Source organism: Hibiscus syriacus, unplaced genomic scaffold, assembly GCF_006381635.1.
Source record: "Hibiscus syriacus cultivar Baekdansim isolate YM2019G1 unplaced genomic scaffold, ASM638163v2 tig00002237_pilon, whole genome shotgun sequence".
Taxonomy (NCBI): Eukaryota; Viridiplantae; Streptophyta; class Magnoliopsida; order Malvales; family Malvaceae; genus Hibiscus; species Hibiscus syriacus.
The window spans coordinates 16,154,870-16,226,958 of NW_024061918.1; the positions used below are offsets into that span (position 1 = coordinate 16,154,870).

The 72,089-nt window shown below is 33.9% G+C and overlaps 2 protein-coding genes and 2 pseudogenes across 3 annotated transcripts; 2 read left to right on the forward strand and 2 right to left on the reverse strand.

The window, feature by feature from the left end:
* Nucleotides 1-34,283: 34,283 nt before the first annotated feature.
* Nucleotides 34,284-36,905, forward strand: LOC120143143 (E3 ubiquitin-protein ligase At4g11680-like). Of its 2 annotated transcripts, none has more exons than XM_039157540.1 (5): nt 34,284-34,960; nt 35,445-35,567; nt 35,664-35,796; nt 36,317-36,481; nt 36,670-36,905. In XM_039157540.1, the coding sequence occupies exons 1-5, from the start codon at nt 34,404-34,406 to the stop codon at nt 36,835-36,837; spliced, it is 1,146 nt and encodes a 381-aa protein (XP_039013471.1). In that variant the 5' UTR covers nt 34,284-34,403; the 3' UTR covers nt 36,838-36,905. The 2 variants fall into 2 exon arrangements, with proteins under 2 accessions (XP_039013471.1, XP_039013477.1); XM_039157546.1 differs by having other exon boundaries at nt 35,448-35,567.
* Nucleotides 34,386-52,498, reverse strand: LOC120143160 (annotated as a pseudogene).
* Nucleotides 38,512-40,543, forward strand: LOC120141041 (annotated as a pseudogene).
* Nucleotides 52,499-53,360: 862 nt separating the features above from the next.
* Nucleotides 53,361-55,777, reverse strand: LOC120143169 (bifunctional UDP-glucose 4-epimerase and UDP-xylose 4-epimerase 1-like). The gene is made up of 9 exons (XM_039157563.1): nt 55,462-55,777; nt 55,247-55,296; nt 54,898-55,033; nt 54,541-54,642; nt 54,207-54,434; nt 54,023-54,104; nt 53,853-53,935; nt 53,694-53,785; nt 53,361-53,571 (listed from the first exon to the last, which is right to left on the reverse strand). Exons 1-9 carry the CDS (start codon nt 55,654-55,656, stop codon nt 53,487-53,489), a joined length of 1,053 nt encoding a protein of 350 aa, XP_039013494.1. The 5' UTR covers nt 55,657-55,777; the 3' UTR covers nt 53,361-53,486.
* Between the last annotated feature and the right edge of the window lie 16,312 nt (nt 55,778-72,089).

Genomic DNA, 72,089 nt, shown 5'->3' on the forward strand with positions numbered 1-72,089 from the left:
AGGAGTGGTTAAATGATAGTATATTGCTAGGGTTTGCGCTGAGAGGTATTGCTTTAACATTATTCTGTCAGGTTTCTTACTAGAGATAGTTTAGAAACAACTTAGAAAACTCCGTCGAGATTGTGTGGGCTGGCAATTGTTTACATTCATTAAGGTAAAGATATATGATTCCAAGATAAACCTAGCTATCTAGCCCTATTGACAGTTTTCGTAGTGTGAGGTCAGATCGTGGTCTTTTTTCTGCATCATTTCTCAATTTACATTCTTGCTACAACATTTCTTATTCATTGTTTGCCACAACATTTACTTAATTCAGACTTGTTACAATACCCAATCATTTGTTTATACCATCTTTAATTAGTTTATCAATATTTTACATGCATAATATTTACTTGAATTCCCTCTAATCCATGTGGAGACAATACTCACTCATCACTTTATTACTTGCTCGATTGTGAATGCTTGCACATATTTGCGTATCAAATATAGTACACCCACAAACGCAACACTCTCTCAGTTAGAAATCCATGTATGATTAGAAAAGACTTTTGAGGCGCATAATGTAGGGCGTTGCTCATATATTTGGGGAAAAGCAATATCATGCCAAAGTTGACAATACCTGATAAGGTAAACGTATGACATTGAGGTCTCAAAGATAGGCAATGTCAAGATTTGGCCTTTTAGCAATTGTAATCACCACTTTTTCAGATTATTATATTATTATTATTTATTATTATTATAAATTAATTACACAACTCAAGCCCAACATTCAAACCCAAAACTAAAACCAACCCAACAACCTGGGCCAAAAACCAAACAAACCCAAACCCTAACCCTAAAATTATCTTCAACTACCCCTGCCGCCAGAGTGGAGATGTCAGTTGTCGACATCACCGCCCGTCGTCCAAGAGGCCTGCCACCTTCACTATTCCACCATCATCACCTTAGCAACATAGCAAAAGGAAAAGTCAGAACAAATCCAACATAAATCCCGAAAATCCAGAGCATTTAAGGAGCAAAATCATCATAACAGTGATCCAGCAAATAAATTAGGTTTTTGTTTTAATTTTTTATTTTGCATCTCTGTAAGGATTTCGGGTACATAAACCTGAAAATAAACATGTAAAAGGAATTTTCCCCACTATTTTGAAAAAAATAAAAAAAAACTAAAAATATTTCAAGGATTTTTAGTTTTCGAATACAAAAAAAAAACCTATTTACATTAAAGAGAATAGAGAGGAGATATCGAGTGGTTACCGGCGAGGGGAGTTTAACTGGGATAGGTTCGTCTTCCTAGTCACCGGAGCCGAGGGATTTTCCCTAGATCTACGGTGATAGGAGAAGTTCTAGACCGATCCAAGCCCATATATGTACTCAGGGCGTGAAGAGGCTTCGGAAGGTGGTCGAATCTCATCTTTTCGTCGTGGGTGACCATTGGAACTCTCACGGTGGAACTCTCCATCGACTTCTAAAGAGGTAAAGAGAGAAGGGAGGGAATTCACGTGAAGAGAAAGAGAGAGTGAAAAGAAAAAATGAGAAAAAAGAGAGGAGATGGGTATATATAACTCATACCAAACGACGTAGTTTTGGCTCTTGTGCGCGTATTGACCCGAAGGGTCTAATCCATTCCACAATCCTTGACGTTTTCTTCGTTTATAATTTGGTCACTTATTTTAGTATTAATTTCTTATTTATTGAGAATGTTTGTCCTTATTTTGTTATTTTTCCATTTTATGTTCTTATATTAACTTTTGGTTTATTTATTTTTAGGTCCCTCTATATTTCCCGTATTTTTACAAAATAGTCACATGTTCGTCTTTTTTTATTATTTTGTTTAAATGTGTGTACTTAGGTTTTAATTTTACATTAATGTGTTTAATTAATTATGTTAGTTGAAATTTATGGGCTATTCATGTTAAGATCCCCTAATTTAGGCGTAAATTTGCAGTTTGGTTATTAATTTCCTCTTTTTTTATTATTCTGAATTGGGCATGTTAATTTCATTTTTTTTGTTTTAGTCACTTATTTACATTTTATTTATTTTAATATTAGGCATTTTTTTGTTTGATTTCAATTTAGTCACTAGTATGCTTTTATGTTTGTTTTAAATTAGCAGTTATTTTTATTTTATTTTGGTCCTTATTGTTGAAATACAAATGTTAAACATTTAATATGACCTTTTGGTAACCGACCATAGGGTATGGTTCTCGATATTAATGGTTTGAGTAGCAATTAAAAATTAATCTCTAACTTATAATTTTATTCGTTTAATTTATTTTTTGTTATTTATATTTTTGTTCGATAAATTTTTGTTATTTTAATTTTTGCATTTACTCTTCAGTATTTATGTTACAGTCATTTAAATTTCAACTTTTAATTTCTATATTGATTTTATTTAATCCTTATATTTTGATTTATTACATTGTGATCCTTTTACTTTAGGCTTTAATTTCAGCTTTGTATTTTTAATTTATTGCAATTTAGTTAATTTACTTGGTAATTGTTTTTAATTGTTATTTTTTTATTTTAATTTCTCTAATTTAGTCCTAGAATTTTAGATTTTAATTATTAAACCCTTTTGATTTAGATTTGTAATATTTTAATCTTAACGTAGATTATTTTTATTTTAGGTTTAGTCCTTAAATTAAGAGAATTCTTAATTTGGTCCTCGTTTCTTCTCGAGGTTTCAATTTAATTCTTCGAATTGCATAATTGATTAAAATTAAATAGGTTATTAATTAGAGCCTCTACTTTTAGATAGATTTTAATGTAGTCCCCCTAATTTAGGGAATAGTGTGAGTCAGCCCTCGCGTAAATGCTCAAGGGACCTCCTCGGTTATTCCATTCAATAATCGGTTTAAAAATCAAATAGGGTTAATATTAAAACCTAAACTTATAGGTTTGAGCCTTTAGGTCCTTTTAACTTTCATAATTTGACACTTTAAGCTAGGAAAAGTCTTAATTTACTTTAGTTTAATTAGGATAAATAAAATTTGTTTGATTGCATTTTATTTTTAACCTTAATGCAATGTTCACTTATTAGGGAATTAATAGTATATCTCCTGCAATCATGCTCAAGGGGTGACTACTGGTGATTCCCAAAATAAGTCGACATCATTTTCAAAACCGCATCATAATTTTTAAAATTAATGTAATGTCCGGTTATTAGGCACAATAGTTTATCTCCCGCGTTTATGCTAGGGGCGAATGTTATCGTCCTTAATAAACGAATACCCTTTTCAACTTTTTGCATCTGTAATGATTTTTAAATTAAATAAAGATCGAACCCAAATTTTCTGATTTTAAATATAGGGTAATTAACTAGGTACCAATTTTGGGTGCTTGTGGGGGTGCTAATCCTTCCCCATATGTAACTGACTCCCGAATCCAATTTCTGGATTTTCACAAACCTTAAAACTATGTATTTTGATAAAAATAAAATGTTTTATTGAAATTACCCAATTTTTATGGTGTTCCAATCGCACCTTAAATGATTGGTGGTGACTCCTCACATTTTGAAAAATCTTTTCAAAGAGAAAACCCTCGAATCGATATCGTTCTTTCCCGGCCCGGGCAAAAAACGGTGTTGACAGCTTGGTGACTCCGCTGGGGATGTTTTGTTTTTAAAACAACTTGAGAGTCGAGCCACGAGTTGGTTACCCTAAATTTATGATTTTAGGAAATTATGAGTTTGATCTTGTTTTAATTTACAGTTCATTATGTTATTTCAAAAGGAAAAAAGATTTTCTCTCTGATTAATGCTTACACTTCTGTGAATATTTAGGATTGTTGCATATCAAAGCTATAAACCTGAGGTCAAACTCGATTTACCTAATTAGGGAGAAATATCACACCTCACGATGAGCATTGGGCTTCCTTGTGCGGGTCTGACAAAGTATCTCTATAAAGAATCTAAGTTTCTTATTCGGATATCAGATTCGAGGTATGCTTTTAGTGGTGTGATCCCCTGAGCCGAATCTGATTCGCAAGTCTGTAATGGGCCAGAATCGTATCAACCTTAGTAGGTTGTAAAGATGGCTCGGGAACCTTTGCTAGAATCCAACCTCATATAGAGAATTTAGTAAACCTAACCCGCTAGAGCTATGTGGATAACCTAGGAGAACTAGAACACATGTGTTAGGATTTTTAATTTTCTTTGTATGCCTTTTTTCAATCTTAACTTTGATTCGAATTTATTTATTATTGCTAAGATTACATTTCTTTTACTAAACATTTCAACTGAATTGATTCTTTTTGTTTCTACTAACATTGATTTCCTTTTGTTTGGTGTTGTTGTTTTTTTGAATGAACTTGTCATATCATTCAAAGGTGTTGATCCCTTAAATAACTTATCGTTTAAAAGGTTCTTGAAAAACAATGCCACATCAATGCCTTTCGCTGGGATCGAAAGAATTTCGAAGGTGCTCTACGTAGATTCAGTAGCTCAAGAGAGAGTCTACCTACTAAGGAGACAAGCCAGGCAATTACCTACTGAGATAACAAAGTGCACTTAAGATGATTCGACGCTAAAGGTAACAGTTGAAGATCACAAACCAACTCGAAAGACTTCTGAAAGTAGGAGATGAAGTAGAAGCTTTGAAGATAAAGTAATAATTAGATGCTTGCAGGAGCTGGACAACTTACAGATGGACCTGATTTTTCACTTCCCCAATGTACCGAGACATTGTCGGGTTTTCAAGAATTCTTGGGATCAATTCCTTGTTACATTTGCATCTTGCATTTTGCACTCTCATTTTTGCATCTTTGCATTTGCATGTGCATTTTTGCATTTTTACATTAGTATATATGCATTGTACATTACATGGCATACGTTGCGTCTCATCGTGTATTAATCACGGATCTGGGGAATAACTTACGGAGAGTTCTGTGATAAAAGTTTTGAGGTAAGAAGAAGTCACCCCATTCATACCAAAAAGGATTGAGAGATATAGCCATGATGTTAGCACCATCTGAAGTTCAAGGCACGTCGTCGAGATCCGTGGGGCACTGAGAAACAAGGCCTAGATTTTGTTTGACCCAGGGTATTAACATTTAACTCGTAATGAGACATTTTGGGGCCAATTAAAAAGAAGTTCTTCCACCCACTATGAAACCTTATTACACTGAATTTGTTCTGTTTGAAAGTGTTTTTGTTCTTTCTTTATTTTATCAATAAATATTTTGTTGATTTAACTTATGTCATTTTCCAAATTTATGAATAATAAATCAAGTTTTAATCTTGTATTTCTTTGAATATCGAATGAATTAAAGGTTCTTTTACTACTTCATTAATTATATATCTTTGACAAGGGGCAAGATTAGACCTTCCATACCATATCCAAAGCCGAAATAATCATTGTTGGGTTCCTTACCCGAAATAACACACATTTACTCCCAAAAGACCGAACCTTCCCCCTGAAACCATAAAGTCATGCCCCTATCCTCACCGAGGCACCAAAACCTGTACTTTTACATTCCCAGACATAAATAACATTTCCATAACATTACCTTTTTCGGAATAATGACTTTAAAGTCACATATTTCTCTTCCTAGACACAGAACCAACATTCAATTCCCAACCTCAATAAATCTCAGGGCATAACGAGGACCCTTTCCTCCAAGAAATACAATATGGATTGTTGCGTATCAAATTTATGAAAGAGAATTCGAATAATTGGGGCATACTAAGAACGAATGGAAAAAGAATAAATAAAGGGAATCTTTGAAATAATTATATCATGCGTTAATTACATTGTTTTCATGTACTTAAGGTAAATCCTGAATACTCATCCCCCTAGGGATAGCTCTTTTACAAAGACTTGCATGATTGAGATGATGAACGACTTTGATTTATTTATCCTTTCAAATATATGTATATATATATATATATATATATATATATATATATATATATATATATATATATATATATATATATATATATCCATTGTAGCCCATAGTATTTTTCTTCTGATTCAACCCTAACTAAGGATCACCCTCTACGCTGAGGGGCAAAGATGAAGGACATCTACTCGTATGAGTGAAGATCATCAATCCTAATTTCTGTGCAGAAGCAATTCATAATGAAATAAAGTGAGGAATAATGAAATACCGCAAGGTGGACCAAATACAAGCACTTAGTGATCGAACCAAGTTGATAACACATATAGAAAAAGGAATGACATAGCAAAAAAGATAAAAAAAAAGAATGGAGAAAAAGAAGGAAAAAAAGGAAAAAAAAGAAAAAAGAAGAAGAAGAAGAAGAAGAAGAAGAAGAAGAAGAAGAAAAAACCGAACAAATACTTCAAGACGAATGACTCAAATCAATTCACCCGAAGATCATGAAGCACCAAAAGACACACGAGCGGATTCAAGTCAAGCAAGACAATATTGAAGACAACAGAACAAATCGATCCTTGGTTCAATAACCCTTAAAGACTTGTTTGGGCCTATTTATCTTTTTCTTTCATAACCGTGAGCGAGGAAAAGAGATCCCTGAACGAACAAGAAATATCCGTTGTTTTAAATGTCTTGGGAGGGGGCATATATCCATACAATGTCCCAATAGAAACACCATGTTATTACTTGGAAATGGTGAGATTGAATCTGACCATGAAGAAGAAGAAGCACCACCAACAGAAGTGGAGGAAGAAGCCGAAATTGGTGCTCCTATGGAAGGTGAAGCCCTAATGGTCAAGAGAAGTCTAAGTGCCCAAGTAGTAGAAGATGATGCACAACGGGAAAACATCTTTCATACCCGCTGCCATGTGAATGAAAAAGTGTGTTTCATGATTATAGATGGAGGGAGTTGTACTAATGTTGCCAGTACCATCATGGTGGAGAAATTGGGATTGAAAACGTTGAAACATCCAAATCCCTACAAACTACAATGGCTCAATGAACGAGGTGAACTTAATGTCAACAAACAGGTGATGGTTCCTTTTTTCAATTGGTAAGTACAAGGACGAGGTTATGTGCGATGTTGTTCCTATACATGCTAGCCATTTACTCTATGGAAGACCATGGCAATATGATAGGAGGACCATTCATGATTGTTTTACCAATCAGTATTCATTCAACCATGAAGGAAAGAAGATCATCCTAACACCCTTGACGCCTAAACAAGTCCAAGTTGAGCAAATCAAGATGAAACAAAGTGTTGAGACCATGAGGAAAGGAAAATCAAAGTTAATCCAATAAGAAAACATTCCAAAAACAAGTGCTTATACATCTAAGTGCTTGTTACAAAGATGTTTACTGAAGAGGTGTAAGGTCAATGAAGATTTTTCTAACTTTGACAATGCAGGAATTTCCTTTGATTTGCAGGATGATCCAAGTGACACAATCCATCGATTTGGGAAATTAAAGGATGTGACCTTTCAAGAGCCAAAAGGTGTGATTTTTGAAAAGCAAAGAGTGGTAATTCTTCATCCAAAGGACGTGATCCTTCAAGAATCAATAGTTATGCCTAATGAAAATCAAAGGGAAGCGATTTTTCAACCAAGGGGCGTGACTTATAAGAACATCACCATTCCAAGAGTCATCATCTTTCACGAATCAATGCAAACATCTATTGAAGAAAAAAAGGGACATGATTCTTGGAATGCAAAAGGGCGCAAACGTTCAAAGCAAAATGACTTCAATAGACATGAACTTTGAACATACAATTTACAGGAAATATTTCTTAACTTTAGTTATGTTTGATCACATTTTTACTAATGAAAGTTTTCTTTCTTTTCAGGTTAAGAACTTCCAAAGCAGTCTTTCAACGGATATGAACCTTTTTATAAAGATTGAATGGAAGGACACTAGGAAAAGACGATCATTTGATTTGAGGACAAATCGATTAAAAGAAGGGGAGGATGATGTGATCCAATTCAGCATCATATTTACCATGGCTATTCCAACCTTTCCAGGGAAGAAACTTTCTATCTTTATACCTATAGATGCTTATTTCATATATTATAAGATAGTTATTTTCATATATATATATTATACCTATAGTTATTATGATAATAAGTTATCCATTTATATATGAGATACAAGTTATTATCATATACTATAGTCACATTTTTATAATATACACATTATATAAGTTTATATACTTAGTTTATTTTCTTATGTTATGCATGTAGGCACATTCGGCCAACACTTGGGAGCTGCATTAGAGCTAAATGGAGCATGTAACAGCAAGGAAACTTACATGGGATCGATTAGGAGAGCACAAGGAACAATTGGTGAAAAGTTGTTTGGAGGCCGTGAGCTCATAGCTGGATTGAGCTGAAGATTTGAGCTACAAGATGACCTCATTTCAGCTGGGGAATTGCACCATCATCATCACCACTTAGGATACTTCAAATATGTCCTAAGTCAAAATTTGTGAAATCGTACCTTTTCGCGAATAGTTGCCACCTCAAGAGGTACCTTTTCACAAGGAGCTGCCCAAACGTTCACCATATTACAAGTCATCTAAGGCCAGCTCACCACCAGATCATTCACACCCAAAGTAGCTTAAACATGAAGGGTTACCTTTCCAAACATTGTGACCTTTCATGAATGATGCTGCCCATGAAGATGCCTTTTCAACAAGGAACACGTGGATGAAGAGATCACACCTATTGGAAGCTTAAATCACCAAGAGATATGAGCTAAAGGATCCATGCCTATTCGGCCACATCACATGCCATGCACATGGGAGCCTTTGGCGCCAAACATGAAGAGACACGCCACCATTCGGCCAAGGGAAGAAAATGGCGCCAAGATGAACAAGCATGCCCATTCGGCCAAGGGAGATGTCTTCCCATCCTTAGCTGAATCATTAAGGCCTTTCATGAAAAGTTAGTCGAACCATCACAAGCCCAAAGGACTTATTCATTCATCTCAAGCATTATGTATTTTCCTAAAGACATGTATCTAGCCGAAATATCATGTAACTATTCGGCCAAGCCCTCTCATTTCCTATAAATAGAGTGGCTTGCCTTCATTTGTAGGGATCTCATCTCTTATATAAAATATACTCTTGTGAGTTAATTCTCTTCAAAGTTCTTTGTGAACTTTATCGATTAAACAAGTATAGTTCATATACTTGTGGCGTCATTCCTTCCATCTTGATTCTTAAATTCCTAGATTGATATCTAGTGGGTTGAAGACACAATCACCACCCCTCAAGCAAGTCTGTGAAGACCGGGATTGTGCTTCATAGCATAGTTTCCTCTTTGGCGAGTTTGAGATACAACATCACCACCATCTTCATTTCATCATCAACATCATCAACATCCTTCATCAAGACCATCATCAATCCCATAATTCTGCAACCATCTCTATTCTTATTCTTTCATTCCATTACTTATATTATTATTCATTTCTTAAACCCATCATTAATCATATTTCTTTCTTATTATTTTGCAGCCCAAGCTTATTAATTCAAGGACATCAGTACTTTTCAATCCTAGATCGGGACACAATAAGGCTATCTACTCTTTTCATCAAAGTGTGTAGATTCGCCTTACATCAATATATCTTGGATTATTATGTAACGGTCATAACATTGCTCATGGTGATGACTATATGTATGATCCTCAGACTTGAGATCAATGTTATCCCAACATATATTGTTGTATGTTTTGATACAATTAAACATGCTCCGTAACTGGTTGCACTATAAAGACTGTTATTGAATATATGTCAATATATATAGTGGGTGCGTATGATTAAGATAGGATTTGTCCTTCGTACATAATAGGAAATATATCACAGACCACTTGATTGAGTGAGACTAGAAATGCATGGCCATGCTTGAATAAGTTGTTATGAGATACCACAAATTATTCGTTAATTATCGTGTACTCTAAATATCAAGAAACAATAGATGGGCTATACAAGTGTGACTATTCCAAGACTTGTTCCTATTCTAGATATAAATGACAAAAGGATGTAATACACAAAAGACTTAATCACGAAGATGATATATCGAATCATAATTTCTTGTAACTTAAGTGACAATGATATATTGCTAGATGTCACTCATTGTATGTAATAGTAGAATTGTTCTAATAATTACTATTAACGTTACAAGAACATACGGGTCACATCCTAGGATTGAAATGAGCAAATATGTACAATTTGTTGTATGTTACTAAAATATATATGGAGTTAATAAATGTATATTTTATATACATATGATTTTAATTATCATGAATATAATAAGTAATCATTAAAAGAATGTAATTTTTTTATTACAACTCTTTTAATAAATATTTAATTCAGAATAAATAAATAAGAGTTTAAATAAATGTTAAAGATTATAATTCAAATTATAAGTCTTTAATGGATATTTAATTTAAATTAATTAAATAATATTTTTTATTAATTCGAAATAACTTAAAATCCCTAAAAGGTTAGGGTAACTGATATGTTGAAAACGTGAGGTAAGGTCTAGCAACCACTTCTTCTTCAGCCGTTTTTTCTCAAAACTGTTTTTGGGAAAAGAAAATTTTGCTCTCAATCGGGTGAATTAAGTAGAGGCCGAGTTGTGTTTTCGTGGAGGCTTACGATTTGAATCGTTCGTGATCACCATTAGTCGCTGCTGCCTTTGTTGTTTTTCAAGGAACCCATTGTAAGTATTCGCATCATTTTTTCCCGATTTCGGTTTTTCGTACTTGGATCGCTGGTGAGACTGTCGAGTTTTGTTTTCGTTGTGCCATGGGGTACGCCGACGGTCCCAACACCTAGTCGCCGGAGCCGAGGGGTTTTCTCTATATCTATAGTGATAGGAGGGGTTCTAGACCGATCCAAGCTCGGATCTATACTCAGGGCATGAAGAGGCTTCGGAAGGTGGTCACATATCATCTTTTCGTCGTCGACGAGTGGAAGTCACTGGCGATCAATGGCGACTCTCACGGTGGAACTCTCCACCGACTTCTAGAGAGGTGAAGAGAGAAAGAAGGGAATTCACATGAAGAGAGAGAGAGAGAGAGAAGATAAAAAAATGGGGAAAAAAAGAGGAAATGAGTATATATAACCCATACCAAACGACATAGTTTGAGCTGGTGTGCGTGTATTAACCCGAAGGGTTTAATCCCTTCCACAATCCTCGATGTTTTCTTAGTTTATAATTTGGTCACTTATTTTAGGAATAATTTCTTAGTTAATTAGAATGGTTTTCCTTATTTTGTTATTTTTTTCCATTTTATGTTCTTATATTAACTTTTGGTTTATTTCTTTTCAGGTTCCTCTAAATTTCCCCTGTTTTTACAAAATAGTCAAATAATTGTCTTTTTTTTATTATGTTTAAATGCATGTATTTAGGTTGTAATTTTACATTTATGTGTTTAATTAATTATGTTGGTTGAAATTTATGGGTTATTCATGTTAAGACCCCCTAATTTAGGCGTGAATTCGCAGTTTGGTTACTAATTTCCTCTTTTTTTATTATTATGAATTGGGCATATTATTTTCATTTTCTTTTGTTTTAGTCACTTATTTACATTTTATTTATTTTAATATTATGCATTTTTTGTTTGATTTCAATTTAGTCACCAGTATGCTTTTATTTTTGTTCTAAAGTAGCAGTTATTTTTATTTTATGTTCTTTAAATATTTGTTCTTTAAATTTTTGCATTTATTTTTCAGTATTTATGTCACAGTCCTTTTAAATTTTAGCTTTTATTTTCTGTATTGATTTTTAATCCTTATGTTCTGATTTCTTACATTGTGATCCTTTTGCTTTAGGCTTTAATTTCAACTTTGTATTTTTAATTTATTGCAATTTAGTCCATTTACTTGGTAATTGTTATCTTTAATTTTAATTTCTCTAATTTAGTCCTAGAATTTTAGATTTTAATTATTAAACCCTTTTCGTTTAGATTTTTAATATTTTAATCTCAACCTAGATTATTTTCGTTTTACGTTTAGTCCTTAAATTAAGAGAATTCTTAATTTGGTCCTCGCTTTTGCTCGAGGTTCCAATTTAGTTCCTCGAATTGCATAATTGATTAAAATTAAATAGGTTATTAACTAGAGCCTCTACATTTAGACAAATTTTAATGCAGTCCCCCTAATTTAGGGAATAATCTGAGTCGGCCCTCGCGTAAATGCTCAAGGGACCACCTCGGTTATTTGATTCAATAATCGGTTTAAAATTCAAATAGGGTTAATATTAGAACATACACTTCTAGGTTGAGCCTTTAGGTCCATTAACTTTCATAATTTGACACTTTAAGCTAGAAAAAAACCTTAATTTACTTTTAGTTTAATTAGGACAAATAAAATTTGTTTGATCTCATTTTATTTTTAACTTTAAGGAAATGTTCATGTAACACCTAAAACCTGTATAATTATACCTATACAGATTATATATGTCACTTGAATTTTTCAAAATATTTTCCAATTCAAAACTGATTTAAAATTTATTTTCTTAAAATGGTAACTGATAATATAAACATATCATATCACATCAAACTATCACATACTATTTAAAACATATATTTGTATGTCTTTAAGCTATCCATACTGAAAATAGAGTAAAACATTTTAGTTTAGTTATTACAAACCAGTTCCAAAATAGTTAAATAGAGAAACTAGGACATTGGTAAGTACATGCCACTAACTAAGTCAAAATCACATCATAGGATGTCTTACTGATATGGAAATATACTCCTTGATGCTTGATGTCGCTCCGAACTCTTTATTCTACTACTGGCTTTTTTACCTACGCGTGAAAATCATCACACGCTAAGTATATACTTTGTGAGGCAATTTAAAACAATAAATAGTGCATAACAACTCATGCATGGAATTTAATGTCATAAACAAATGCCATAAGATCATGTTACTTGCATATCCAATATTTTACCATAATCAACATGATATAACCGAATATAAAATTTCTTACAAATATACTTACCATTTATCCCGTAAACTCGTAAGCTTATTTGCATGCTTACAATTTATTAACCAATAAACCATAACCCAATTTAAACCCTGAGGACCCTGGGTATATAGTCAATATATATATGCACCTTAGTGCTAACCTGAGTATGACACATAAGGCCGTGTCCGCCATCTGTACTAGGTATCCTTAAAATACAATCCCGAATATGACACATAAGGTCGTGCCCACCATATACACTAGGTATGCTTTAGTGTAATCCCGAATATGCAGTCTGCTGCTGGACTCTATGGCATGCCAACTATACCCTGTATCTCAATGACTTACTTGGGCATATAGTCTATTTTTATTCATCCATGGTATCATATTACCATATATTTAACATTAGGTAGTTCATACCCGAAATAACATTCATGGTAAAATATCACATTATTCATGATCAATGCATTATAATTTCATAATGTGACATATCAAACTTATATCGAAGTTATAAAAATGACATAATATCATGTTGATATAAACAAGGTCGACTTATCGCAAGTCTTCCAGATGATGTATAAAACATCGATGTACCATGTCATGCATGTATTGCACTCACCTTGACACTTTATATATCCCAAAAGATGTGCCTCACTATAATCACAATAAACCCTTTTTATACTTGACTTGCCTCAATCACAAATCTATCACGATCTGTACAAATCACAAATTCATAACGATACATATGTTAGTATTGCACTAACATAAACACATCCCCAAAACAAAATCCATAATATACTTGAAACTCATTTTCTACCAAAATACTTAACACTTAATAATTCCTTTTAACATTGGCACTAACTTTTCCAAATTACACAAAATGGTCCTTCACTATTTTATCACTTAGATTCTTAATGCCAAAATTCCAGCATTAAAATTATTATCATTCAAATGCTTTTATAAAGGCATAGTTATGTTTAAGTACCCCAACTACGCGAATGTTGCACTTAAATCACTAATATTTCCAAACTTCCAAAATGGTCATATTTCACATCTAAACACTCATTTTAATTCCAAAACAGTAATTTCTAACATAGTACATCAACTATTAAACAATTATACAACCATTCATAACTTTTCCAAAATTATCGAATTGGTCCCCCAACTTTTCAAAAATTATAGAATGGTCCTCAAATTTTTCTAAGGCTTGTAGAATACCTCCTACATCATTTCCAGCCCTTATATAATTTTTCCATAATTTTTCTCACTCAAAAACATCATGGTCGTATGCTTTATCCTTTAAAACTATGTTTTCATGATTTTGCTCGATTTTAATTTAATTCAAGCATGAAATCAACTTCTAATCAATCTTATAACATCTCTACAATCAAATCCCTAATCAACTCTCATCAAAACACCAAGTTCTATAATTTCTTTATTTGACCAAAAATTATAGAATCATTTCTAGGAAGTTTGAACACGTTTTAATCATAATTCATGCTTGAAAATGAATCTACAACCTCAAAAACATCAATATTCATCATCAATTTAATGAACCCTATCATGAATATAAACCCTAAGATTTGGTATTTTTAAAATAAGCAAGTTGAGAAAGCATAATTGGTACCAAAAGATAGCATTTTTTACTAGATCACTATCCTATTTGACGGCATAACTTGAATTCCATAGGAAATTCCTTAAAAATGGAAAACAAATATTTTTCCCTTACCTTGGTATAGCTCACGAAACTTTGGAGAAAAAGATGAATAAGTTGGCATGAAACTTAGATATTTTTCATTTTAAGTTTACCTTTATCGAATATTAAATTCATTAAATTAGGAAATTACCAATATACCCTTAATGAAACTTCATAATCACCATTAAACCAAGACACCTAACCTTATCATCTTCCAAAATAAGATGCCTCAACCTTATCATCTCCCATAAGTCAAAGATGAACAAATAAGATCTTAGTTTACTGATTTGCCCTTGGCTTTTTCCAAAAATCACAATCTTGCCACTTTAATCTAACGATCCAAATTAAACATGGAAATTAAACCCTTAAATCTCAAGATTTATATTATTTTCCAACATTTAAAAATGTGAAAATAATATTTTCAGGTCTAATGTATCATCCTTCAGATTTTCTTGAATTTTTTATTCGATCCGATTTACCAAATTTTTCCTCAACTTCCTTGCTCTATAACTTTTATTACAAAACTCGTATTAACATTCTGATTCCACAGAAACATTATTCTTGAGATAAACTATTTATTTATAGGGCCACTTTGTAATTTTTTAAATTAACATTTTAGTCCTTGAACTTTTCCAATGTTTATACTTTGGTCACCAAACTTTAAAAATTTATAATTTGGCCACTAATTCAATCCATTTATAGAATAAAATTCTTTTTGAGAAAATTACCAATTAGGTCCGTAAAATTTTCCTAATTTTTTACTTTAACCATCAAACTTTTAAAATTTTCATTTTGGTCACTATCTAAATTTTTTGGGGTATTACAACTCTCCCCCTTAAATAAAATCCATCCTCGAATTTTAAGACTATGCTTTTGCCAAAGCACTTTAACTAGAGGAATCGTCTTGCTATGCAGTTCTTTGATTTCTCAAGCCAAAATCCGTACTAATTCTTCTACATAAGTCAAAACTAGTCGGATCTCAATTTAATTCGATGAAATGACATGTGAAGGATCTGATCAATACTTTCTAAGCATCAACACATGAAAAACAATGTGTACTTTGTCCAACTCCAGAGGTAATGCTAACTGATAAGCCATTGGTCCAACTCTTTTTAAGATCTTATAATGTCCATTGAATCTTGGACTTAGTTTTCCTTTGCGCCCAAAACGCAAAATCTTTTTCCTGGGCGATACTTTAAGAAAACTTTATCTCCTTCATGAAATTCAATCTCTTTTTGCTTCAAGTCTACATAAGACTTCTAACGATCATATGTTATCTTAAGATTATCTTGAATTATCTTTACTTTATCTTCAACCTTTTTCAATAAATCTGGGTCAACAAGATTTTGATCTTTTAAACCAATTTAATGGTATTCGACATTTTTCCCATATAGAACTTCATACGGAGTCATCTTGTTGCTCGATTGATAGTTGTTGTTATAGGCAAATTTTACTAAAGACAAATACTTTTCCCATGATCCCTTGAACTCAATCACACATGCCCTCAGCATATCTTCTAATATCTAAATAGTATGCTCTAATTGACCAACCGTCTATGAATGAAAGGTCGGGCTAAAATTCAATCGAGTACCTAAAACTTTTTGCAAATAATTCCAAAATCTTGAAGTGAACCTTGGATCCCTGTCAGATATGATTGATATTGGTACTCCATGTAACCTAACTATCTCCTTGATAAACAACTCTGTATATTTATCCAAGGCGTAGTCCATTCTCATCGAAATGAAATGTGCCGATTTAGTTAACCGGTCAACTATCACCCAAATGGAATCCTTCTTATTTGATGTCAAAGGTAGCCCTGTAACAAAATCCATAGTGACTCTATCCCACTTCCACTCTAGATTTTAAATGCGTTGTAACAATAACAAAGGCACTTGATGCTCAGCTTTCACTTGTCGATACGTCAGACATGTAGCAACAAACTCAGAAATGGCTCTTTTCATACCTGACCACCAAAATCGACTCTTTACATCCTGATATATCTTGCTCCCGTCTAGATACATAGTCCATGGACTAAAATGTGCCTCAGAACGAATATCTTTCTTCATCTCATCATCATGTGAAATGTAGATTCTTCCTAAGTAAAACAGACAACCATCAAACTTGACTTCAAAGTCTTTAGTCTCACCTTTTTCCACCAGTGAAATCTTTTCTAATTATCTGTCATCTTTCCTTTGTAGCTCTATTATCCGATCTAGAAGCATCATATTTATCTTTAATTCAGCCAAATTGTTCCATTTTCTTTCAACAACAGTCACACATCCATAGCTCGTAAAGTTGCAAAAGTTTTCCGACTAAGTGCATGTGCTACAACATTAGCCTTTAGTGTCTAATAATCACTGATCAAATCACAGTCCTTTAGGAGTTCTATCCATCTCCTATCTCAAGTTTTAGCTTTTTTGAGTTAACATGTACTTAAAACTCTTCTTTAAAGTTTCAAAACTCTCTTGACATTTCTCAATCCAAGCAAAGAACATTCTTTCTCAAGAGCTTGGTCAAAGGAAAAGCAATCGTCGAAAAGTTTTTCACAAACCTTCGATAATAACCAGCAATTCCCAAAAACTTCGAACCTTTATAACATTCTTTGGAGGTTTCCACTACACTATAGCTTGAACTTTCTTAGGATCCACTCTTCTAACTTTGGTTGAGACCACATGACCAAGAAAAGCAACTTCTGATAGCCAAAAATTACACTTTGATAATTTGGCACATAACTTTTTATCCTTAAGTATCTCGAAAACAATACGAAGATAAACATCATGTTCTATCTTTGTCTTCGTGTATACTATAATATCATCAATAAATACAACCACAAACTAATCCAAGTAAAGTTGAAATACTCAGTTCATCAAATCCTCGATCTAGCAACTCTTGCTATTGAACCTGTATTCACTTAACTCAATTTCATCCATTTGATATTAAATCATATAAATAGAATCAAAGCCTGAGAACCATAATATCTTAAATTTCACCTCTCGATCTGGAGTTAACACAATAATTAATCTAAGAAGACATCTTTAAATTTTTGAGTTGTGGAAACATCATACAATCTTACTTCAGATATTTGATTATCTATCACCTTATTATGCATCCTTTTTACATCATTTTAATCATAACCATTGATGATATCAAATTAGTGATGATTTTGTTTTTTCATCAATCACTGAAATTTCCAATTTTTCCGTATCTTTCTAAATTAATCGCTTCTTGTGACCATCAACACAACCTTAGTGAAAAGATAACCAATCATTGCTCAATATGATCTAAAACTCGTTAAATGATCATTCCATAAGATTCATCAGGAACATAAGCTCCTGAACCTTTATCGAACATTTACTATTTGTCCGACTAACACATGCATCATGACCCATAGGTCTTCTGCCATAATAACACTTGTTATCCGGTCGAATTGAATATCTCCACTTTAGAATTCCTTAATTAATTAATTAATAAGATAATATGTATAACTTTTCCATATCCATAGAATTTATTCTCGAGCAGTTGAAACATTTTCCTTTTCAAATGAAAATATAATTGGCCACATCGTTTAATAAGAAAACTTGAAAATTTATAGCAATAAATTCATAGCAATTAATGCTAAAATCACACTATCAAGTAATTTACTCTTTTTCCTCTCACTGCAAACTTGAAACTTTTCAAGTTCGTAAGATCAATCTTAATCTAAATAATAATTCATTATAGCATGGAACACTACTAGAAAAAACACCTTTAATGACGCGCATTGCTCGTCATCTATGGGTGCAAATGACACACAAATGCACGTTATTGAAGCCACCGACATAAATGAAGATGACACATATTTGTGTCATAAATTTATGACATTCACTGTGCGTCATTGAAGCCCCCGCCATAAATGAAGAAGACACATATTTGTGTGTCATAAATTTATGACACGCATTTATGACTTACATTTACGACTTACATTGTGTGTCATTGAAGCACACGTAATTAAAAAAGATGACACACATTCGTGTGTCGTGATTGTATGTCGTAAATTATATATATATTGTAGATTGACAAATAATCAAACTAAATCACATTTAATGTCTCATAATACTAAATATATATATATATATCATATGTCGATACAAAATATCATTAATAAAGTTGAAAGTCTCATAATACTAAATATATATATATATATATCAAACTAAATCCATTTGCATACAATATATTAACATTAAGTTATTAAAAATATTATAATCGTATGTCGATACAAAATATCATGGCATAATAAAGTTTGCCACATAAGATACTCATTCATTGCGAATATCATCAATGTCATCATCCGTGTATTCTTCCTCCCCATCGCCAACCTAAGTAAAAAATATGAAATAAGTATATGACCATCGAAAATAAGTTGAAAGTATAGAAAAACAAAAGATGTGATCTCAAACTAACAACTATATGATAAGTAACAGGTATGTAATGTTATATATTGAATAATATCATCAAATCTTGCAAAAATGATTTAGATAAAGTTCAGAGCACCTTTGCGAATTTCCCATTAAAAACAGAAAGTGTCACTTTCCAGAAAGCTGGTATGTGTTGTACAAGAACAGCGGTTAATCTTTTGATATATTTTCCTCTAAGAACGTTAACTTCTTCACCAGTCAAGGCCAGCGGTTGCAATTCTATAAGCAGTTCAACGTTCCCAAAAGTGTAGTTGGCATCCGACTGAGTAGTAAAAAAAAGTATATATATAAAAAAAAATCTCATAGTTAGGCAGAGAACCAAGACTTTTTCCTCATACAATTATCAAATCACCGTTCTATCTAGTAGCACTTACAGGGTTTATTTGAATTTGGAGCCACTTTGCGTCTGAGATGGCTTTTTCACGTAAAACATTATTCAATGTTTCCATGCATACTTCATGGTCTGAAGTACACTTCTCAAGCAACCCTTGAATTCTAGGATTCTATCAAATAAAAAACTGAACATTTCAGAGACTTGACCTCGGGAATAGATGATTTTAAGCAAGTCAAGTTGATAGCATACTTCTTGAAATAGAACATATTATCAAATTCACGTTACTTGAATAGCAATTCAACTAAAAAATATTTGTTTAAAAGCACTCTAGAGCTAGCATTTTGATTCAAAACTGATTCGATTAGAAGCACTCAAGAGCTTCCTGGACTCTACTCTCATCAAATTCAAGTTGATCAGCAATTTGAAGTAAACCATATCTGCTAAAACTCAAATAATCTATTCATAAACTTACTGATGTAGAACCAGATAATTTTATGACAAACACTCGAGAAATAATCCAAAACCTAAATTGTCCATATTCTCAAAAATACAAATCTCAAATTATCAAATTTCACCTCACAGTATGAGATCATATTTATATGAGGGTTGGGAGAATAAGGATATTGTAATAGAAGCTCATACAACCCAAATAACAAAGAAATTTTCATTCTAATTCTTCACTTAAATAAGTATTCTTCAAAAGTTTGGGTAAAGGCCTCTATCAATAACATCTTTGGTTTAAGCACACTTGTTTTTAGGTTTGGGGATGGAGATGAGAATTATAGCCATTTTATTCTTTAATGGACAACGAAACAATCAACTTGTGAGAAAAATGCCCTACACTTACTAAAAAAATCATGTAGCAAATATACATGTTGACTAGGACATTTTCATTAGTCGGAAATGGGAAAATATTATATAGAGCATTTTGACACTATTGAAAAGTTCACGCTTCACTAACCTGTACATTTAAATAATGCCACACTAGATCTGACTCAGGTTCAAGCTCCAGCAGCAACCTTACTGTATTCTCAAGCTACATGAGAAAAAATACTTATCAGGTTAGTAGAACTTGTTCAAAGTTGACTTCAGCAAGTTCAGTAGCAAGTAGTCGAGCTACTTTAATTGCCTTAGAGTGGCTTCAGTTAACGTGTGTTAAGAAGTTAGCTTTATAGGAAGACTAATAATAATAATAATAATTGTGTGATAACCATAAAATCCTTATGAGGCAAGATTCCATAAGACTTATACCTTTGTTTGTCACTCGGGAAATGGTGAGGACACCCAAGTTACTTTAGTAGTATGAAGATTGTCTTATGTGTATAGAATATCTGAATATATCCAAGTTATTGGCATATTACTTTAGTCGCTAGTTGAACATTATACTGTTGCTATGTGACCGAGACACGTCTTGAGTACTCTAGAGGAGTATATTAGCTTGGCATGATGCCGACACTATGAGACCCGGACCTAGCCTAAGATACTAGTGAGGTGTTGATACTTTCTGATCCAAAACTTACCTAAGGTATTCATGAGATGTTGATTCTATGTGACCCAGATCTGACATAAGGTACCTTTAGTAAGCAAATAGACGTATGAGTCTAGTGATGCTATGTGACCCCCGAGCTACACCATAATGCTTACTTCTTGTTGTATGATGGTACCATGTGTCTTTGTGATACCGGGTACTATCATTGTGTATTGCATGAGGATGCATTATAGGATGATACTGAGGTTAGAGACCTGGTATAGGTTTACTCATAGTGAGGCCCTTAGCGGAGACTAAGGGAAGCATGAGACGTACATTCGAGAGGTAGAACTGGATAACCTTTAGTAGGTAACATTGATTTGGATCAGGCATGTACCTACTACTTAGTAACATGTCTCTAGCATGCTTTAGTTTATGGAATTCTTATGATACTCTAGATTAGTGATTATACTGTTGGGCTTTGTAAGCTCAACCTTCAGATGTTTTCCGTGGGCAGGTTGGTAGATTGAGCAGTTCATGGAGCACCATCGCAGCAGGACTTCCAGCATCTTTGACAGAGTATTGTACTATATCTTAGTGAATATATGTATTCATAGAACCTTACTCATGTATTCAGTTTATTAAAATCAATGTCTGTATTATTTTGGTTTTAAAGTATGTGTCACGGATTTTCAATTTTGTAAAATGTTTTATGTCCGTTAAATGTTATTTAATTATGATGTCATTTGGTATGTTTGAAAAGGGGATGAACATGTTTTGAAAATTAGGGGTTGCCTCGGTAGCATAGTGTGACACTTTAGGCCTAATTGGGTTTTGGGTGTTACAGGTTTGGTCCCATTAATAACTAAACATGAACCCAACATATTATCCTTAACTCTTCTCTCAATGTCAATACTTTTGGTGCCCCCTATCTTGTCATTCTTTACAGCTCTTTTAACCATCTCTCTACACATGATGATGTCAAAGAATATTTTAGTAGAAACCCCTAGTATGTGGTTGATATATAAAGGCTTTAGTGTGTTAATGAACATGGTGATGAGATACCTTTTAGTCTTTGGTGGCTAAACTTGCGATGCAACATCCCTCCATCGCCGTGTATAATGTCGGAAGCTCTCGTTACACCTTATCTCAATGTTTTACAATGTTGTTCGACCATGGGTCATATCATTCATGTGTTTGTATTGACCTAGAAAAGAATGAGCAAAATCATTCTAGGAGCAAATTTGAGTACAATTCAGTTGATTATACCACTTAGAAGTGGGTCTAATTAAATTGTCTTAAAAATAATAAATTAACATTTGATCATTGTTGGTATATCTAGTCATCCTTCGAATAAACATCTTGAGATGGGTGGTAGAGCAACTTGTTCCACTGTATTTTTTTTTAAATCAGCATTTTGAATTTGGGCTTGAGCTCCAAGTCGAGAACTAAGAGTAACTCTCTTGCATTCATTTCTTCTTGGGAGCTCTATCTTTTCATTCCTGTTGAAGTAGTCTTTGCACTAGTCTTTTAGGTTCTCAGTGATTTCATTAGAATTAGACATGTTATAATTAGTGGGGTTACCCTGACAATTCGTTAAAATCGCTTGAGTCCTAGCATGGAGAAACTTGCTAGGTATCCATGAAGCTTTTCAAGTGAAATGATTAGTTGTAGAGCAGCATGTGCAATTACACATTCAAGGGTTTTCATAACCGAGGAATCCTTTCCCTTGCCTTTTACCTAGTTGAGTTCTACCAATTTTATTACAATCTCATCGACCATGCTAGCTTGGTTTTACAAGATGCGATCCACAGTGGCCTTTTATGGTTGTTCCAATTTGGTTTTATAGTCTGTTTGTACTCTCTGCAAATTATCTTGAAATTTTTTCTTTAGTTGTTCAAATCTTGCTTCCATTGTTAATATTATGTCACGTGATTAAGACAAGTGAAATGGAATCTTCTACGAATTAATTCTATGTCTTCATGATTGATATATGTGAATTGCTTAAATACATGTGATCCAAATATGAAATGCATAAATGCAAATACGAATTAAGTGCAAAAGGTATTGATCCCAAATATGAATATCATATATTTCATTAGAGAAAAAAGTTTTCATCTTTACAAGGTAGTCCATTTTTACAAACATACTTTTTCTTGATTGTCACTAGTGGGTTGATATTTCGTGTTAGAGCTTCATCCTTGAAAATTATGTCCATCAAGTGCTTTATGACCTATCTCGGTTAATGCCCATATAATATTAGAGTCATGTGTCATACCTTGATGATTTAAGGTGGAATAGTTGTATGAAAAACTTTGTGATTGCATCATTGATATGATCAAGGTATCACCTCTCAAGTCTTGGGTGTGTCATTCAGTTAACTCTGATGCACGACTTTCAAGCGAGCTTGCCCTTGTTCTCTATGAGCTTTCATCAGGCAACATTGCATGTATGTGTATGTGGCTACTTGATTGAGAAACTTTTTCTCTATTTATGAAAATTTTCCAATTAGATTGTCATATATGGATCAACACATTTATGTTATGCCATTATTATGCAATACAAAAAATTGCAAAAATAAGTAGAAATTAGTTAGTATAGGTAAAATAATTTATGAAGATAAAATTGTTATTTAAAGATATGTATAACACCTACCAAATCATGATATCCATCCGAACATGTTTTTATTAAATAGCAATCCTACCCGTACATGTTTTCTTTCTGACAATATTTATTTTAAGAAGTAAATCGTAACTGCATGATATCTAGTTCACATACTTTCATTCAAAAAAAACATTTATCTTATGAATTTAATGCAAAGAGTGAATCCTAACTACATGATATCTAGTTCACATACTTTCTGTTGAAAACATTTTTGATGTTTAGATATAACAAATTAAGTATAAATGAATTTTAAGATTTTACAAATTATTTTCTAAGTATATTCGAATCAATTTACTCAAATTTCAAAATATTAATCCAAGTCTTTAAAAGATCAATTTCAATCATTACTAAAGTGTAAAATTGTGTTTTATTCTTAAAATATTTTTTGAAACAATTTTCACAAAGTATTCGAACCAAAAACATGCCAAATATCAATCTTTCAAAGTAGTGTATCGATGCACTATCTAATGCATCGATGCATCCTTGAATAAATTGATATTTCGAATGCATTTTATGTACTGATGCACAAGGCATGCATCGATGCACTCCTGAATATTTTGAACATCGAATGCATTTTATGCATCGATGCACAAACCATGCATTGATGCACTCCAGGCTCATTTGAAACATCGAATGTATTTTATGCATCGATGCACCCCTAGTGTACCGATGCACTAAGTCTTCCAACGGTCGAAATATTTGAATTTTACACATAGTGTACCGATGCACATTGTCTATGCATCGATGCACCATACGCGCCCAACTATTTTATTAATTGTTTTCACACAATAACGGCTCTATTGACTCCACTAATGATCCACAATGTTCAGAAGTGATCCAAAGTGTATTTAAACAAGCTTAGGAAGCCATTGATCAAAAAACAATTAAGAAGAATTGAGATAGAATAAAAGAGAAAGCATCAAACCCCAAGATTGAGCATTTTCAATCCTATTTCATTCAATATTCATCTTTGCTTTCAAGAACACTTATTGTACTCAATTGTATTATTCTTGAGTGTTCTTTCTTTGTTCTAAAATTGTGCAAACATCTTTTCTTGTGAGGTTTTTCTGTAAGCTTGCAAAATTTGTATTGTTCTCTTTGGGAGAGAGTGTTCTCAAGAATTTGAGGTATAATTCTTGAGGGATTTGTAAGGTTACTCTTTGTCCTAAAAAAAGATAAATTAGTGATTTTTTGGAAAATCCTTAGTGTGGATAGCTAAGGTAGTGGACGTAGACTTTGGTTGATAAAGTTGAACCACTCTAAATCGTTGTGAAAATATTTTCATTTTTTGCAAAAGCTTCCACCAAAATTTTTATTGCCAATTCACCCCCTCTTGGCCAATTCCATCGATAGATTAACTCAAAAATCAGTATCAGAGTCTCACTCATTTGAAGGTTTAATCACCTCTTGAGTTGATTCGGGAAGAGTTGCATCGATAATCAAGTCATCAATGGCCTATACTTTAAACTTCGACTCTGGTGTCGATTCAATGCCCGTCAACAAGCTTTCTTTCTTCAATGGAGCTAATTACGCTTATTGAAAGGATATAATGATGTACTTCATTCAAGAAAGTGACATAATGTCATAGAAGATGGATACATCAAACCTTTCACTCATCCAAGATTGTGGAGTGAAGGAGAGACAAGAATGTTCCAGCTCAACTCAAAAGCTATCCATATCATATTTTTTCTCTTGGACTGGATGAATATGGAAGAGTTTCATCATGTACAACCACCAAAGAAATATGAGATAAATTACAAGTCACTCATGAAGGCACAAACGAGGTAAAAGAATCTAAAATTAGTCCTCTAACTCATAGCTATGAAAATTTTAGGATGAAACCGGATGAAGATATCAAAGCTATGACGGATAGATTTTCAACGATTGTCAATGGTCTCAAATCATATGGAGAGATCATACCAAACGAGAAGCTTGTGAGGAAGTTAGTCTACTCTCTTCAGAAAGCTTGGCAATCAAAGAATACGGCAATCATCGAGGCTAAGAACTTAAAGTCCTTAACCATTGATAAATTGATTAGTTCCCTCCTCACATATGAAATGATGCTTCAAGATGAGGTAGACCTCGAGAAGATTGATGAGACACCGAAAGAGAAGGAGAAAAAGAAGAACGTAAGAGTTGCTCTCAAATCCACAAAAGATGAGAGTGATTCGGATAAAGATGACGATGACGAGGGAATGGCACTATTTGCCAAACAGTTCAGAAAACTAATGAGGCCCAACCGATGAAGAAAATTCAAACTCAATGAAGTCTTTAAAAATGAACCGAATGATAAAGACCCTATCATTTGTTACCAATACAAAAAGTCGGGGCATGTCAAATATGATTGTCCACAATTGAAGAAAAAGGGTCAATAAAAGAAGAAGCACAAGGCTCATGTGGCTACATGGAGTGATGATGAAGGTTCCGATGAAGAGGAACAAGAAGTAGCAAACATGTGCTTGATGGCTATCGAGGAAAACTCTCAGGTAACCTCTAACTCATCTAATTTTGAATATTATTCTTTTGATGAGTTAGTAGAGGAATATACTGGGTTGGCTTCGAATTATGAGAAATTATTTTTAAAATACAAAAATGATATTTCAAAATTGAAAAATAAAAATAATCTCATATCCAAGAGCAACAATTATCTTGAAAGTAAGATCAAAGAATTGCAAATCAAATTAGATGAATTTGAAAAGAAAAATATTGATTTGCATAACTTACTTTCAAGAGTACATGACGATCATAAAAAGAAAATTTATGATCTTAAAACTTCTTTTAATAAAGATAGAACAAAATGTTTTGAAAATGGAGAAAATTCAAAATCCAACTTTGTTAGAAAAAGTTTTAAAAACTACAATCATAGAGGTCCCCGAAGAACCTCTAATGGAAAATTTGTTAGACGTATATGGGTTCCTAAAGAACTCATCACTACTAAAGATAAGGATATCCTACACAAATGGATACCCAAGGGGACTAGGATTTTGGAAATTAATGAATATGGACCCAAAAGAATTTGGGTACCAAAAATCAAAATTTAATCAATGTTTGTAGGAAAGTGAGCATTGCTACAAGGCACGAAAAACAAATTCAAACTCATGGTACCTTGATAGTGGATGCTCAAGACACATGACCGGAGACAAGAGCCAGTTCATAGAGCTTAACACCAAAAATGGAGGAGAGGTGACTTTGGTGATAATTCAAAGGTCACATTGAAGGTATAGGTACTATAGGTAATACCTCTTCCATACAAATTAAAAATATATTATATGTGAATGGATTAAAGCATAATCTATTGAGTATTAGTCAATTATGCGATAAGGGATTCAATGGCATGTTTGAGACTAGTGGTTGTAAAGTTGTTCACATTGCATCTAATCTGATTATGCTTGTTGGTCATAGAATAAGAAACATATACATGGTGCATTTAGATTCTATAGATATGACTAATTTATGCCTAGTTGCTAAGGACGAGCATGATAGTTGGTTATGGCATATGAGACTAGGATATGCTAGTATGAGTGTTTTACAACGACTAATTCAAGGAGATTTAGTTCGAGGGTTGCCTAAACTAAAATTTGATAATGATAAAATTTGTGATGCTTGTGCTAAAGGAAAACAAAAGTGAGTTTCTTTTAAATCCATTAATGATGTATCAACTAGTAGAGTTTAACAATTGATCCATTTAGATCTTTTTGGGCCATCTAGGACCACTAGCTTGGGTGGAAAACAATATGCATTTGTCTTGCCAGATGACTATTCTAGATATACTTGGGTTCTATTCTTAAGTACTAAAGATAAAGCATTAGAAAAATTCATCACATTTTCAAAAGTAATCCAAAACGAAAAAGGTTACTCCATAACTAGTGTTAGGAGTGATCATGGCACTGAATTTAAAAATCTTGGATTTACTAAGTTTTGTAATTCTAATGGTATTAGCCATAATTTTTCAGCACCTAGAATTGTTGATAGGAAAAATTGAACTTTAGAAGAAATGGCTAGAACCATGCTTTGTGAAAACAATTTGCCAAAAAAATTTTAGGCGTAAGCCATAAATGCCGATGTTATTAATTGAGTAATGATTAGGCCTATTTTGAAGAAAACTCCATATTAACTTTTCAAAAATAAAAAGCCTAACATTAGCTATCTTCATCCTTTCAGATGTAAATGTTTTGTTTTAAACAACAGTAAAGATAATCTTGGCAAATTTGATGCTAAAAGTGATGAAGGAATTTTTCTGGCTTATTCCTTAAATTCTAAGGCTTATCGGGTATTTAATAAAAGAACTTTAGTTGTAGAAGAGTCTATACATGTTGTTTTTGATGATAATCTCCTTCCGAGGAAGGATTCTTGTGTAAATGATGATGAAGGTATTGTAAACACAAATGACGTTAGACATAACGTTGGAGAACCATCATCAAAGGCAGAAACGAAAGATGAGGAAACTCATGATGTTCTCAAGAATCCAACCATTGAATAAAGGGAAGTCTCTTACCCAAGAGAGTACAACTATGTCAAGGATGGTGAGATAATAGGTGATCTATCCAAAGGGGTAATAACTTGATATTCTCTTAGAAATATTTGTAATTATGTAGCATTTATCTCATGCATAGAACCTAAGAATATTAAAGAAGCATTAAATGATGAACATTGGATTATGGCTATGCAATAAGAGTTAAATCAATTTGAGAGAAGTAAAGTATGGACATTAGTTGAAAGGCCTAGTAATAAATCTATTGTAGGTACTAGATCGGTATTTAGGAATAAGCTTGATGACAGTGGTAATATAGTGAGAAACAAGGCTAGACTTGTTGCTCAAGTTTATACTCAATAAAAAGGCATAGACTATAATGAAACATATGCTCCCGTAGCTAGGATTGAAGAAATTAGAATGTTATTAGCATTTTCATGTTTACATAAATTTAAATTATATCAAATGGATATTAAAAGTGCATTTTTAAATGGTTTTATAAAAGAAGAAGTGTATGTGGAACAACCTCCTGGTTTTGAAGATTCAAAATTTCCAGATTATGTTTTTAAATTGACAAAAGCACTTTATGGTTTAAAATAAGCTCCTAGAGCTTGGTATGAAAGAATGTCAAACTTTTTAATTGAAAAAGGTTTTTCAAAAGGGAAGGTTAACACTACATTGTTTTTAAAGCATAAAGGTAAAGATTTATTAGTAGTTCAAATTTATGTTGATGATATAATTTTTGGTTCTACTAATGATGTTCTTTGCCAAGAATTTTCTAAGCTAATGCAGAGTGAATTCGAGATGAGCATGATGGGGGAGAGCTCTCATTTTTCTTGGGACTCCAAATCAAGCAAATAAAATATGGCATCTTCATCAATCAAGCTAAGTACGTCAAGGATATGCTCAAGAAGTTTGGACTGGAAAATTGAAAACCTCATGCCACTCCAATGAGCTCATCAACAAAGCTTGACAAATATGAAGGAGGTAAATATGTGGATGTTAAATTATATAGGTCAATGATTGGCTCTTTGCTTTATCTAACCGCAAGTAGACCAGACATTATATTTAGTGTTTGCTTATGTGCTAGATTTCAGTCATGCCCTAAGGAATCACATTTACTAGCTGTTAAAAGAATCTTTAGATACCTTACGGACACTCCTAGTTTAGGACTTTGGTATCCTAGAGACTCTAGCTTTAGCCTACATTCCTTCTTTGATACGGATAATGGAGGATGCAAAATAGATAGGAAAAGCACCTTCGGTACTTGTCAATTCCTAGGAAATATGTTGATTTCTTGGTTTTCAAATAAACAAAAATTATGTTGCATTATCTACCACTGAAGCGGAATACATTTCAGCCGGTAGTTGTTGTGAACAAGTTTTATGGATGAAACAACAACTTTTTTATTATGGAATTGAAGTAGGTACCATACTTATCAAGTGTGACAATACTAATGCTATTTGTCTCACTAAAAATTCCATCTAACACTCTAGAACTAAGCACATTGAAATTAGACATCATTTCATTAGAGATCATGTCGCTAAAGACGATATAGTTCTAGAATATGTTGATACTTTGTATCAATTAGCGGATATTTTTACAAAACCTTCAGATAAAGAAAGATTTTGGACACTTAGGAGAGAATTAGGTTTAACTAACCTATCTTGACTTAGTGTTTAGCACTTTTAATTTTGATTGAAAAATGCTTATAAAAATAACTCTTTTGATTGCATTCTTTGATATTAGATAGGGGGAGTTTATGATTCCTAGTGAAAATTAATTATATGTTCAAATGAAGTTTAAGGATTTGATTTGATTGATTGAACATAGTTAATTTCAATATATGAGTTGCCAATACCACTAGAGTTAAATAATTTAGCATTTTGAATGCTTAAAATGGATTTTTGACATTTTTATACATAATGCATCGATCCACTAGTTAGTGCATCGATTCACCATGAAGGTGCATCGATGCACTCCTTGAATGTGCATCGATTCACTCTACTGTGTATCAATACACCAGTCGGGTTTTGGGTTTATAATGTTTAGAGAACCTTGACTATTGCGGACTCAATTGAGTTTTGGGATTGATTGAAATTGCATACATGTGTTTTAAATTTGCAGGTTACATATCCCATTCCGATTCAATAAACCATGTCTAATCCTAAACGTCCTAGGTCATCTTCGAGTCACTCTGGTCAAAACCGACCTCCCATTCCTCCTCTACCACAAAATCCAAACCCAAACGAACGTAAATTAACCATCCTTAATTCTTGCTTCAACCAACCCGATCGTCGTCAAGATGAACTATATGATAGGTTCGTTAGTCATTTCTAATCGTACAAAATTCGAGAAGAACGTATCCCTTACATTCAAGCAATAGAGGATATTAACTTCGAGTATCTTCCTATCCTTCGATCTTGGAAATTTTATAAATTGTGTCAAATTAAGCCCATTGTCTATCAACAATTAGTCCGTATTTTCTACTCTAATGCGGTCTGTGTCCAAAATGCACGTAAATCCGAAACTGTAGCCATTAGATCCTACCTTTTAGGACAAACCATTTATATTGGCTCGAACACAATCTATAATGTCTTTGGTTTAGACAATAACAGAATAGATAATGAGAGAGATATTGTGGCAACTCCCTATCAATCTAAGGGTAGTGTTAGTACTTTACGAACTCACCACGAGCGATTCTTTCATTTAATGATCTCTTGGTGGTTTAGACCATCCGAAGGTAGGTACTCCTCCCTTAGGTCATAGATATATGGTGGATACATTGTATCCAACATAATAAGAAAATTAATTTGCAACAAATCAATCTAAGGGTAGTGTTAGTACTTTACGAACTCACCACGAGCGATTCTTTCATTTAATGATCTCTTGGTGGTTTAGACCATCCGAAGGTAGGTACTCCTCCCTTAGGGTCATAGATATATGGTGGATACATTGTATCCAACATAATAAGAAAATTAATTTGCCACAAATTATTTTTAGTGAGCTTGTCGATACCGTAAACGTCATTCCTTCTAAAAATGTAGAAACTTTAGTTTACAGTTGTCTTCTTTCTAATATATTTATCAAACTAGGGATTAAGGTCTTAGATGATATTCCCATCCCTCTTCAGAACCAAATTAATCTCACTTCGTTAAAGAAATCGGGATGGAAGAAGGATAAGGTAATGGGTTTATCGACCCACTGAGCAAAATTTGGGAGCTAGCTCTTCATGAGCTCCACCTCCACCGGCACCGGCAGTAGACGATGATCCGGAGCTTCAACAACTAATGCAAGATATCGAAGATATCAACGATGAAGCACCCGAGGACGCACCGGCACAGCAAAAGGATCAAACGCCTCCATATTTTCGATCATTCTAGAGTCGTTTGATCTGAGGTTTGCATATGTGGAGTCTCATCTCACTGCTATAGAGGCAAGACAACGGGAGATGAACGATCATTTAGATTCGCTCACACTCGATATGTGAGCACTATACCCTCCTCCTCCCGATCCTCCTATGAATTAGACCTTGCCTTGCTCTGCTTTAGTTTGCTTGAATTGAACTTCGGATTAATATTTTGGATTGTTAAAACTTTTGATGTTTTTGGATTGGATGTTTAAATGTTTGAATATTATGGATATTGGATGTTTGAACTTAATATATATATATTAGGTTTGTTTAAATTTTTAATCTTAATGTTTATTTCGTTTTTGCATCTTTTACATATTAGTTGCAATATGACCAATTTACCATTTCACATTGATTATGGATATTGAATATGAAAATAATGGCTAACTTTTCTCTTGATTCTTGATCTTAGTAGCTTAAGGTTTTAAATTTCTAATTATCAATTGGTTGAGTTTTCAAAACACTTGTTTAAAAACGTTTTAGGAGTCTTTTTGATTTAACAAAAAGGGGGAGAAGATATGCTATAGTAAGGGGGAGTAATTTTTCAAAATTGATCTCAAAAATGATTTTCTTAAAAAATCTTAAAATTACACAAATGTTTTGTTATATCAAAAAGGGGGAGATTGTTGAAAACATTTTTGATGTTTCGATATAACAAATTAAGTATAAATGAATTTTAAGATTTTACAAATCATTTTCTAAGTATATTCGAATCAATTTACTCGAATTTTAAAATATTACTCCAAGTCTTTAAAAGATCAATTTCAATCCTTAGTAAAGTGTAAAATTGTGTTTTAATCTTAAAATATTTTTGAAACAATTTTCACAAAGTATTTCGAACCAAAAACGAGCCAAATATCAAATTTTCAAAGTAGTGTACCGATGCACTATCTAATACATCGATGCATCCTTGAATAAATTGATATTTCTAATGCATTTTGTGTACCGATGCACAAGGCATGCATTGATGTACTCCTGAATATTTTGAACATCGAATGCATTTTATGCATCAATGCACAAACCATGCATCGATGCACTCCAGGCTCATTTGAAACATTGAATGTATTTTATGCATCGATGCACCCCTATTGTACCGATGCACTAAGTCTTCCAACGGTCGAAATATTTGAATTTTACACATAGTGTACCGATGCACATTGCCTATACATCGATGCACCATACGGTCCCAACTATTTTATTAATTGTTTTCACACAATAACGGCTCTATTGACTCCACTAATGATCCCCAACATTCAGAAGTGATCCAAGGTGTATTTAAACAAGCTTTGGAAGCCATTGATCAAAAAACAATTAAGAAGAATTGAGAGAGAATAAAAGAGAAAGCATCAAACCCAAAGTTAGAGCATTTTCAAGCCTATTTCATTCAATATTCATCTTTTCTTTCAAGAACACTTATTTTGCTCAATTGTATTATTCTTAAGTGTTCTTTCTTTGTTCTAGATTTGTGCAGACATCTTTCCTTGTGAGGCTTTTCTGTAAGTTTGCAAAATTTGTATTGTTCTCTTTTGGAGAGAGTGTTCTCAAGAATTTGGGGTATAATTCTTGAGGGATTTGTATGGTTACTCTTTGTCCTCAAAAGAAAGACAAATTAGTGAATTTGTGGAAAATCCTTAGTGTGGATAGCTAAGGTAGTGGACGTAGACTTTGGTTGAGAAAGTTGAACCACTCTAAATCGTTGTGCAAATATTTTCATTTTCTGCAAAAGCTTCCACCGAAATTTTTATTGCCAATTCACCCCCTCTTGGCCAATTTCGTCGATCGATTAACTAAACACTTTCATTCAAAAAGATCATTTAAAAAGATATTTATCCATAGTCATTCCTCCTCTGTGTACACCTATTAGGGTGATTACTATCAGACAAAATTGTGGCATGACTTTTTTATGGGTGAGAGCTCACTATATACATGGTTTCAATTCTAGGGAAATGATATTTGAATTGTCCTTGTTGGTTCCCCTGGGCTTTTAGACCTTCGATCCTCACCCATTATACGCTTAAGTGAATTGAGTTTAATTCGAGGAAATACATTTCTTATGTCTAACACGGAGGAATACTCATGAAGAAATAAAAATTAAAAATAATAAAAAAATGTATATTAAGTTATTTATGTATAAATTTTATTAAAAATATATAAATTAGAAATAATAGAAAATTATAATTTTATGAATTTTTATATAAATATTTGAACTTTACTCTTAAATATATATATATATATATATATATATATATATATATATATATATATATATATATCAAAAGATAATATAATAAAATATATATTTATATTATTTTATATTGCTTCAGCTAAACAAGATAATACATTATTTCTAGTAATATGTTAAGTAATATAACATTATAGTAATCTCAATTTTTATAATCTTACACTTTGAATTAAACAACCTTTAAAGAGAATAATATTTTTTTTTGGAATGGTACGATTTTATTAACGAAAAATCATACACAAGGAGACATTAGTACATGCCTCGTTAAAAACTTTCTTAACCTAATGAAGGAAAAGAGTACCCATACTAATTTCGGAAAACAGAGAGTTAAACAACAATTACAAAAGAGAATGAGAAATATTCTCATGCAAAGCCGCAAGAATCCCGCTTGGTGGTTCTCCAAAATAAACAGTTTTTGTGTTGTTCAAAGAGAACACTATTTTTTTTATTACTAAGATAATTCATAAATTTAAACAATAAAAAATTATAATATTATTATTATTAATTTTTTAATGATTCATCACTAAAATAAGAAATGTAGCTGTACTAACTCTTAAAAGAATTTTTTTCACCAAAATAATAAAATAATAGGTCGGTAACTAATATTATAGTTCATTTTTTTTATCGAATAGCTATGAATAAAATCAAACAACATTCCACGAGCCCTAACTCATCCAGTCATCCTAATTCCCTAAACAATTGATGAAACCAATACCTATTTTATATTTGGTGGCGTAAAAACTGAATTAGCCATTTGAAAATTCTACGAATTTGTTTTTCGAGAAATCTCAGGGATGCCTTCGACAATCCCAACGAACCGATCCCCCTCGGAAGACATTTTGGACCCGACGCCGTTTCTGTCATCGACAAGCAGCGCCTCACAGGACGAGTCCTCCTCTCGCCGAACCGTTCGTCGCCAGGGCCTCCGTGACGCGGCTCGGTTCCTGCGCCGTGCCAGCAGCCGGAGGATGATGCGTGAGCCGTCCATGCTGGTTCGAGAAACGGCCGCCGAGCAACTTGAGGAGCGCCAGAGCGATTGGGCGTATTCCAAGCCCATCGTCATCCTCGATATGATCTGGAATTTAGCGTTTGTGGCGGCGGCGATTGGTGTTTTGGTTTTGAGCAGGGACGAGAGGCCGGAGATGCCGCTGAGGTTGTGGATAATTGGGTACGCTTTCCAGTGTTTCTTGCATATGGTTTGCGTTTGTGTGGAGTACAAGCGGCGAAGGAGGCGACAGAACGCGGAGTACAGAACGTTTAATGCGGGGGAGGAAGGGGTTTTGAGTCCAGGATCGAGGGTGCGTTCAGAGCAGTACGTGTCGTTAGCCCAATTGGAAGAGGATGGTGGCAGGTATACAATTATTCGATTCTAAGAACTATATTGGTATTTGATGGTTTAGAGAAGTTAATGATCGTTTTAGATTACCCTTTAGCTCTTTCTTTTTTTGGTTAATTTGTGGAATTAGGATGTATATATTGAGAGGTACATTGACATTTTTTTTTCATTAGCCATTTTGGAAGTTTGATAAATTTTGCTCTAGGCATCATTTAACTTCAACCCATAACATGTTGCCATTAGGTATTTGATGGAGATTGGTATTTTCATTTATTTGTCACTCGGTTAAGTTATACGAACGGATAATTCACCTTGAAGTTTATGCATTTGACTTGTGAAGTGTTTGATAAATTTATTATGCTCTTTGTCATGTCTGTCTGTTTAATAGATTATCTTGGTTATTGGATATATCTAACCTCAACAGTTGTAGGCAGCTTAAATTATATGTGATACAACAGGCCTACAATTAGGGCTAATCAGTTTAAATTGATGTTTGCAGCAGCGTTGCAAAGCATCTGGAATCTGCAAATACAATGTTTTCATTCATCTGGTGGATTGTTGGATTCTATTGGGTATCTATAGGTGGCCATGCAATGGCACGTAGCTCACCTCAGCTTTATTGGTTAGCTATTATCTCGTTCTTTTCTGCTACTTTTTTTTTTAAGGTTTTTTTCCTTGTAACTGTATCACAATTCTTTTAATGCAATTTTCTTTGCAGGCTTTGTATAATTTTTCTCGGTTTTGATGTGTTCTTTGTTGTTTTCTGCGTTGCTCTGGCATGCGTCATTGGCATTGCTGTTTGCTGCTGTCTTCCATGTATTATTGCAATCTTATATGCTGTGGCAGATCAGGTAACTTTCATCCCGCTGCATGTAAGATTATCGTGATTGTAAATGCCTCTGTAATATGCATGTTTGTATTTCATGCTTGAGTATCTAGTTTTCAATAGGATGCTTAATGGAGGTAAACAAGATCGGTACATTTTGAAGTGGACTTATAATCAACTAGATACACGGGGAAGTCCTTGGTTTGAATGTGAGCATTGTACATGAATATTGTTCAACTTAGGTAATTGTATCTCACTTAAAATGAAGTTGATAGAAGTTTGTTTTCAGAAAGTTGATATGATATAATAGTGAGCTTTCAATGTGATGCAAAATTTGAATGTTAAAATTTACTAGATGACCATGCTTTTAATACTTCTAAAGAAAAGTCTGCATTTTGCATTTGTCTGAAAAGATTCATTTAAGCATTTTTATGCAGGTTATAAAGCTCATGGCAGTTAATAGATTTAATAGGAATTTTTTAGGCTTTTTATTCTGTTTTAGCATACCATTCATTTTACTTGTTTCATATGACCACTTGCATCAGGAGGGAGCTTCCAAGGAAGACATTGATCAGTTATCAAAATTCAAATTTCGAAAAATTGTCAATGACGAGAAATCTGCTGCTGATGTCCAAGGATCTGTCGGGGGAATAATGACTGAATGTGGTACAGATTCTCCGTTGGAACGTGTTCTTCCCAAAGATGATGCAGTAAGTTGATCTCATTGTTTTTTTTATGCTGTTTATTTCCCTTTTCCTTCATCCTGTGATTTGCCTTTTTGGAAGTTGGAACCAATATGATGTGAAGCTTAGCTTGTGTTTGTGATAATTCCATTTGCACGAGTCTTTCTAATTTAAGTTTAGTACCCAACTGATATCGATTCCTTGTTAATACTTAGGAATGTTGCATTTGCCTTTCTGCCTATGATGACGGAGTCGAGCTAAGGGAACTTCCTTGCTGTCACCATTTTCACTGTGCCTGTGTAGACAAGTGGTTGTACATCAATGCTACTTGCCCTCTCTGCAAGTATAACATCTTGAAGAGTACAAGCCACGACGAAGTGTAGAAAAACGAGAATAATTATTCATGGTTATATTCGTGACCTCTTCATATGTTTTTAGCTCGAGAGCATCATAATGAACTGCATGTCATATGCAGTTGATGCAGGTTATTCTATTGGTGTTTCTTGTTGTGGTAGTTGTAGATGATGTTGTTTGATCATAAGGCTGTTGGCAGTCATGATGTGCTTGTTTTGGCTCTGACCATCGTGGAGTTGTTGTTTATATTAATGTTTCCGGGGGCATCTAGGCGCCGAGAGGAAGAACTCGGTAGCTATTTTCCGCTTTCATTTTATGCCGGACTCCTTTTTCTTTTTCCTTGTATTTTGTATTTTACATGTGTAAAGTGTTTTATGTCCAACTTTTTTTTTCATGTGAACCATGTGTCTCATGCCAATAGATTTTTCTTCTTTTTGTGGGTTAAAACTCTGTAATCTAAAACCAATTATTAATTGCTAATGTTGCTCTAGAATCAATCATAGATCGTGTAGTATATGTATGCTGGCTCATTTATTGTTTAGAAAATCGCCCATGTATTATGCAGATGATCGATTATGCTGGCTCATTTATTGTTTATAAAAAGTTGGAGCTGAAGAACAAGTTGAATGCGCAGAAGCTACAGATTTTTGTGGTTTAGGGTTGGTTGGACTCCATTCACGGCTAATGGCATTGGATTATTTTAATGATAGAATGGCAAATGAGGGTGAGAACGAAGCCAATGATGATGAACTTGAATTTAGTGATGCTTCATATTTGTGCGTAGGCAAGCACAAAGTGGTGAAACACCTTAAAATGATTGGAGTGAAATGTTGTATATTTCAATTTAAGACAAGTCAAATTCATAGTTGGTGACGATGGCTGGGGTGAAAAAAGTGGAAGATCGTATTCATTATCCAAATGCTCAAATTGGTTGTTTAACAATTTTTGTTTTGTAAAGGCTGCATGAGTTGGCGCTGACATTGCTCTAATAATGTTCGATCAAATGCTTCAGTCGGCATTGAAAAGACCAGCAATGCATTACACCCAACAGTTATCACACGACTTTCTTTCCAGTGCTTTTGAACAAGAATTCGCATTCCATTCTTTTTTAAAATACCATGTTTCGGTTGCGTTTTAAGTATTGTATTATTAATTTTTTTTGGAAAGAAATATCTCATTAAAAACTCCTAGATCCAATAAGGTGAAAAGAGTGTCCAACAAATATTTTAACCAGGTACAATATCATCTAATACAACCGAAGCAATAAGCTCGAGACAAATCGAGTCAAAGAACAACGCTCGCCCAGTACCAAGAGTCCAAGAGGCTTGTTTATGGGCAACCTTCTTACAATTACCAGGTGTAAACGAAACAGTAAAAATTACATTTTGCTGCATAATAAGCTTCCGACAAGTGGAAACCAAGGTGGACAAATCAAGCACGTCACTATTCAACTTGTTAACAACCATGGCCGAATCAAACTCAAAGAGTACTCTTTGCCAATGATTTTCTTGAGCAAACTTCAGACAGACAATGATAGCATGGATCTCCGCAAGTCCCACTTCGAGACAGTTTGGAGTAGATAATGTCATTCCTCCTAGAGGCAAACCAGCATAATCGCGTGCAATAATACCAATGGCAGCGAGCCGACGCTAAGGATCAAAAGCACCATCCACGTTCACCTTGACATGGTTAATATCTAGAGGATGCCATCTGTCGTCCATCACACCATCTGGAATCACCTGTCGCTGTGGAGAAAGATGCAATCATGCGATTACATTATTACGGGTCGAAAGATACTCTTTGTGAAGCATGCGGGTATTGAGAGTAATGAGCCAAGGGGGTTGGGTCTTATCGTCATGTATTTTTACATAGCGACCGTTCCAAATATTTTAAACCAATAATTAGTTGGAATTCTGACCTACAACATCTAATCTTCGATCAATAGATCGGATATAAGTATTGTATTACAAACCTAAGAAGATGGACAAAATGCTAGCGAGCAAGATTGTAATGGGCCCTTTTACAAATAAATAAATATATAATGGGCTTTAGGGGTTTGGACTTCCAATGTTATAAATAATAACATGTTTGGGGTTAGAATAGGGAATATAAGAAAAATATGATATGAATGAAAATGGCTTTTCTTCTTTGCCGCTTCTCTTTTTCTTCTCTGCTGTTCTTACTCTGTTTGATTCTTCTTATTTTCGTTATCTTTTCTGTTTTAGTCTCTTACAAAAATCTTCTGGGTACTTCTTTATTGTAGTTTATACCTTATAGATTTATGTTTTCTTTTGTTCATTTCTATTGATATCGTGAATTCAAGTGTTTGCTTGGTTGCTTTAGCATGATTAGAAGCCGGATTTCCAGATTATACTTCTATTAATGCAGCTCTGAACCTTACTGCGATTTCATTATATCTGCAGCTAGGGGTTCTGTTTTTAAAAAGCTTTTTTTACAATCCTAGGTTGAAAGTAGTACTGGATTGGGTCAGTAACAATCCGATCAAAATGGTAGTATTACCCTCGACAAGGTTGCTTCTGTTGTTTGGGGAATCATTACCCTCTTCTAGGTTTCCTAATGTGTCTAGGAAAGTTTGAGGCCAGATCAGTGTACGATTAGTGAGTCTGGTTAATCCTGATAATGAACCTCTCAGAGATCAGTGCTTTACAGAAGCTTTAAAGAAGAATAAGCCAACAATTGTTGTTGGCACCCCTGGTTGAATTGCAGAGATCAGTGCTGCTGGGAAGCTTCACACTCATAGATGTTTCTTAGTTTTAGATGAAGTTGATGAGCTCCTGTCTTTTAACTTCCTGGAGGATATGCACAGGATATTGGAACACGTGTGCAGGAGATCAGGTGCGGACCCACGTAGCTCAATTGCTTAGTGGGCTGAGCGTCGGACCATGAAGGTGTCGGCTACAGTTCCATATTCTGTTATAAGGGCAGCTAGGAGCTGTGGTCTGACCCACTTCCTGTCCAAGCTAAGAAGGTCATGCCACTTGAATCTGTTGCGCCCTCTGGACCTGTTAATATCTTAAAACCTACATATGGTTCAGACTCAAGTGTGCTGACTCAAGCGGCATTGCAAAGCCTGCCACCTGGTTTGAAACACTACCATTGTGTCACAAAATTACAACACAAGGTTGAAACATTGAAAAGATGTATACAAGCACTTGATGCCAAGTCAGTGATAGCTTTAATGAACCATACGAAGCAGCTAAAGGACGCTGTTTTCAAGCTAGAGGCCCGTGGGATAGTAGCTGCAGAGCTGCATTGGTGATTTTGGCAAGCTTGCAAGATCAACAACTTTGAAAAAGTTCAGGAATGGAGAGGTCAGAATTTTGGTGACAAGTGAACTTTCAGCAAGGGGTTTGGATGTGGCTGAATGTGATCTTGTGGTTAATCTGGACTTGCCTACTGACTCTATCCACTATGCGCACCGAGCTGATCGAACGGGTAGGAATGGTACTGTGGTTACCGTCTGTGAGGAGCTGGAAGTGTTTGTTGTAAAAAAGTTACAGAAGCAGCTCGGAATCCCCATTCCTGCGTGCGAGTTTGCAGATGGCAAACTTAATGTCATCGAAGAAGACTAGACTACGGGGCTCCCAGGTGATACGTGCCCTTCCTTTTCACTACCATATTCGGAACTTTACCCAGGCCTTTTTCCTGCTTCTATTTGCCTTGCTTATAGTATATCAAAGGACTATTTTGCGGCCTAGTGAATATCCTTGCATATATAATATGGAGTGCATGTTAAACCATTTTACATTCGTTCCTTTTTATATATGACAAAATCTTTAGTCCTTGTGGAGCTCTGGAGCTTCTAATCATGGTAGAATTAAGGTTTGAAGAAGTTAAGCAAAACCAACTTCATCAAACTCCCTGTATCTAGTTGTATTGTACACTTGTTGTCATAACCATTTTTTTGGGAAAAGAATTAAATATTATGAATTCAGGGACCAAAATATGACTAACATAAATTTGAGAGGTTGAACAGTAAATACAAACAAACCAAACCCAAGATCGCAAATATTAAACAGTACAGGTACTAAAAGTGAAAATAACCCAAATAATACAAAGGATTGAAATGAACAAACCAAAAACATAAAGGGGCAAATAATAATTAAACCAAATGTCAAAGTGACTAAAATAAAAGATTTACTTTTGCCATGGCCCAAATTCGAGCATCAAAGAAAATATCATAACACATGAAATCAATCACTAATATGAAATAATTACAAACATTGTGGCCAAAGTCAAATATTTACAATAATAACATAACATATAGTAATAGGACTAAAACATAAGTACTAAAAAATAAGTGCTCAAAACTGAATAAAATAGAATTTCATTAAATGCTTCAATATGAGATTACAAAACTTGGGGGACCAAAAAGGCTATTATCCCCTAAATAGAAAACACGGATGGGGTGGGGGCAAAACGACAACGTTTCGATCAGTGTATATAAACCCCAAAACGGGCTTATTTTCCCATTTCCCCTCATTTTCTTTTTGCTTCAGAAACACAAAGAGAGAGGAAAAAAACTCTCTCAACTCTCTCATCGGAGAAGAGGGAGACGCCGCCGGTGACAGAGCTCACGGTGGAGCTCATGACGGTCGGAAAGAGGAAATCATCCCTAGAACATTCCACTCACCTCCCTAAGCTCAAAACCCAAACCTGTTTGGTCTAATTCTTCCTTTTTTTTCTTTTTTTTTAATGTTCTCTGTTTTCCCCTTTTCTTTTTCTTTTTCTTTTCTTTTTTGAACCCCTCCCCGAATCACCTCCTATTTCTCTATTTTCCGAATATATGGTTGCATGTCAATCTCTCTGATTTGTTTGCTGCCAACGAAGAGATAATGTAGTGACAGAGGCTAGATTTCCTCGGGATAACACTTGATTTATTTTTATTTTTTTCTTATTTTTTCTCTGTTTTTCCTTATCGATTTGGTGTTTGATGGATGTATGTTACTGTGGATGATGGGAACGGCTCGGAAAATGTTCGACAGGGGCTCAGGATGTCAATGGAGGTGGCTCACGCGGCTCAGGAGTATGCGATGAGGTACACACATTGGCTGGGAGTTGGAAAGCCAAGCGGCGATGGTTGATGATATTTTGGGGTTAGGGAACCCTAATATCTGGCTACTTATGAACTATTGGATCTTGATTAGATCCAACGGTGGAAGATGGCTTGTTAGAAGAGATAAGGTGAAAACCCTAATATATTAATCTATTGGATCTTCCATACCAACTTAGCTGCCCGGCGTTACTATTGGCATAACAACCGGTACACCATAGGGTGGCCCAACCCAATCCTCTCGTACTAAGGTTGGCTCCTCGCAGTTCTCCCTTTAACACCAACGATAGATAGGAACCAAACTTTCTCACGACGTTCTAAACCTAACTCACGTACCACTGATTCCAAAAATGATAAAAAAAACATGGTAAAAAGTGACTAGGAGTCATTATGATACCGGTGCCAACTTGGTTAACTTCTTAGTAGAAAGATCAATTATATATTCGTCAAGCGATGTGAGCTTTACTGAATTACCTGTGAAGAAAGGGAAGGGCTCGGAAGATAGGCACATTATAGTTGCGTGCATTAAGGTTGTTTTTCTTGTAGTTAGATGGAGCCCAGTTCTCCTTTTTAAAATGAGATGGCTTCAACGCTTGACTCCGTGTAATCACGTCAACTGAACGGGGCTAGGTCTGGATCTGGGGTTGCTGGGCCTATTCAGGTTTGGCATGGTGCTAGGTTATCAGGGTTTGGGCTCCACCTAGGTTAGGTTTGATTTGTAATTGGGCTTGGGTTTAGGCCTGTAAAAAAATGTAATTAATTAATTAATTATTTAAATAATAATAATAATAATAACATTTTTTTAAGACCCGGACAAAAACGAGTGTCTATAGCTGCCCCTCTTTGCACATTCTTATGTTAACAAGAATAGGGCAAAGATGAAAAAGACAGCAAGTTTTTGTCCAGTTGTCTTTTTTTTTGGTTTTGAAAATTTGATATGTTTGTTGTTGGGGGACGACACCGCTAATACGTGATGAAGAGTTCTGGTCGTCTAAGGGTGACATGGCTCCTACTTGATGGGGAGATCTAGTCGGTGGATGACACGGTTCCTACGCGATGAAGACGACATGCCATCTTTAGGAAGGGTGATAACACGGTTCCTACGCGATGAGGACAAATGGTTATCTAGGGGTGACACAACTCTTACGTGATGAGGAGGTCTGATCGGTGGATGACATGGTTTCTACGTGATGAGGATGGCATGCCATCTTTAGGGATGATAACACGGTTCCTACGTGATGAGGACAGTTGTTTATCTAAGGGTGACACGGCTCCTACGCGATGAAGAGGTATGGTCGATGGATGACACGGTTCCTACGCGATGAGGATGGAAGACCATCTTTAGGGATTTGTTTCAAGAGAAACTATCTCAAGAGAGACAAAATCCGTTTCAAGGGAAACGATCTTACATATTGGTGTTTCAAGAGAAATTGTCTCAAGGGAGACAAAACTTGTTTCAAGGGAAACAATCTCAAAGGTTTGTGTTTCAAGCGAAATAATATCAAAGGTTTGTGTTTCAAGGGAAACCGTCTTAAGGGAGACAAAACTTTGTTTTGAGGGAAACAAACTCAAAGATTATAAATTTTGTTTCCAGTGAAACAACTTCAGAATTTGTGTTTTAAAGAAAAATTGTCTCAAACGAGACGAAATTATTTTGAAAATTCAAGTGAGATTAATTTTGTTTCAAGTAAAACAACTTTTATATTTGTGTTATGACTCAAGTAAGACGAAATTTGTTTTAAGAGAAAACTGTCTCAAGTGAGACAACATTTGTTTTTAAGAAAAATTGTCTCTAGCAAGAATACACTTTGTTTCAGAGAAAAACAACATCAACAGAGACAAACAGTCTGTTTGTTCCTGCATGCTGAGGAAATGCATTCAGAAGATCTGATCGTTCACTTCAGGATGTTGAATCTATTTCTTCATGTTAGGGACATTTGATCATTTCTGAACATTGATTTCCTGAAGGATCAAAATGATGCATTTATGACTGACTATCTTGGATGTTATGATGGATGTCAAGATGAAGTTTATTTGATGTGTTTGATTTGATGAATTATTGAGTTTATCCTCAAGAGAGGGGAAAATGTGTTTAATGCACATGATGATGAAGGTTTGATGCAAAGATGCAAATTTCATGTATCATGTATGTATGTGTTGATGTATGCTTGTATTGATGTATGTTTTCTCGATCTAGAAGGAGAATGGTTGCGAGAGTAGTCTTCACTCTATCCTTGATTCAGTTTGTCTTCATTTCCACCAGGGTGTACTTTTGCAAACCTAAACCTGAGATAATTTATTTTCCTTGCCCCATCAAATTTTGCCCCAAAAATTTGGCTTCCTTTTCTCCAGCTTCGATCTTGAGCTTCAGAGAGATATTCGTTGAATTCCAAGATACTTCCAGAGAATTTATCTTGTTTAAAAATGCTTTTCTTCCTTTGAATTTTCAAAATTTTGAAAAGTATCAAAAGGAATTTTGAAAAATATTTCCTCATTCTAGGTTTCACAATTGAAGCAAATCATAAAACAGGAGTTCATTGAATATCATAAGAATCAAATGCTCTTTTAATCTTTCATAGTTGTGAATCTTTGACAAATATCAAGATCGAAAGGTTGGTTTTGAGGTTAGATACCTAAATTTTAAAGTTTGCTTCATCGATTGGTCTTTTTTCTCAATCATTGTAAAGATTATGGCATGCCCCTCTTTCCTGTCTGGCATTTTGATCAGAGGCGATCAAAATGACGCAACTAGCATAGTCAGTTGCTAGACTTTTTATAACACTTCTGTTTCAGTTCTCTGAAATCTTCCATTTGTTCAAGCTTCGTGGACTCCTCTAGTCAATGTAGTGAAGAAATATCGGTCTAAAAATGAGATTTCTGAGTGCTCGTGTGAAATTGACTATAACAGCTGATCCACAACTCCCTTAGTCCATATTCACCGAAATCCTTATTTAATAAATTTGACTTAACTTGCCACTGTTTGGCTACCTGAATTCAGCTTTATTGTACATATATATTTTATAATTGCCTTTATCGGGCTAGCTGAAGGATTCATATCGTCACAAAGTCTTCGAGTTGACAATCACAGTAGAGCAAACACCGAATTGCCAAGTACCCGATCAATGCCATGGTTTGAATGTAATCTATTCATAAAGACAAGGCTTTCGAGTTTTCTCTATAACCAATTGCTTTAGCGAAATAGCTCAGCTTTATTGTGTATATATATATATATATATATATATTCTAGGTATACGGATTTCATTTCCTAAGCTTGTCAAGGAGAACATGTTATAGTCCCGGTGTTTATTGAAGGTCAGGAAATCTCATCGTTAGATTTCAATTCCCAAGCAACTGACCTAAACTAGATTCATCTACTTGACCATTCCATCTATGAAGATTATGATCATCATTGAACGTTATCAACAGAAATAAGAACCAATTAGTTTTACAATCTCATGTGCTAATTGCCCCATTTTGTCCACTCCTAACACATACCTGAATGCCAAACCCTTTGATTCCCTCTTCATGAAAGGAGAAAACTAGATTGATCCCTTCAAGAGAAGGGTATGTATTGTGGTGTATTTCTGGAGTAGGATTAGAGGTTTTTGTTTTGCATGATTCAATCTTGTCAATTTTCAAAGATTTACAACCTCAATTATTAAAAATCTTTTAATTAATATGATATTCAAGGAATTTCAATATTGAAATTTACTCATTGTTCATTTCCTAAGAAGGAAGCATTATAGTGAAAATGTTCGAACGTCAACTGACTTACAAACATTTAATCATAAGAAGTACAAAATAAAAAACAAGTTCAAACAAGATGACATGCATGCAAATGTAACAAAACTCCTGATGGATGCCCCAGCCGATTCCTGATCAGAATGCCCCATCACACATTGAATATCAAAGCCCCTAAATCAATCAAATTTTGGACCTTGCGCTTCAATGCCCCACAATTCTCAATGGTGTGCCCTGAGCTCCCAATATGATAGCTGCATATGGCGTTAATATCATGGCCTTCAGGATATGGTGCCTCTCTGAGTTTGGATTGAACTGGAGTCATAAGGTTCTTCTCAACTAGCTTTGGGAGTAATTCCTCATACGTCGTTGGGATTGGATTTATATGAGTCTTTTCACGGAACATGTTATGAGGTTTGGTCTCTAGATTAGCTAGATAAGATCCCATTATGTTAATCTCAACTCTTTCCTCAATGTCACTACTGCTAGTGCTTCTTATCTGGCCATTCTTGACAGCTCTTTCGATCATTTCTCCATATATGATGATGTTAGAGAAACTCTTAGTGGTAGCCCCTATAATGTGGTTGATATATGGAAACTTCAATGTATCGATGAATAAAGTGATGAACTCTCTTTCAGTCATTGGTGGATGTACTTAAGATGCAACTTCTCTCCATCGTTGAGCATATTGTCGAAAGGTCTCATCATTCCTAATCTCCATATTTTGCAGCGTTGTTTGATCAAGGGCCATATTAGCATGTGCTTGTATTGGCCCAGAAAGGCACTAGCCAAATCCTTCCAGGAGCAGACTTGAGTACGACTAAGTTGATTATACCACTTAGAAGCGGGTCCAATCAAACTGTCTTGGAAGTAGTGGATCAACATCTAATCATTGTTGGTGTATCCAGTCATCCTTCAAACAAACATCGTGAGATGGGCATTAGGGAAACTGGTTCCATTGTACTTCTCAAAGTTAGGCATCTTGAATTTGGGCGGAAGCACCAAGTTAGGAACTAAGACTAGTTATGTTATATCCATTTCATTGTGAGACCTCTGTCCTCTCATTCCCTTGAATGTATCTCTGCACCACTTTTTTCAAATTCTTCAGGATCTCATTGTTGACTTTTTTCATCTCATTAGCATTTGGCATGTTGTGATCAGTAGAATTATCCCAAGGATTTATCACAGTTGTACGATTTTTAGTGGCGGAGAAGCATACTTGGTATCTTGGGTGCTTGTGGGGCGAAATGAGTATCGGTTGATTAGCACAGGCCATCACACATTCGGAGGTTCCTCTGGTCACAGATATCTTCTCTTTGCCTCTTTCTTGGTTGAGCCCAACCAATTTTGCTACCATTTGGTCAACTAGGTCCTTATGGTTTTGTAAGATACAATCCACAGTGGCCTTTTACTCTTGCTCTATTTTGGTTTCCCACTCTGTTTGCATCATTCGCAAATTCTTTTCCAGTTATTTCTTTAGTTTCTCAAATTTTGCATCCATTCTCAGTACTGTGTGAATGCAGTTGCATAGTTAGAAATGCTTCCTCAGAGTTCCCCACAAGATGTGATTAATTCATGTAAAAATGCTTAAATGAATGTTATGCATAATGCAAAGATGTATATGCAGATGAAAAAAATATCGATCCCAACAATGAATATCATAGAATAATTTTCACCAGAAATAAAAACTTCCAAATTACAAGGAAGTTCATTTTATAGACACGCTTTCATTTAAATGTTGAGTCTGAAGTGAATCACTGCTTCATCTCAGATCTTCGTCCTTGAAAATGATGCCCCTCAAGCATTCTCTAACCTAACTCTGTTAATGCCCTTACGGTGCTAAAGTCCCTGCGTCACTCCGGGATGACTAGCGAAGAAATGATCATAGGTAAGACTCTACTGCTGGATTACTCCTCGAATCAATGGATCATATTTCTAGTCTCAAATATTGCACGACCTTCGAGCAAGTCTCATTTTGGTACTCTGGACTCCTTTTAGCCATCGGTGCATGTCTGTATACACGACTGCTTGATTGAAAATTACTATCTCTTCTTGCAAAAATTTTCTCTCGAGTATCCCCTTACGGATCAACACTTTTGCATTATGTTATAACGATGCACTGCAATGCAAAGAATGATGAAAAATTACACAAACAAAAGAAAAGAAATGAGCTAGTACGAACAAATGAGTCAGTACAGCAAAATAATCAATAGAGTTAAAAAATGCTATCTACAGATAAATATAACACCTACCCAATCATGATATCTACCCGAACATGCTTTATTAAATAGCATTCCTACTCAATCATGCTTTCTACCCGCAATGATTTTTCAAGAAATTGTTCCTAACCGCATGGTATCTAGTTCGCATGTTTTTATTCAACAGAATTTAAAGCAAAAAAGAAAGGTTCAGAAATGCTCATCCTTTGTGTACACTTATTTTGGGTACCTACTGACGGACAGAGGTTTGGTGTGACTATACTAGGGTGACCGTCTTATAGTTAACTATATGCATGGTTTCGGCTCTATTGAAAAAATGTACTCGAATTGTCCTTGATGTCGATGCCCCCTTGGCTACCAAACCCTTGATCTTCACCCATTACAGGGTTCGAACGGAACAAGTTCCATTCGAAGGGATTCACTTCCTTATACTCATACGAGGAATAAATCCCTACGAAGGTATAAGGCATGTATCCCAGGGGTTATTTGCTAAAACTCATACGAAGAATAAATTCTTACGAGTGTAAAGCATTTACCCCGACTAATTTGGATCGAAGCTCGGGTCTAGAGCTAATGTCATGCAAATGCACTTGATGCGTATAAGGAGGAACATACAAACCTTTAACTCAAAATACGAACAAATAAAAACTCTCAACACTAACTCGGACAGAGCTGAAAGAAAAAATTAAAATGTTAGTATGACAATTAAAAATGAAGAAATTAAAAACTTCAATAAATGGATCATAAGTTAACTAAAGACTCGAACTCATAATTTCCACCTCAACGACAATGTGTAAGCGATTTATAGCCTGACTCTCTAAAAAAATGTCACTAGCGGAGTCGCCATGCTGTCATAACCATTTCTTTTTGGAAAACAATTAAATATTATTTTTTTTAAAAACAATTATGACTTTAATCTGAAAAAATTGAGGTTTTTGAATTGAGTTGGATTAAATTGGATAGGGAGTCAATATCAACCTTTGGGTTAGGTAGGTCGAATACCTAAAAACGTCTTTTAAAAAACAATTTTAAGAAAAATCATTTTTAGACAAAAACTGGTATGCGATTACAAAGATTTGACGTAACGGGTCCTGGAGTCGGTTACGTGTGGGGAAGGATAAGTACCCCCACAGCGCCCAAAAACTGGTACTGAATTGCTTAAACATTGTCTTAATGGTGGAAAGTATGAATCAAATATAAAATTAAGATATGATACATTCATTGAAATTTAAGTGTTCTTCAAATTATTTGTTAGGGAAAATTCTTGAATTTTAAAAGAAATCTTGAGATTAGCAATCCTCTGTCGGGAAGGCTATTTCATCTATTTCTTGTCTACAAAGAATATTCCCTCCTTGATAACATCGCGAATCGAATATAAATTGACAGTCGATATTTGCGTAAAATAATATAAAATGTCATTTAAAGAAAAATACATTGCAATATGTGAATGAATAATTTAATGAGTAAAATGAACTAGGTTTATTGCAAGTTCCCATGTCGTTAAATGTCGTATCGGATCGCATCACTTTGACCAAGTGATGCTTTCCACGCTGCTACGCATACATGTTCTTGAAATTTCGAATATCTCATTAATAGATAAAAATACAACGAAAATAAATGTAATTGGAAACTTGCGCAGTAAAATATTTAAATAAATAAAGCTAATAGTTTTTATCTAATAAAATACAAACAATTACCTAATACATAAAATATATACATGCATAATGGACTAAAATAAAAACAAATAAATATTACAAACCAAAAATACAAATATTAAAAATAAGCATACTTGATGATTTCAGGGACCAAAATATGATTAGCACAAATTTGAGAGGCTGAACAATAAATACAAACAAACCAAAGCCAAGATCGCAAATATTAAACAGTACTAGTGTTAAAAGTGAAAATAACCCATAAATAATATAAATGACTGAAATGAACAAACCAGAAAAATAAAGGGGCAAATAATAAGTAAACCAAATGTCAAACATTAACTAAAATAAAAGATTTACAAATGCTATGGCCCAAATTCAAACATCAAAGAAAATATCATAACACATGAAATCAGTGACTAACATGAAATAATTACAAACATTATGGCCAAAGTCAAATAGTTACAATAATAACATAACATATAATAATAGGACTGAAACATAAGTACTGAAAAATAAGTGCTCAACCCAAATAAAATAGAATTTCATTAAATGCTTCAATATGAGATTACAAAACCTGGGGGAACAAAAAGGCTATTATCCCCTAGACAGAAAACACGGATCGGTGGGGGTAAAACGACAATGTTTCGATCAGTGTATGTAAGCCCAAAACGGGCTTATTTCCTATTTCCCCTCATTTTCTTTTTTCTTCAAAAATAGAGAGAGAGAGAGAGAGAGAGAACTCTCTCATCGGAGAAGAGGGAGATGCTGCTGCCGGCGGAGCTCACGGCGGTCAGAGAGAGGAAACCATCCCCAGAACGTTCCACTCACCTCCCTAAGCTCGAAACCCAACCCCGTTTAGTCTAAAAGTAACCCTAACTCCTCAAATCTATAGTTTACCTTTCGAAAGAAACCGAAATCCGACGACCTTAGAGCTTCCACGACTTCAACTCAAGGTAAGAACCCTTTATCTCTATCTTTTCTTTTTGTTCTTCCTTTTTTTCGTTTTGTTTCGAATGTTCTCTCTGTTTTCCTTTTTCCTTTTTTTTCTTTTTTGAACCCCTCCCCGAATTTCCCCTCTTTCTCTGTTTTCCCGAATATATAGTTGCATGTCAATCTCTCTGATTTGTTTGCTGCCAATGAAGAGATAATGTAGTGACAGAGGCTAGATTGCCTCGGGATAATTCTTGATTTGCTTTTGATTTTTTTCTTATTTTTTCTCAGTTTTTCCTGACCGATTTGGTGTTTGATGGATGTATGTTACTGTGGATGATGGGAACGACTCGAGAAATGTTGGATAGTGGCTCGGGATGTCAACGGAGGTGGCTTACACAGCATGGGAGTATGGCGGTGAGGTGCACTCGCCGGCTGGGAGCTGGAAAGCCAAGCGACGATGGTTGATGATATTTTTAGGGATAGGGAACCCTAATCCCTGGCTGCTTATGGACCATTAGATCTTGAGTAGATCCAATGGTGGAAGATGGGCTACTAGAAGAGATAGGGTGAAACCTTAATATGCTGGGCTTCGGGTCGGGTCTGGATCTGGATCCGGGGTTGCTCAGTCGGTTTGGGTTTGGCTTGGTGCTGGCTCATCAGGGTCTGGGCTCCACTTGGGTTGGGTTTGATTTGTAATTGAGATTTGGTTTAGACCTGTAAAAAATATGTAATTAAATAATAATAATAATAATAATAATAGTAATAATATTTTTTAAGAGCCGGACAAAAACAAATGTTTACACTTGTTATTTCGAGTTTTTGACTCCTTCTGCTCAGAATGCTTTTCATAACTGATCTGGACTATTAAATCAAATGTGTCTGAATAATGTCCCCTGGACGGGCTTTAAGACCAAGAAACATCATGTCTTTACAAGAGTATACAGTTTTAAGCTATTAATACTAGAGCAGTTATTTGTGGAGGGAAGCACGGATACATTAATATACACCGGGCAGGCGGTAAGCAACATCACCAGACAAGTCTCTTGCAAAGCTTGTAGCCAGACAAGAGAGCAGAAATTGCTATAACCAGAAAAGTTGCAAAGGACATTGTAGTCGAGACGAAAGTTCCCTTCCAAAGTGGCTTGCTTTGTCCTACCCGCCATCGAATGATTGATATTGCTACCGAAGCAGAAGAGATGAGAAGGTAGCCCGCCAACTGTACAGGGTACCTGGGAAGGAATTAGGTAATCACACAAACCTACAACTTGTAGAGTTTTCAAAGGGTAAGTGCACTTGCCTGGTCTAAGACAAAACCAAGGTAATCTGAGGTCATAGTCTGATTAGAATGCCTCTGTGAAGAATCTCGCTAATACCTTTAAACATTTGGAAAGCCGTATAAACGAAAGCTAAAATGGCTACACTGAAGCAGTATCTGCACAAAGACGGATAATCCTCGATTAATACAGACCACAGAGCGAACTTTGATGTTTAGGGAGTTGGACCCCTAAACGTCATGAGGCTTTGATGAGCACAAGCAAAGTAAAATCCTTTCTTTAAGACTGACTGCTGTTAGATTAAAGGTGAAATCTTGGTGTACATAGATTGGTTTCTTGCTCTTAATCTTTCGTTTCTCCTTCTAGGCTTTACTTTCTAATCTAGTCAAATAATTAAATCAAAACATAGTTAAGCTTACATCAGTTCAGGGTACTAGGTGAAGCTAGGAGATCGTTGGCCAAAATAAAGGAGAAGAGAAGCACCAAGAATCGAAGGTAGAGGTTCGATTGATGCAGGGAAGGTCGATAACTCGGCCTTGTCGAAGCCCCTGAGAAAGAAAATGGTGAAGGGGTTGTGAATGGCTGATGAGCCTGAGAATTGGTCCCTGACACGGGGGAGATACCAGCCATGATTCTACAAGCAATAGCCAAAGCCTGCTCTCTTTCTTCTTTCACTGCTTCCTTTACATGCTCCATCCTTTAGTTGAAGTTGCTTTTGAGTTTGATTTTATGGAAGTCCTTGAGAATGAAGTTAGTACTTGATGGAGTTTCAAGGGAAGTTTCTGTTAGTCATGTTGATAGTTTGACCACAAATTGCAGGAAAACTTAAGAGCTGACTTTTATTTCTTGAATTCAGATTTAAAATTTCAATTTGAGTTAATTATACCTTCTTATTAGCTTTAGGTGTTTCATTGTGGGTAATATACACGTTTAGTGCCTAAACAACTATTTTCGTTCTGTTTTAATACTTAAACTTTATTTTGTTTAAAAATCATATCTAACGATACGGTAATGTTGCTTACCTTTTTTTTCCCTCATGTCTAAATAGGTGCTTTTGTCATGGCCAAATAATTACTTAAATCCTAGTAATTAACATGATGATTTCAGAATGGCCAGTGGCGCAATTAAGCTTCTTTTTTATAGGTCCGAAGAGGTTACTTTGCATAGGTCATCTTTGTGCACAATATCGTCAAATGTAGCACATAATAGTTATGGTTGAACAAAATTCAACCTGATTTAGAAAATCAATTTTTTTTAAACTTATTTTATAAATTTAATTTAACTCGAAAAATGTTAAATTTAAGATACATTACAAAATAAAGCTCAAATAACTTAAAACTTTAATGATTAATAAATTTATTTTCGAATTTGAATCGAATCTCTCAATTTTTATATAATAAAATAATATTATAATATTATAAATATTTATAATTAAATTTAAACAAAACTCAATTCAACTTTTATAAACTCAAATTAATTTGAAAATCTTCACATAAATTTTAAATTATAAAATAAAACTTCTCAACCCAATAACGCATAATTTTTTTACTCTGACTCGATCATATGCTCAAATGTACGCATAACACAACACATAATTAATTTAAATCAACAAAAACACATTACAAAAGGATAGCGTGAACATATGGGATATATATATGACAAGAATTATCAACGTTAAGCTTTATATAAATATATAAATGACCTTGAATAGAGACAACATTAGTACACATATCTAATACTTGAAAATCTTAACCGTAAGGTGATAATGATATAGCTTTTGCTTCAAGGCTTAGACTTGTATCCCCATGGATTGCTGCTTGCCCACTTCCATTGGTCCCTACACATCTCCTCTACACCGTATTTCGCCCTGCAAAATTTACCCATCTCGAGTGAATCATGGTTCCATAATATTGTTTACGTTGATAATCAATGGTCATTGATTTCAACAAAACAATGCTACTGGAAAAGAGATTGGAATCATATACATACTTCCAACCGAGTTCATTCCGTGCTTTCTCAGTTGAAGCGTAAACCGCGGTCGCATCTCCGGGCCTTCTCGGGCATAGTTTAATGGGGATTTTCTGCAGTATTTTCACCGGCAGCAGTTTAAATACGAGAGAAGAGAAGGAGAGAAGAGAGAATGTTTACCTTTCCGGAAGCTTTTTCAAAAGCAGCAACCATTTCAAGCACAGATGTACCGCAGCCTGTTCCCAAGTTGTACGCAACACAACCTAGAAGAAAAAATAAGTCGAAAACAAACCCGTGAGCAATCGGCAACCTTCGAAACAAGTCGGTTTGAATGATGATAAATTGATCACCTATTTTATCTGCGGTAAAAAGCTTCCTAAGTGCAGCAATATGGCCATCAGCTAAGTCCATAACATGGATGTAGTCTCGGATCTGTTGACAATGAATCAATCCCAGAAAAAGGTGTTCATGTGGTGATTATTAACGTCACTTTGTATGAAAGACATCATCGATATCAATCAGTGCAACACATACCGCGCTGCCATCCTTGGTTGGATAATCGTGACCATATACATTAAGTTCAGGCAATCTACCGACGGCCACTTGCTGTATGTAAGGCATGAGATTATTTGGGATGCCCTTTGGATCTTCACCAATTTTACCACTCTCATGAGCACCAACAGGATTGAAGTAGCGCAGTAAAATGATACACCAATCTGGTTCAGCCTTCTGAATATCTCGAGCAATTTCTTCAAGGAAAAGCTGGTAAATTTACAGAAAAGATTTAGTCTAGCAATTAAGTTCAGTAGTCTAGCAATTAAGTTCAGGCATCAAGCTTAAAAAGCACAAGGAATATACTATTATTTACCTTGGTCCGTCCATAAGGATTCATGGCCTTCAACTCAAAATTCTCAACACATGGTATTTTCTCAGGTTGTCCATAGACAGTTGCAGAGGATGAGAATACCATCTGTTTTTCGGCATAGAAACATCGACATGTCACCAATAATGAATTTCAGCTAACAAACATCTTAGTCTATACAGAAAGGCCTTCCTCAAATATGGGAACTAACTCGAAACATCAATATACAGCTGAACAAGGAATACTGGCAATTATAGCAATTTAAACTCTTCCTTAGATAAGTTGAAAGTAGCAACTACCAGATAATACAGCCAAAAGGATACCATACAGAGGAAAACAAAAGGTTTGAAGTCATTGGCATACCTTTTTGCAATTATGTTTGGCCATGATCTCATAAAGATTGATAGTCCCAATCAAATTGTTATCGAAATAGCGACGTGGGTTAACGACACTCTCTCCAACAGCCTTAAGGCCAGCAAAGTGAATGACGGCATCAAACCTGCGGCAGTTTTTAAATACAGGAGAAATCAAATCAACATTAGTCAAATTACATCCATTTTAAGTTATCTGCAAAAGTAACTAAGTTACGGTTTATGCAGGGATTTAAATAGCGGCATGCTAGCACCTAGCGTTGCTTATACAATGGTAAAGTTGTAAAAAATACGATCACAACTGCGATTTAAATCCCCAGTATACGTCCAGTTAGCCATACTTTGTCTTAGAGAAAAGCTTGTCCAAGTCATCCCTGTTCCTCAGATCACCCTGCAACCAAACAAAGCCATAATCTTGATCATACTCAAATCAACATGAAAAGCCTTGATCTCACCCTAGATCTTAAAACAAAGAAAAACCCACAATTATATGACCATAATAATAGCGAAGATTTCATCATTTGGGTCAAACTATATGATAACAAAAATTGCTTACCAAGTTGAAGTCAAGTTTCTGGGAGAGCTGAGGACCCACCAATTCCTTAACCCTGTCAACAGCTTCAAGAACAGAGTTATCAAGATTGTCAATGATTGAAACCCTAAACCCTTCATGGAGAAGCTGCACCACTGTGTGGGTTCCAATGAACCCAGCACCTCCAGTAACAAGAATGGTTTTCTCCGAAACACCCATTTGTAATTATAAACTACTAGTTTTTTTTTATATATTAATTTATAATTCAGGGAATGCGAGTAGATGAAGATCTTGGGGGTTTTTTAAAGAATTTCTTGGTTCTTTCTTGGCAATAAAATAATAATTAAGGGATTTGGATGTATTTCAATTTGGGTATTGGCAGAAGACGTGTTCGAGAAAAGAAACTATCTTTTCGGAAAACGAAAATTTAAAGGATAAGGATGCGTTAAAGGTAAGCCTGTAAATTAACCGAATGTATATTAATGGAGGTATGTTTATGTTCGTTTATTTAATAAATAAATGAATATAAACATAAACGAATAATTTTTTTTGTTCATGTTCGTTCATTAAGGAATATAATTTGTTCATGTTCGTTCATTTAAATAATAAACGAATATAAACGAACACGAACGAACGAACATAAACGAACAACACAAACACACAAAAAAACTTATTCGAACACAACAAACGAATGTAAAAAAAAGTAAACAACAAGAATAACAACTTAAAATTCATTAATATAACCTGCAACTTTAGAGTTAATTTGTTCGAATATGACAAAAACATATCTAAATCATAAATAAGCTATATGAACATAATAAAGTCTTAAAGTTAATTTGTTCAACAAAACAATCTTCTTGAAATCCAAACAACTTCAATAATCTTCGTAACATATTCATTTTGCCCTCTCTTGGAACATAAATGAACGAACATAAATGAACGAATATAAACGAACATATAATCGAACGTTCACGAACGTAAATGAACGAACGAGCCCTTTGTTCATGTTCGTTCATTTAATTAAACGAACGCAAAATCTTATTCATGTTCGTTCATTTAATAAATAAACGAATATAAACGAATTTCCGACCGTACGGTTCATAAACAGTTCGCTGAACGTTCAGTTTAGCTCATTTACAGGCTTAGTTAGAGGCAAAGTTTGGGGAAAACAAAGGAACAAAAGTGGAATTGTTTGAGAAAAACAGCTATTACTACTACCATGTTGGAAAAGATAGATTTTTCCAGACAATCACAGCTCAAGGCCCTTTATATTAGGTAGTTGCTGTCTGTCTATGGCTCTTGCTGGTAGCTTTAATTTTACTTAGTAAGAAGCTACTATCCCTAAATTGGATACCATCCTTATGAATTTACATAGATTTAATTTAAATTTTGATTAACTCATTAAGTAGTCTCTTTAAAATTATGAATTCGAGCAATCTTGTTTATAGTTTACAAGGTATATATATTGTCAATAAGTTAAGAAAATTTTGAAGAATCTTAACTTGTAATTAGATTTGAAATTTTTTAAATGAATTTTTATTCGAATATTTAGTTTTAATTTAATAAATAACTTATTAATAAAGTTTAGGGTAAATTACACATTTAATATCTCAAAATATCACTTTTATTATGTTCTCATCACTCAAATATTTTATGTTTCAAAATCATACATAATGTTACGTTTTGGTTTCATTTTGGTCATCCATTGTTAAAAATTAAGGCTTAAGGGCTACGTTGTCCTTGTAGTAGACCAATTTATCATTTTTGCTCCTATGATATTTTCACATTAATTTAGCCATCAAAATTGTTTAATTGCATTAATGTTTAAAATATTTACTATTGTCAAGGGTTTTAAGTTAGGCTTTAGGGTTTTAAGTTAGGCTTTAGGGTTTTAAGGTTTATGATTATGATTTAGGGTTTTAAGTTAAGTTTAGGCTTTAGGCTTTAGGGCTTAGGATGATGTCATTAAATAATTTCGACCGCTAAATTGATGCGAAAATATCATAGACGAGAAAATTATAAATTGGATCTACTATAGGGGTAGAAGTAACCCTTAAGCCAAATATTAATGATACTAGTTTTTTTTTTTTAAATGTGATGTGAATAGTTCTGTTACTTTTTTAGCGGTAGGTGACCAAAATGAAACTGAAATGTATTGTTAGATATAATTTTTAAAAAGTAATAATTAGATTATCAAAATAAAATAAAAATGAGAGCTAAGATATTAAACATGTAATTTACCCTAGATTTTAACATACGAGAAATTAAAATTTATATTAATATGTCAATTGTTGTCCTTAATAATGAAAAGAGATAATGGGGATTGAATTGCTAAATTCTAGCCAATAATAATAATAATAATAATAATAATAATAATAATAATAATAATAATAATATCCATGAAAGACAGTCACTATCTTTCTGATTTAAAAGGCAGGCTTGAAGATAATCTTTTGTGGATGTTAATAAAGGAATGAATTTTGTAATCCATGTGAAATGTTGGGAAATGATATTTTCTTACGTAATTTAAGATAATGTTAATCGACTGTTTGTTATTTGTAGGACCAAAACAGGCAGAAGCCGTTCAGCTTGTCCAAATGCATGACATTGCCCGCTACTTGTTGTGCAACAACGGTTTTCAAACACAAATTTGCAACTTGGGTGGTTTGGTCTTAATGATTCGATAGAAGGTCGTTAGGATTTGCTTGTTAGGGTTATAAACTAGACAAGATAGATAGTGAGTTATTTATGATTAGTTTGGTTAAATTTAAGTCAATTCTTAAACTTTATTTAAGTTCGAGTTCGATCTCGACTCGAATCCTTAACGAATCGAAGCGAGCTAATTGATATTCGACTCTAAAAGTTTGCTAGCAACTTAAAAATATAATATATTAAATTTTTATATTTTAAATTAAATTATTAATAATATTGACATTTTTATGTTGTTATTTTTTTAAAAATACAATATAAGGTTTTTATGTACTTATTGTTCAGGTTCGAGCTCGATTTTGAGTTTTAATCGAGCTATGTCTAAAAATATTTTAAGTTCAATTCAATCTTGAAAATTTTAAGCTCGCGAAATTTTGAGTCGTGTAATACCCCAAAAATTTTGGTTAGTGGCCAAAATGAATAAATTGAAAGTTTAGTGGCTAAAGTATAAATTTAGGAAAAGCTTAGGGACCAAAATGATAATTTTCTCAAAAAGATATTTTATCTCGTAAATGAATAACTTACCCCCAAAATGATATTTTTCGTATCACTCGGATTTTTCGTACAGAGTTTGTATTAAAAGTTATAAAGCGATAAAATCCAAAACAATTCGAATAATCGGATCAAATCAAAATTTTGAGACATTTTGAAGGATGATAAGGCAAAGTTAAGAATGTCATTTCCATGCTTTAAATTGGTAGGATTTAATATGGATCATTGGATTTAAGTTGACTTTCCATGTTAAATTGAGGTTGTTGGATTAAAAATGGCAATATTATAAAATTAAAAAAGTAGAAGGGAAAAATTGAAAGTTATTAATTTGTTGGTTCATCTTTGACCTTTGGATGAACCAAATTTTCATGTGGCTTGGTAATAAATATGAGATTTCAAGGGTAAAATGGTAATTTGATATTAAAATGAATTTTTAATTCATTTTAATTAAATAAAAGACAAGTGTCCTTGATATTTTATCAGAATTTTCATGAAACTTGTTCATGTTTTCTCCTCCAAGCCGTGAACCCCTAGGTAAGAAGATTTTTCAAGCCAATTTATTTGGATTTTGGATAAAATCATGAAATACAAAATTATTCTACATGAAATTCTCTATCATTTGGTACAATTTGTTCATGTTTTCCATGCTTGAAATCCTAAGTTCTTGAATTTGATGGATAAAGGGAATGTTAGCTTTTCATGTTTTAAGGTTAGATTATGATGTAGTTGATGTTGTTGAATCATTCCCATGCTTGAAAGTTGATTGAAAACCATTAAAAATGGGGAAAGTTCAATTCGACCATGTTAGGGTTTTTGGTATGAAATTGAAATTGATATGGATTGATTGTAATTGTTTGGAAATGATGTTGGAGGTTGAATTCATGCTTGAATCAAGTTGAAAATCATGCCCGAGTCATCATGTTATATTCGGCCTAGGTAGAAAAATTTGGGAAAAATATTGAAAATTTTCCCTAAGGCTAGAAATGATGAATGGATTATTTGACAAGCTTTAGAATGTTATTTGGACCAATTTGGAAGCTCATAAAGATTTGGGAACCAAATCACATAATGTAGGAAACATGGGTTTGAAATAGAAATCGATAAAAAGTTGATGTGTAAAGAGTAAATGTATGGTTGACATGTTTGAATATGTTATTAGATGCTTGAATTTGAAGTTAAATGACAAGGGACCATTTTGAATATTTTGGAAATGTTGAGATGAATTTTAAGAGAATTCGTGTAATATATTAAATTTTGGACTAGTGTCCAAAATGTAAATTTTGAAAGTTTAATAGCTAAAGTAAAAACTTTGTAAAAGTTAAGCGACCAAAGTGTAATTTTCAAAAGTTATGTATTTTGGTCCCATAAATGAATAGTTCACCCCAAGAATGACATTTTTGTTGGTTTCAGATTTTTGATCTAGAGCTTGTATTAGAAGCTATAAAGTGATAAATTTAGGCAAAATATTCAGATAATCGGATTGAATAAAAAATTTAGGAAAAATTGAAGGATGATAGTATGAGGTTAATAATGTTATTTCTATATTTTTAATCACTAGAATTTAACATGGATCGTTGGATTTAAGTTGATTTTCCATATTAAATTTGGATCATTAGATTAAAATGACAAGATTGTATGGAATAGTGTAAGGGAAAAGTTGGAAGATGAGAAATTCTTTGTCTATGTTTGACTTTGATGATGTAAGGATGATGGAAGCATGATGTAGCATAGTATTTTAGTAATTATCATGATTTTTAAAAGGTAAAAAGATAATTCAAAATTAAATGAATTTTAGACTCATTTAATTAAACTTTTAACAAGTGTTAATAGACATTTTATTAGAATAATCAAGAATTTGCTCATCTTCAACCTCCCTTAGCCGTGACCTCCATTGTTAAAGTAAGGGAAATTTTGTTTTTCATTTTCAAGATTATTTAATTGATTTTTTGATTAAGACATGAAATAGAGAATTAATCTACATCAAATTCTCTATCATTTGGTATAAATAGTTCATTTTTTCTTGCTTGGATCGTTGGTTTGGTGATTAGGGTGGATGAAGAGGAAGTTGAATTATGAAGATTTAAGAATCGATTTTGATATAATATATATTGTGGAGTTGTTTCTAAGCATGTGTGATAATTAAAATCATGTAGAAATGCTTCTATATATGTTTTGGCTAGGGTTTATGTAAAGTTTGGATTTTGGATTGAATTTAATATGAAAATAATTGAAATTACATAAGAATAATGTTTAGATGATGAACTCATGCTTGAATCAAATTGAAAATTAAGCTAGACATAACTTGTTATATTTGACCCTAGTGAAAATATTAGAGAAAATTATACAAAATTTCCTAAGGGCTAGAATTGATATAAGAATGATGATACATGCTTTGAAATGTGATTTAGATCAATTTAGAAGTTTGTATAAGTTTGGGGACCAAATCACAAATGTTTGAAAATTAGGGAGTTAAATAGAAATTATGCAAATTTTGATGCATAATTGATGTACTAGTTTGGATACATTGTTAGAATGTTTGAAATAGGTGATTATATTGAATTTAAGGGGAAATGGCAAGTGACCCATTTTGAATGAATTTGAAATATTGTGATGAATTATAAAGAAATGTTTATTAGTGGTTAAATGTGAAATGTTGAAAAGTTTTGTGAACTAATATCAAGGATGACTATTTCAGGGACTTTACAAGTTATTTGAAAGAGTTAAAGTTATCATTGAGCATAAAAAAGGGAATTAGTATCAAATATGCATTAATTGCATTTTTAACAATTTTTATGCTAATATGCGTTTATTGTGTTAGTAAAGGTACTAACATGTTCTTTGAAATTTGTATTTCGTGTAAATTAATTCTTGTGTAGATTGCGATGATAAAAAAATCAGAACAAGCCAAAAATGAAGGAAAATTACAAGAGTGAAGGTTTATCAACATTAAAGGTTTGATAGTGAGGCTTTAAGGTGAGTGCATTTCACTTATCTTATATATATACGATATGAGGATGACTTACAATGAGTAAACCTCGAATGACTGAAAAGAAAAGGTTTGAATCATATTATGGTATATTTTCATAATGTTTTAATAGAAATGGTTTTATGTTTACAAATGATTTTAGGGTATGAATTGCCCAGTGCATATATATATATATGACACTTTGATAAGTGAATAGTATATGAGTTTGTTAAAAGCCCATTGTATGTGTATTGAGATTTGTTGTTACAATTAGCATGCCCTGAGGTGGACTGTTTATCAATCAATCTTATATAGGTAACGTAATAACCCCAAATAATAGGTCAGTGATTAATTTGAAAGGAATTAAAAATTTATAGGACTACATTAATTAAATTGTAAAATATAAGAATGGCTTAAGTAAGACCAATTTGTAAGAGATATATATATGAAAGGGCATTTTGGTCTTTTTAAGTGAAATGAATTTAAAACCCACTTAAAATTAAGGATTTAAGAAAAAGGGGAAGTAAAAACACTTGGTCTACTCTTCTTCTTCTTCCCGTAGTGAGTGTGCTCCTCTATAGCTTAAGGTAAACTTCATCCATCTAATGTTTTCTTTTGATTTTGGTTGGTTTTTGTAACCTTAAGTGGTAGGTAAGCTTAAGGAAATGTTATATAAGATTAAAACTATGAGATGGAGGTGATAATAGAGAATTAAGAAAATGAGTTTTGAAATGATATGTTAAGATATGAATGTTTATTAATGTTTATTAGTAGATTTGACTTGTCAAAGAGGTAAATGAGAGATAAGAATCATTGGATGAGTTTAAAAATAAGTTAGAAAATGTGGTGTGATTCTTAGAATCAAATGTTCTTGAGGGATGCTAGATGTTTTAAGTATCTAAATGAAGGAAAGTTAGTATGGATAAGTAAAGAAGAGTTAAATAGCATTGTTGGGGGTAAAGATACGAAAATTTGACCAAATTTGGGTATGTTTCGGGCTGAAAAAGATAAAATCTAGGTAATGGTATCGGTACTGACCGAACAGTATTGATACTGTAGGCGATAATGGGAAGAATCAGCTAAGTAGTATTGGTACTAATGCAATCAGTATCGATACCGAGAGGGACGTATCGATACTATGAGGAAGGTATCGATACCATTAAAAACAGAATGCAAAAATGGTATCGATACCGTAATAGAGTATCGGTACCATAGTATGGTAGTATTGATACCATGGTAAGGGTATCAATATTAAAGAACCAGAAATTGTTAGATAGGCTAATATTGTTATAGAAAAGTTAATATTAGTTACTCAATATTAGTTACTCTTGAGTAATGTTAAGTGTAAGTGTTAGGAAATATACTAACAATTGATTTTATACATGCATTTAATGGATATTGAATATATCGAAATCCAGCTCCCGAATCAAGTAAAGCAAAAGTCAAAGGCCAAGTTCTAGAGTAATCAACTTTACGTTTGGATACCAATGCGAGGCAAGTCAGGTGAGTGCATTTAATATGTACTAATGTGTACAATAGTCATAAAAGTATAATTGATTGAGATATGTATGGTGATTACCAAATGGCACTAAATGTGTACAAAAAGTTAAGAAATTCATACTAAGTGTATGAATTTCCGTATGGGCACTTTGTGTGCAAAAAGTTAAGAAATTCATACTAAGTGTATGAATTTCCGTATGGGCACTTTGTGTGCAAAAAGTTAAGAAATTCATACTAAGTGTATAATTTTCCATATGGGCACTTTGTGTGCAAAAAGTTAAGGAATTCATACTAAGTGTATGAATTTCCATATGGGCACTTTGTATGCAAAAAGTTAAGAGATTCATACTAAGTGTATGAATTTCTGTATGGAAACTATATGTATAGACATAAGAAATTCATACACTTAGTATAAATTTCTTAACTTTTTTCGCACAAAGTGCTCATACGGAAATTCATACACTTAGTATGAATTTCTTAACTTTTTGCACACAAATTGCCCATATGGAAATTCATACACTTAGTATAAATTTCTTAACTTTTTTCGCACAAAGTGCTCATACGGAAATTCATACACTTAGTATAAATTTCTTAACTTTTTGCACACCAAGTGCCATTTGGTAATTACCATACACATCCAATCAATTATACTTTTATGACTATCGTACAAATAAGTACATATTAAATGCACTCGCCTGGCTTGCATCGCTTTGGTATCCAACCGTAAAGTTGATTACTCCGGAACTTGACCTTTGCTTTTTTGTTTGCTTGATTCGGGAGCTTGATTTGGATCTATTCAATATCCATTAAATACATGTACAATATCAATTGTTAGTATATTTCCTAATACTTACACTTAACATTACTCAAGAGTACCTACTATTAACTTTTCTATAACAATATCAGCATATCTCACAATTTCTGGTTCTTTAGTATCGATACATTTACAATGGTATTGATACTACCATAATATGGTACCGATACTCTATTACAATATCGATACCATTTTTGCATTATGTTTTTAATGGTATCGATACCTTCCTCATAGTATCGATACCTCTCTCTCGGTATCGATACTGATTGCATTAGTACTGATACTGATTGCATTAGTACCGATACTACTCAACTGATTCTTCTCATTATCACCTACAATATCGGTACTGTTTGATCAGTACCGATACCATTACCCAGATTTTCCCTTTTTCATCCTGAAACATACCCAAATTTGGTTAAATTTCCTTATGTTTACCTCCAACTATGTTATTTAACTCTTCTCTACTTATCCATACTAACTTTCCTTCATTTAGATGCTTAAAACATCTAGCATCCCTCAAGAACATTTGATTTTAAGAATCACACCACATTTTCTAACTTATTTTTAAACTCATTCAATGTTTCTAATATCTCATTTACCTCTTTGACAAGTCAAATATACTAATAAACATTTATATCTTAACATATCATTTCAAAACTCATTTTCTTAATTCTCTATTATCACCTCCATCTCATAGTTTTAATCTTATATAACATTTCCTTAAGCTTGCCTGCCACTTAAGGTTACAAAAACCAACCAAAATCAAAAGAAATCATTAGATGGATGAAGCTTACCTTAAGCTATGGAGGAGCACACTCACTACGCGAAGAAGAAGAAGAGTAAACCAATTGTTTTTACTTTCCCTTTTTTTATTAAATCCTTAATTTTAAGTGGGTTTTAAATTAATTTCACTTAAAAAGACCAAAATGCCGTTTCATATATCTATCTCTTTCAAATTGGTCTTACTTAAGTCATTCTTATATTTTACCATTTAATTAATTTAGTCTTATAAATTTTTAATTCCTTTCAAATTAATTACTAGCCTACTATTTGGAGTATTACAATTCTCCCCCTTAAGAAAAATTGTCCTTTAATTTAAAAGAAGTACCTGAAACGAAGAGGTGTGGAAATTGCTTTCTCATATCCTCATCTCGTTCCCAAGTAGCTTCTCATTCCTTATGATTCCGGAAAAGCACTTTAACTAACGAAACCCTTTTGTTACGTAATTCTTTGGTTTCCTTAGCCAAAATCCGTACTAGTTCCTTATCATAAGTTAAATCTGGTCGGATCTCTATTTCTTCAGAAGTGATAATATGGGATGGATCTGATTTGTACCTCTTAAGAATTGATACGTGAAAAACATTATGGATCTTGTCCATGTCCGAAGGCAAAGCTAACTAATAAGTTACGGGTCCAACCCTTTTTAATATCTCGTAGGTTCCAATGAATCTCGGACTTAGCTTTCCCTTTCGCCCAAAACGTAATACCTTCTTCCAAGGTGATACTTTCAAAAATACTTTGTCTCCCTCTTGATATTTTATTTCTTTAATTTTCAAATCCGCATAGGAATTCTGATGATCTGAGGCTATCTTTAGATTGCTCTGGATAATTTTCACTTTATCCTCCATATCTTTCATCAAATCAGGGCCAACCAGGTCTCAATCTTTCAGTTCAAATAAATTTAATGGTGTTCTGTATTTTCTCCCCTACAAAGCTTCATACGGGGCCATCTTAATGCTTGATTGATAACTATTATTTTACGCAAATTCTTCTAAATGAAAATACCTCTGCCATGATCCTTTAAATTCAATGACACATGCCCTTAACATATATTCTAATATCTAAATAACTCGTTCTAATTGCCCATCTGTCTGCGAATGAAAAGTTGTACTGAAGTTCAATCGAGTACCCAATGACTCATGTAAAGACTTCCAGAATCATGAAGTAAACATTGGGTCTTGATCGGACACTATCGATATCGGTACTCCATGCAGTCTAACTATTTCTTTTGTATAAACTCAACAAACTTATTCATCGAGTAGTCTACTCGAACCGGGATAAAATGAGTCGTCTTGGTCAATCTATCTACTATTACCCAAATCGAGTCCTTTTTACCAGGTTACAAAGGTAGCCCTGAAACAAAGTCTATAGTAACTCTCTCTCACTTCCACTCAGGAATGGTTATCGGTTGTAGAAATCCAGAAGGCACTTGATGTTCAACTTTCACTTGCTTACATGTTAGACATTTGGCAACAAACTCCGTTACAACTCTTTTCATACCAGGCCACCAATAACGACTCTTCAAGTTCTAATACATCTTATTCCCTCCTGGGTTCATTGTCAAATGGTTATAATGTGCCTCACAAAGAATATCTTTCCCGGTAATATAAACATCCATTCTCTCTCGTTTCGAAACCTTTGGACTCCCCTCTTTCGACTTGCACCAATCTTCTCAAGCATTTCTTATCTCGACCTTATAGCTCTTTTACCCGATCCAAAAGTATCGGCTTTAACTTTAATTCAACAATCAAAACACCATCTTCTTTTAAAGAAATATGTGCATCTAAAGCCCTTAAAGCTGTAAAAGTCTTTTGAATGAGCACATCTGTTACCAGATTAGCCTTTCCTGAATGATAGTCAGTAACCAAATCATAGTCTTTTAAGAGCTCAATCCATCTTCTCCATCTCAAATTCATCTCTTTTTTAGTCAGCAAATATTTTAGACTTTTATGATCTGTATAAACATGGCAACGCTCACCGTACAAATAATGGCGCCAGATTTTTAAAGCAAACACTACTGCTGCCAACTCTAAATCATGCGTTGGGTAATTTCTCTCATGATTCTTCAGCTTTCTTAAGGCATAAGCCACAACTTTCCCTTCTTGCATTAGTACACAGCCCAACCCATTATGGGATGCATCACTATAAACAACATAATCTTTACTTGACTTAGGTTGCACAAGCACTGAGGCCTCGATTTCTATTTTCTTTAACATTTCAAAACTTTCTTGGCATTTATCCGACCAAACAAAAGACACATTTTTCGTAACAGCTTAGTTAGCGGCAAAGCTAACATTGAAAAGTTCTTCACGAATCGCCTATAATAACCAGCAAGCCCCAAGAAACTCAAAACTTATGTAATATTCTTTGGGGATTGCTAATCTACTATGGCTTGAATCTTTTTGGGATCCACTCTTATGCCTACTGCTAAAACTATATGACCATAAAAAGCAATCTCCATTAACCAAAATTCACATTTAGACAATTTTGCGTACAACTTATTTTCACACAATAACTGAAGAACCACTTGGAGATGAACATCGTGTTCTTCTCTTGACTTGGAGTACACTAATATATCATCTATAAATACCACAACAAATTGATCCAGATAAGGTTGGAATACTTTGTTCATTAACTCCATAAATACTACCGGAGCGTTAGTCAATCCAAACGGCATTACCATAAATTCATAGTGTCTATACCGAATCCAAAAAGTCATCTTGGAAATATCCTCCTTTTCGATCTTTAAATGATGGTACCCCGACCTCATATCTATCTTAGAGAACACTGTTGCACCTTTCAATTAACCAAACAAGTTATCAATCCTCGGAAGAGGATACTTGTTCTTTGTCGTTACCTTATTTAACTGAAGATAATCAATACATAACCGCATAGACCCGTCTTTCTTTTTCACAAATAGCACAGGTGCTCCCCAAGGTGAAACACTAGGTCTGATAAACCCCTTATAAAGTAGCTCAAGCAACTATGTTTTTAATTCCCTTAACTCCGTTGGAGCCATTCGATACGAATCTATAGAAACATGTTCGATACCCAGGTAAACCTCAATCCTGAATTCTACCTCTCAATCTGGAGGTAAACCCGACAATTATTTTGGAAAACCTCTGGAAACTCCTTAACTATAGGAATATTGATCGCCTGTATATGTATATGTTAAGGTAAGAAAATCTGTGCAAGTATACACAATCGATTCAAGTAATATAGGGTAAGTGACTATCGTCTCCACAGGGATTGGTCGAGAAATATATTTTCACCATAACTAGAATTAGTGTCACAAATTAAGTCCTACTAAGTATTAACCTTAAAAACTAATACTAATAAAATGAAGAATTGATTTAACCATTACAGGAATGTTTGGTCGAGGCAAAATAAGTATGCAGAATAATAAAACAAAACAATATAAGTGTTGATTTAAATCTAACGCAAACAACCTCACATATTCAAACATATCACAGAGCACTGATGCTAAATCCTTGTATTGTCAACAATTATTTCTAAGTCTAGAATGAATTATTATGACTTGCTAAAGCTGCCCGACAGGATTACTAGGTATTCTTAGACGGTTACTATGGCAATACTCCTCAGCGTTAACTACAACTCGTTGTTGTAACAATACCTCTCAGTGTAAACTATAGGCATTGTCTATCCTACTCTATCGTCTATCCCTTTTAGTCGATTGAAACTCACTCCTTATCTCTAAGGTAACAAGTTAGAACTTCACCATCCAGGATTCATTCTATTGCTCACGTGGATTTATCTTAATTCTCTCGAATCTAAGAATCACTATCTAGATAAAAGGCTATCTCTCGATGCTCTTATATTACCAAGACATGTTTTACCAATACCCTAGGCAATCTCTCGATGCTCTTACAGCGTAAGGTAAAATAATTAAACAATGAGCAAAACAGTCATAAGCAAACATAACTCATCATTAATAAAATATTAAAATATTGTTCAGGCAAAACAAAGTTTAGCACCAAGTAAGATATTAATGGTGCTATCAAAGATCATCCAAAATTCAACGTTTAGTACAACCCCAAATATATAAAGAGTTAAAACAAAAGAAGAATGACTCCCAAAACCAGGGGCTCTGTCGCGACAATTCTGATCAGCACCACGCCTGCCTTATTGATCACCTTCTCTCGAGGCCTGATCACCGTTCTGCTAAAGTCTGGCTATGGAGGACACCAAGAAAGGTCGGTGGGTAGAATGTGAAAAAGAACTACAGTTGCTCACTCATGCCTAGGATAAATCTCTCTCTCTTCTTCCTTGCCTTCTTTCTTTGTCGGCTACGGCTGGTTATTTATAAGGAACGAGGGCTTTGCATACTTTTTTTGGAGTTTCCTTAAATAGTTGTTATCAAATAAATGTCCAGACTTAAAAAGGAAAGGTGGCTATCAGAATAATTAAGGCTTGCTTGTACGTGAAGTAGGTCATCCAACTGGCATGTGACATAGGCGGTTTCATCACTCCTGTTTCAGACTTCTTCAGATAAACCTTGCCTCGGGGAGATAAATCTGCTCCTCACGTTCTTCTCTGTTCCATTGGCCCTTGCAAATTATGTTTTCACGACTGAAATCTTCTTCCTCTGTAAGATTCCTGCACATTCACAATACACACACACCTTTCTCCTCAGCAGCATCAGTTAAACCAAATAAATCTTGCTGAAGCAAAACTTATCCACCACAAGCATATATAACCTAAATGCAACTAAATGTAATTAAAATGTTGTGCATACTTTGTTTAGACGAGCAATAACTTAAGTGAAAAGACTAGAAATTGAGTATTTTTACGGAGTTATCAAATATCATTTAATTTCACTCTCGACACTCGAGTGTCTATCACATTAGCTAGGAAAGCTATGCATCCCTTTGACATCATTTTCTTTGCAGTCATGGTTGATATAACATTGGAGGGTAATTTCGCTTTATCACCAATCACTATAATTCTGCATCCTTTAATAATAATAGTTTCCGGCGACAATCTACCTATCCATGATGTGGAGATAACCAATCCATGTCCAAAATGATTTCAAACTCATCAAAGGGCAACCCCATCAAGTTTGCCAAGAATACAACCCCTTGAATCTTAATTGGACATTTTCTACACACCCTAGCCACCCTTGCACTTTGACCCATAGGATTTATCGCTATCATTTCACTAGAAATTGGTTCTAAAGGAATTCCACTAGTTCTAATCAACTTGGTATTAATATATGAATGTGTAGACCCTGGGTTAACTAGAACAAAAATAGGCTCATCAAAAAGTTGAAATGTACCTGTTATGGTCTTCGGATCATCTCGATCCTCATTGGTCTTTATATTATAAATTCAGGCCACTCCCCTTGTCTCTTGTCGCTGACTAGCCTCAGATTGATCGCCTGATCTTCCTCTACCTCTACTTGTACTTGGTACGGCTACTGATCTTTCAGTTTGTGCTGATCTCTCTCCAGACTTCTTTGGACAATTCCTTGTATAGTGATCAGATTCACCAAAATGAAAACAAGTGCCGCAGAGAAATCTACATACTCCCCGATTTAAGAAAAAAGGGAAAGTAAAAACAATTGGTTTACTCTTCTTCTTCTTCGCGTAGTGAGTGTGCTCCTCCATAGCTTAAGGTAAGCTTCATCCATCTAATGATTTCTTTTGATTTTGGTTGGTTTTTGTAACCTTAAGTGGCAGGTAAGCTTAAGGAAATGTTATATAAGATTAAAACTATGAGATGGAGGTGATAATAGAGAATTAATAAAATGAGTTTTGAAATGATATGTTAAGATATAAATGTTTATTAGTAGATTTGACTTGTCAAAGAGGTAAATGAGATATTAGAAACATTGAATGAGTTTAAAAATAAGTTAGAAAATGTGGTGTGATTCTTAAAATCAAATGTTCTTAAGGGATGCTAGATGTTTTAAGTATCTAAACGAAGGAAAGTTAGTATGGATAAGTGGAGAAGAGTTAAATAACATAGTTGGAGGTAAACATAAGGAAATTTAACCAAATTTGGGTATGTTTCAGAATGAAAAAGGGAAAATCTGGGTAATGGTATCGGTACTGATCGAACAGTACCGATACTGTAGGCGATAATGAGAAGAATCAGTTGAGTAGTATCGGTACTAATGCAATCAGTATCAGTACTAATGCAATCAGTATCAGTACTAATGCAATCAGTATCGATACCGAGAGAGAGGTATCGATACTATGAGGAAGGTATCGATACCATTAAAAACAGAATGCAAAAATGGTATCGATACTGTAATAGAGTATCGGTACCATATTATGGTAGTATCGATACCATTGTAAATGTATCGATACTAAAGAACCAGAAATTGTGAGATATGTTGATATTGTTATACAAAAGTTAATAGTAGGTACTCTTGAGTAATGTTAAGTGTAAGTATTAGGAAATATACTAACAATTGATATTGTACATGTATTTAATGGATATTGAATAGATCCAAATCAAGCTCCCGAATCAAGCAAACAAAAAAGCAAAGGTCAAGTTTCGGAGTAATCAACTTTACGGTTGGATACCAAAGCGATGCAATCCAGGTGAGTGCATTTAATATGTACTTATTTGTACGATAGTCATAAAAGTATAATTGATTGGATGTGTATGGTAATTACCAAAAGGCACTTGGTGTGCAAAAAGTTAAGAAATTTATACTAAGTGTATGAATTTCCGTATGAGCACTTTGTGCGAAAAAAGTTAAGAAATTTATACTAAGTGTATGAATTTCCATATGGGCAATTTGTGTGCAAAAAGTTAAGAAATTCATACTAAGTGTATGAATTTCCGTATGAGCACTTTGTGTGCAAAAAGTTAAGAGATCCATACTAATTGTATGAATTTCCGTATGGGAACTATATGTATAGACATAAGAAATTCATAATAAGGAGGTGAATTTTTATATTGGTATTGGGTGTGCAAACCACATAGATTATAGTAATGGTTGAGAAATGACGGTATTAGCACTACCGATGTAAACCATAGAGTATTTAATGAATTGAGAGAATCCCTGGAAATGTGCATTGTAATAATATAAATTGTGTTTAGAATTTCACTTATGATTGTTTTTGACTCACTAAGAAATTTCTTAGCGTGTGTTAATTTCACACGTAGGTTTACTACCAACAGAGTAAGGAGATTTTGGACATTTGATGTATTTAGTTGGCATGTAATATATTGAGTAAAAATGTTCTGAAAAACATTTGAACGATACTTTTTGATATGTAATTAAATTTAATGCATGTTTTATATTAGTTTTAATTAAAATGTTTTATAAAAAGAAACAAAATTTTACGAGTTTTCAGAGGTAGAACTATTTTAAAAGTGATGTGACATCTATATTTCGTGTACGGAAAGGTATACGGG

What these genes read in the sequence shown, in the direction of transcription:
- LOC120143169 (XM_039157563.1), bottom strand. Translation starts at nt 55,656, where the DNA reads ATGGGTGTTTCGGAGAAAACCATTCTTGTTACTGGAGGTGCTGGGTTC. An exon ending in CCAAACATAATTGCAAAAAG is followed by an intron (nt 54,643 to 54,897) that starts GTATGCCAATGA and finishes GCCGAAAAACAG; the next exon opens with ATGGTATTCTCATCCTCTGC. An exon ending in TTGAAAAAGCTTCCGGAAAG is followed by an intron (nt 53,786 to 53,852) that starts GTAAACATTCTC and finishes AAAATACTGCAG; the next exon opens with AAAATCCCCATTAAACTATG.
- LOC120143143 (XM_039157540.1), top strand. Translation starts at nt 34,404, where the DNA reads ATGCCTTCGACAATCCCAACGAACCGATCCCCCTCGGAAGACATTTTG. An exon ending in TATATGCTGTGGCAGATCAG is followed by an intron (nt 35,797 to 36,316) that starts GTAACTTTCATC and finishes CACTTGCATCAG; the next exon opens with GAGGGAGCTTCCAAGGAAGA. An exon ending in TTCTTCCCAAAGATGATGCA is followed by an intron (nt 36,482 to 36,669) that starts GTAAGTTGATCT and finishes GTTAATACTTAG; the next exon opens with GAATGTTGCATTTGCCTTTC.